At 41.4% G+C, this 55977-nt stretch overlaps 2 protein-coding genes across 3 annotated transcripts; one reads left to right on the top strand and one right to left on the bottom strand.

Moving 5' to 3' along the window:
- Positions 1–4571: 4571 nt before the first annotated feature.
- Positions 4572–45665, top strand: LOC126556082 (uncharacterized). Its single transcript, XM_050211282.1, has 7 exons — positions 4572–4779; positions 12483–12542; positions 17724–17881; positions 30096–30420; positions 32942–33289; positions 39893–40102; positions 45411–45665. The coding sequence occupies exons 1-7, from the start codon at positions 4648–4650 to the stop codon at positions 45663–45665; spliced, it is 1488 nt and encodes a 495-aa protein (XP_050067239.1). The 5' UTR covers positions 4572–4647.
- A 3565-nt stretch (positions 45666–49230) lies between these two features.
- On the bottom strand, positions 49231–53456 carry LOC126568825 (coiled-coil and C2 domain-containing protein 1-like). 2 transcript variants are annotated; one of them, XM_050225474.1, is made up of 5 exons: positions 53333–53456; positions 51106–53256; positions 50874–51025; positions 49469–49604; positions 49231–49369 (listed from the first exon to the last, which is right to left on the bottom strand). In XM_050225474.1, the coding sequence occupies exons 1-5, from the start codon at positions 53390–53392 to the stop codon at positions 49250–49252; spliced, it is 2619 nt and encodes an 872-aa protein (XP_050081431.1). In that variant the 5' UTR covers positions 53393–53456; the 3' UTR covers positions 49231–49249. The 2 variants fall into 2 exon arrangements, with proteins under 2 accessions (XP_050081431.1, XP_050081433.1); XM_050225476.1 differs by having other exon boundaries at positions 49237–49369; positions 49469–49559; positions 53333–53442.
- Positions 53457–55977: the final 2521 nt, after the last annotated feature.

Genomic DNA, 55977 nt, shown 5'->3' on the forward strand with positions numbered 1-55977 from the left:
TGAAAAACCCTTGAGCTGAAAGAAAACTAAAACTATTGTTTCTAACCTATCCTAATTGCTAGCACTTAATTTAAACAAATACTTACAATTTTTTTGGACGACACGCTTATAAACTAATAGCTTAAGAGAGCAAATCTCTTTGCACTTCCACTGTGCTGGAAAGGCACTTGGCATCATATGCCGCTTTTTGTTTTTCCATATTTCCTTTATAGTGGGTAACAGGTTGGCTGATAAGTCCCCGGTCTGACACATAGAATGCACCGCTAGTATTAAATGCATATTATTTTTATATAGCACCAACCTTCAAATGATTCGTGTCAACATTTGACGTCTGTATGTCAATTAGTTTGTGAGACAGAGCGTCTTTTGTTAAGCAACTTTTGGTTGCTTGACGAACGAAAAAAGAACGAAGAAGAAAAAAGTGTTGTTCCACCAAGACAACGCACCGTGCCACAAGTCATTAAACGATGGCAAAAATTCATGAATTGGGCTTCGAATTGCTTCCTCACCCACCGTATTCTCCAGATCTGGCCCCCAACGACTTTTTCTTGTTCTCAGACCTCAAAAGGATGCTCGCAGGGAAAAAAATTGGCTGCAATGAAGAGGTGGTCGCCGAAACTGAGGCCTATTTTGAGGCAAAACCGAAGGAGTACTACCAAAATGGTATCAAAAAATTGGAAGGTCGTTATAATCGTTGCATCGCTCTTGAAGGGAACTATGTTGAATAATAAAAACGAATTTTGACAAAAAAATGTGTTTTTCTTTGTTAGACCGGGGACTTATCAGCCAACCTGTTAAAGTGAAGTGTAGACGTTTTGTACCAAGGGGAAGAATAAGCCATTCAAAATTTGTTTTGCGATCTTTGCAGATTTCATTTGTGTGTTGGAGCACTGTGTTTGACCATAACGGTGATGCATATGTTATAATTGGACGAACTAATGATTTGTATAATAACAAATTGTTATGGAATGTAAGTTTGAATTTTCTGTTGAGGAAGCAGTATAGGGCATTATATATTTTTTCTAATTTTATGGTTATATTTTTTTGTGTGGGTTTTGTATGTCCCTTCTATCCTTCCTTCTATCAAGGAATAGTCCTAAGTATTTAATGGAGCTTGACTATGCAATTTCGTTACCGTCAATTTTTAAGTTCATGCAAGGAAGTTTGCAGAAGCTGTTGTAAAGAATATGGCTTCAGATTTAGCGCCGTTAACTTTAAGTTTCCACTTTTAACAGTAATTAGAGTACTTTAAAAGAGCTTTGTTTAGTGTTTTAATCACCGTCTTCGGGTTTTTTGCTGATGATGATAGTGCGACGTCTGCGAATATCTGACGTGTATATATTACTAACATTTAGCACTGTCACAATACCTTGGCGCAATAAAGTAAAATATATCGGCATACAATTGGACAAACGTTTGACGTTCAAATTTCACATTTCAACGTTCTAGTTAATTCAGCAAAACTTATACAAATATCATACTCATTTTTGAACAGAAAATCTAAACAGAATCCGGAACCGCTCGCGATCCCGCGCCGTCGAGTCCACGCCATCTTCCCACCTCAAACTGGGCCTACCACGCCTCCTATATCCGTGTACACGGCCAAAAAGGACTTTCGGAGGTGGGTTGTCCGGTGCCACTCGTATAACATGGCCAGTAAGGTCTCCATTGTCCTTCCACACATACGGTCCGGCCAACGATCCTTCTGAGCATCTTCCTCTCGAACGCATCTAAGAGGGCTACGTCTGTTTTTGGACAGGGTCCATGTCTCAGAAGCGTATGTGAGTACTGGGACTATAAAAGTACGATACAGTCCCAGCTTCGACCGTCGCGACAGGTTTTTTGAGGTGAGATGTTTCCTCAGGCTGTAGAATCACCGGTTGGCTGGCAGCATCCTAGCGCGCAACTCCGTCTCTATGCTGTTTTCGATGTTGACCTTTATCCGTCACATCACCCTCACGTTGTTCCGGATTTCTTAGTAGGGCCGTTGATGGTGCCACCATTATTTTGGTCTTTGGCTCGTTAATCTCCAACCCGAGGTTTTCTGCCGCCTGCTCGATCCTTTGGTAGGCCTCTGCTACCTGAGAGAGCCGCAGACCAATGATGTCTATATCATCAGCGTATGCCAGGATCTGGGTTGACTCATAGTAGATGGTTCCCGAAGTCTCCACCTCTCCGAGTCACGGATGGCCCTCTCTAGAGCAGTTTTGTTTACTGTCGAGCTACCCCCGCGACTTTCAGACACCCCAGTTATCCGTGATTTGTATACGCTTCTCGATTTAGCCTTGCCTCCAATCGTCCCCCGAGGTCAACCCCTCAAACCAATTTTACCCGAGCTCAGATATTCGTGAGACAAGTTTACCAGCCTGTACGTCGTGGACGTATTAAATAAGAGTCGAGAATGGAGAGCCTTTGATGGCCTTCTAGAGGCTTTGTTTCCATTCTCGTGTAGGCAAGCAGACGACAGACCAAATTATTGATTTACTAGGGCTTTATTAGACCAAAAATAACTTATGCTTGCCTATTATGAAGAAAAAATTGCTAAAACTAATTTAAAAAGCCTTCAAGTACTGCAAAATAAAGCACTTAAAATGATTTTTAATGTACCTATATGGTTGAGAACATCTATAATTCACAACATGATCAATTCCTTACTAATAAAAGATTTAATTTAAAAAAATTGAATTCAATTATAAAAACAAAAGCCACAGCAACACACGCCCTGTAATCGACACATTAGTAAGGAATTTGTTGCTCTTCCCTTTTCTATTTTTTGGTGATAATAATTTATCATTATAGTTTTTATTTTTAGTTCTTTTAGGTTAGATATTTTGGCTTTAGGATTAATAGTCCATAGGATAGGTTTAAGATCTTAAAACCAACCATATCAAGATCTTAAGATATACCTCAATTTCAACCAGCTACGCCCTACGAGACGAAATACAAGGCAATGTGCAGAGTTATTGTGAAGCGGACGCATGAAAATATTGCATAAGTAGACTAATGTAACATAGGAAATCCAAAATAAATTAATTCTTCTACTTCTACCCATATATTTAATCAAATAATGCATTCATAAAAGAAGGATATTTAGCTGTCATATAAATTTTTCATTATTAATTATAAATAAATAAATAAAAATATAAATTTTTCATTTGTTTGTTATTTATTTCGTTTCCACACACACAAAACACCCAGTCAGTACGGTTAGTGTCGCGCATCTCTTATCTCCAAAACTGCGAAACTAAAACACAACTTCTTTTACACCAGCATCACTTAATCCATCTCCCTCTTTGCTTCAGTTGGAACCAACCATTTGTTTACCTTTCACTTTTTATTTACAAACCAAGCAGAACAGTCAAAATAAAAATCCTACAAGTAGAGCGGCAATGCCGATGCTGATAATTTCGCCAATTTACATATACATTCAATATTACAGCATCGCGGCACGATTAAATCGTCAGCTGTGACGTCATTTTGTGGTATGTTTCTGTGTAAGTGATCATTAAATGATCATCTCAATCCCAACCAGCAGTGTGTTATGTGGTATCGGTGCAGGAAGATGCAGTATGCTGGTCCGGTGTGATTTTTGATCAATTTTAGCTGTGATATTTGCCGTAAATCCTTCACGGTAAAGCAATGCTATGAGTGTGTATCGCTAAAGTGTTTTTAAAAATATAGTTTGTCAATAATAGTGTTCTAGTGTTCGAATTTAAAATGTTTGTTGATTTTTGTGTATCGTTTTTATGCCAATAAGGGAACAGTTGATATAGGAAAAATACAGTGATACTTTGTTTCGAGCACATCACTTGTGTATGCGAAATTTACAGTTTTTTCAATGTGAGTTCAATGTGAGCAGACAAACGCAAAGTGTCTATCGCACCTATACCGATGATAAGAAGAGCCATAAAAAGGTAAAAAGTGAACAAGAAATCGGGTGCATTTACGATTGCTCAACACCAAAAAAATGAGGTGTTAATGCACAGAAAAACATTTTGAAAAAACCGATAAGAAGAAAGCATGGTCAATTCCCTCAAGCTCAAACAATAAGGATCTGTTTTTTTAGTGTAATAAGACACGTAAACAACGTAAACATTTCTTGAACTAGATTAGGTTTAAATTTATATCTCCGTCAAAATTATGCATGAGAAACTTCATCTGCCTCTTGGCTTAGTGACCTACTAGGTCAAGTTCGCTATCAAATGGCTTACTAGACTTGCTGACACCACGAAGATGGATAGTCCTCGGTCCTCAATGTGGGGGAACGGTCCGGATGAGATTTGAACCCTGATCTTGCAATGAAAATACTTATATTCTTATTTACAATCTATTCTCATCCACTCTTTTCCACAACTGGCGTTTTTAGATGCTTCATTGGGAGATTTTCTCATCCATAAAGCATTATAAGGTTGAGCGTCAGATCTTTTCTTATAGCTTTTTTATAGAGTTTTTTCTTGAATTTTTTTATTCCTGCAGCATAACTAAATCACCAACATCAAAAATCTGTAGACAACCACCAACCAAAGGGCAACGCTCAACACGCAACCGAAGGAGCACTGCACTGGGTGCATAATCGAATTCCGCTCATCACCATCAGCCGAGAGAAAGCGGTTCGCTGGAGTTTAGAGTTTTCAGAACTCATCAAAAATGGATCAGTCGTCGGCGGTCGGGGCCACAACGATTTCGTCCTCCTCGCTTTCGACCGCCTCCAACGTGCTGACACACGCGCCGGACGCATCGCACAGCAGCGACATGGAGTGCATCAAGGAGAATGTGATCGTAAGTGCACGTTTCTGTTACTCTTTCGCCGCCAGGTGCATCATCGCACGAGTGAGGAAAGCATATGCTGCTCCAGCATAGGGTCCATCAAGAAAAGTGAACGAATACGAACGACTTCCCGTGCGCTCCCGGGAGATCAAAGTGATGAAACGTAAACCATGTGTCATCTTTTCTCGACTAATGCAAGTGAATCGGGCTCTGCTACTGGTGGGGAAAGAAGGCTTAAGAATGCATCATCCCTATCGCGTTTTTGTGCACTGGTTGTGTTTTCTTCGCCAAACTTGAGAACAATGTTGTACCGCTTAGGGAGTAAACTTGGAGGTTACCATTTTTTTCGCATTCCCAGGTTGTTTCAATCCGCTGGTAAACAAGGAAGAGACCATTTTCTGAATCAATTTTAAAACAGGCTCTTTGCAGCTGCTCAACCAGGTAGAAACAGGTGGAACGGATAAATGGCGCTGTGTACGATGGACCCGAGTGTCTCGCATCAGCTGGCGAAGGAATGTGAGAGATTAGAGTAAGCTGGTCGGATTCCATTCTAAGCAAAAAAGGCATGCAAAAGCAATCTGTTTATATGGAAACAAAAAACGAAAGGAAAAATTCTAATCCTCTCAACCTCAACCATCGCTGGTTATCGCATCACACTCACCTGTGTCTAGGCTAAGAGGGATTTCGCAAAACGCACCTAATGAACCCTGAAGAACGTAACTGGAATGTGCTTCTGCACTCCTGATCTTGAACATCAAGATGAAGATGTGGCAAAAACATTTTGCAGAGAGCTGTTGCTCTCCAGTTAATCTGTTTTTCATGAGTATTTTATAAAAATTGTACGTTTGTAGACTTTACCATGAAAGAATATTCTTATTTCTTGTACAACAAGTTATATGTATCAAGTTTGTGGCAACTTTTTATTACAAAACCTATTACCACTCGCACACTCGTTCGCCGTTCTCTGATAGCATTTGTTGACAAGATGCTGTTGTTGCATTCGCTTCATCAAATCAGCATAATGCACTCTCGATCTACGCTCGTGCTCGAAACTTCTTCGGTTGTTGGTATAGAATTTTTGTCACCATCAAACCATGTCAACCCCTTTATCGTTTCACTCTACTCAGTAGAAGAGTTTTCCAAGTTGCGGTATCACCGTTACGGAACCGCACAAACTAATCCCACCAAGTGAACGTATGCCAAACAGAAACATTGATAATACTGAAATGATGTGCGCAGAAGAGTGCGGCAGTTTATGAACGTTGATAAACTTTTGTCTTTGGGCTTAAACAGCTCGTTGGCAATGTTGGCACAGCCAACTTCATACAGGAAAGAGAGAGAATCAAGTTTATGGTTCGGTCAATTTTGGCTTTCAGCAAACACTTTATTGAAAGGGTTTTTTCTTTTTTGGCAATGAAAGAAGGGCCAGTGATCAAGAGATTATTGGAGTTTAAGTTGTAGCTCGCTAACGGATCATACGAAATTTGCATTTATTTATGCTATAGTGGACTTTATTGCAGAAGTGATAGATTGAATGCTTTTAACTTCAGGATAAGGCCACAAGAGGCCGCTCGGTGGTGCAGGCGACAGCGGCGCCGGTCTTTCAAACGACAGGATCGGGGTTCAAATCCCATCCAGAGACCGTCCACCCGTAGTGAGGACTGACTATCCAACTACGTGGGTATTATCGGAGAGTCTAGTCGAAGAAGGCTACAATTGTGTGTGATAGTTTTATTTTGCTTTTAGTATTGTAGCATATCTGCTAAAAATCTCACTTTTTTAACAATTTATTTAGCATACATACAAGAACATTGATATAAATAAAATATTTAAAATATGCTCAAGAATTTCTGGTTAAAAGTATGTTTCGCCATTCAGTGTTCAGTTGAGTTTCCAGCAGTGAATGTTTTTCCTTCCTCATGAATTCCTCAGGTCGATGTTGCGTAGTGTGACTACGACTTTAGGATCTCGAAATCGCTGGATCAGGCTTCGGTTTACATACTTCGTCGAACATGATGCGTCTTGGTCTAGTGGCATGTAGGCCATCTCCTGAATCACCATCCTCAAACACGGATACGTCGTCGGGATGCTAGAAAGGTTCGGTGGGTTTCCAGCACAATTGATGTGTCCAGAACACCAACTTCCAAAACCTTTCTCTTCTTGACGTACCGATTTACCAGGAGCGTCATACATTTAGTTGTGGGGAGGTGTAGATTCAGGCCTTCTTTATTGCACGGCAGCGCGAGTTGTTCCAAAGGCACGCTTATGCCACCGCTTCTGTAATACAACAGGTATCCGATCAAAGCAGTTGCTCTTTTGATTTCCGACAATCTCGGAGTACACACTGAGACCACGCACCACAACTTCAGAAGAAGAAAGGCATTCAGGCGAATATCTCTTTGCTCCAGGTTGAAATCTCTGATTCTGTGTAGTCACGAGCTGCCCGAATACTATCCGACACATTCCATTTTACAGCTGGGGTGAGCAATCCGATCTCCATAGCGATCGTTTTGTCCACGTTTAGGCGAGCGCTGGAGACACTGCCAAACACTGAAAAAAGACAACCACTATGGAACATTTTTCGGTTACAAAAAGCAAGCAAAAACTATTGTAAGAATTGGGTATAAATAAAGTGGTCTTCTGGGCCGCTAAGTGCTGTCTAGAGGAGCTGGCTAGAGAGAAGGTGCAACAAGCTAAATCTGGCGTTCAATTCTGTCTAGAGATTTGAGTGTCACTCTAGCCAAGGTAAGCCCTCAAACGTCCAACATGACTGTAAGGGATCTTCTTCTTCTTTCACGCCGGCCATCAATTGGTTTACTAGACTGCCGATACCAAGTAGTTGGATAGTCAGTCCTCACTACTGAAGGATGTTCCGGATGGGATTTGAGCCTCGGTCCGGCCGTATGAAGACAGGCGCCGTTGTCGCCTGTGATTTACACGCCCCTTCACTCCCGCCCACCCGGCCTGTAAGGGATATTCCTTCTGAATATCCAAAGTCATCTGGCCGACTTGCTCCGCCGATGATCATCGAGAGTCACCCTACCAAAGGTAAGGCCTCGATGTCTCCAATGTTCCAGTAAGTAAGATTCTCGTCTAGAATCTTCAAACTGCCTGGACATTCAAAGATAAGGAAGATATTGGTTCGCACAGCTAGCAGTCACATTACACTTAACGTAGTTCTTAGCCAATCTATTGACGATGTTGTTTATACCACTTTCCCTAGCACTAATCAGGATATAGATAAAATATTCAGCCAGGTTTGAAATCCTTTAGATTGCTTTAATTGATGCACCCAACTTAGGTTTTCAGAAGCATTCTATTTTGACAACAAATTTAAATCAATTAATCAACAAATCAATTCAATAACTTGCCCAATTGTTATCTCAAGACAGGAAACTGAACAGGCCAAACTAGATGGAAATCAGAAAAAAACTATAACCAAAATACTACTCCTTCGTTCATCTTCATCCTGATGACCATTCCTTCATTCGTAACCGTAAAAAATCCCGGATCCGGATCCATAATTTCCACGCTATTTTACCTTTCAAGCATTACTCCCTTATGGATAGGCATCCAATTTCATTATGCATCCATTTACGAATCCCAACAACACCATAGATCATCAACGCTGCCGAGACTTGCCTAGTGCAACAACTGCAACAAAAAAAAAGTTAACCTGTACGGGATATCTCACCACCATTTCCAATCACTCCAGTTGACATTCGATGCTTTTTAAAAATGTAGTGAGTAACGTGAGTAACACAAACAAAATACATCAAACAGTAGCACGTAGCAACGAAATGCCATCCAATTCACCGTCCATCGATCATTCCATTTAACTTTTTTTGCATTTGCACAACGGACTCACGCTCACACTCGGTAGCTGGCAAGAGGCCTCTAGCTGGCTGGCATTGATTTATGAGATTTGCAGTGAAATGTGTCTTTCTGATGCATTTATTCCTCTCGTTTTTCGGTGCATTCATTTCACACCTTTTTGGTAGAAGGAATACTACCCTTGTGGGTTTACACCACCAATGCTGAAAATGGTTTCATTTCTCTGCTAGCGAAACTGTTAACATGATGGATATCGAAAGCTGACCACCGGTGACATTTGTCGGTGGACTGACATTTGATCATACATCGATAAGAAATGCAAACGCACGAATGGTTGAAGCTACTGTACGAAGTTTACCAGCGTTTTTTCAATCAGTATTGGTATTTGCAGCTTCATCGCATGCTTGAAGAGAACTGAGACGAGTTTTTCTTTTCAGGACATTTTAATAATCAAGGAAGAATCCTTTTAATCTGTGAGAGAAGTTGCACTGGATTTTTCTATACTATAATAAAAGTTGCTTAACAACTGAAACCCATTGTTTCACTCTTCCCTTATTTTCATAAAATCCAAAGTTAAATGAAAACAAAATTCTGCAAGACACCATGGAGAATATTTCAACGGTTAAAACCTATTTCCACTTTCAATGCGTGGTTTCCTCCGGCGTATGTGCAGGATGGCTCCAATTTAAATATAAATTGATTTTTGCTGTTCACCGACCGTGCATCCAAAATGCGCGCGCGCGCTCGCTCCAACAAAACAGTTCTGGACGTTGGTCGCTCGCCAAGTTTTTGTTCCTTTGAGAGCTAAAAGTCACTTACGGACACCGTTTCCCGAAAGGATGTAAAATTCGGTGTAATGCTTTTTTTTTTTTTTTTAACGTGCAGTCAAGGGACAAAGCGACGGTAAAGCATTCAGCCACAGTATCGTGGGGTGATTGGGCAAAGCTTCATAAAGACGACGGTGCTGGTGTTTGACGGAAGCGAATGCGTAATGTGGATGTTATTCAAATCTGTTGGCACAAGTGTTTCAACACGGAAAATGGTGTAAAGAGTATGGATGGATTTTCGAATAATCGAAGCGAGATTTAAGCCGGCGCTTTATTAAATTGGATGTATATGAGCGAACTTGCATTAAGATGCAAGATTAACTGTGTATCGGAAAATACGATAAAACAATATTAAACTCCAATGCTTAAAATATTGCACGAAGGATTCTAATCAAGTGCTTTTTCCTCTTCTTATTTGCTGCACAGGTCGTATCCTCCTATGATTTTGCTTTATAATCAGAGGCATACTGTACTGTGTTTGAAAATAGAGGACTGAAAGTCCTTTTTTCTTGTCTTGTCTTTTTTTGTATTCTGTTATTTATTTATTTATTATATTCAAATTGTCTGCCTTTCCGGGCTACACAATGCACAATATATATGCTTAAACTAAGGTAATTATGGGGGGAAATTATGACAAGGAGTCATCAGAAGTAAATGATTGTAAATGAAATGACTCTAGAAGGCGAGTTCGGAAGTGAGAAATAGGAAAGTTGAAGTCGAACAGCTCGTGATCTCTGTTGAAAGAAATGCAACCTCTTAACCAAGGATCATTCTGGCCAAAAATCGAACGACGGGAAGGGATAAATATGGGTGGCCTATCACGAAATCGACAAGAAGGGACATACAGGGGTAAAGGAGATAGAAGTGAAGGAACGTTGAGTTCAGAGGAAAGGATACAGGCGATGAAAAAGGACTGCGCGTGCGAATGGCGGGATTTAATATCTATTAGACCCAACATACGGCAGCGGAGATAATATGAAGGCACAGGAACGGTTTAGCCATGTAGAAATCTATGGACAGCCAGGCGCGTAAACTTCCTCTTAACCCTTAACCCTCTCTATTCTCCTACATAGCGCTTTCACCGGCTGGGGTCCACCCTACGCTTGCATAATCCAGAACGGAACGAACCCAGCATCAATACAGTGCCTTTAAACATGATGTGATGTCTATGTAGTATGGTTTATGTCTTAGTCTTTGTTTCCTGTGTTTTAATGTCTTGTCTTTTTGAGGTTTTTATTATTTGAGGCTTATTGAGGTTCGCTCGGCTCTGTTGCTGATAGCTTACTCCACTATACGCCAGTGGTCATTGAGAGACATTGCGGGTGGTGTCCTCCGGCAGCACTTCCCCAAGCGCGTTTGCGATGTCCCTTGCCATATCAGCTTGCCTCAGCCGATCTATGCTGAGCCTTAGGGTAGGCTGAAAGCGCAGCTTATTGGCCTTCCATCGATAAGAACGTGGTCAATCTGGAAATATGTCTGTTGTGGTGATCTCCAGGTGTAACTGAAACGAGGTGCGTGCTGGAAGAAGGTGTTGCGAATGGTCCTGTGCTTGGAAAAGGCGAAGTTCACGAGCCGAAACCCGTTGTCATTCGTCAGCTGGTGGGCACTGAAACATCCTATCGTGGGTTTAAATACCTCCTCCCGTCCGACCTGAGCGTTAAAATCTCCGATGACAAACTTGACGTCGTGTTATGAGCAGCGGTCATTCCTCTCCCTCTCCAACTGCGTATAAAAACGGTATTTATCGTCATCGGTGCTTCCAAGGTACGGACTATGCACATTAATAATGCTCAGATTGAAGAACCTTCCGCGGATCCTCAACCTGCACATCCGTTCATTGATCGGCCGTCACCCGATCACTCGCTTTCGCATCTCACCTATGACCAGGAACACCGTACCGAGTTCATGCTTTTCTCCACCGCTTTGGTAGGTCTTGGTAGATAGAATCACTGCGGTAGGGACACTCCGTTACTCCTTTTCAGCGCACCTCCTGAAGTGCTACTACTCCGAAGCCGCGGGCCCTTACTTCGTCCGAAAGATTGCGGAAACTTCCGGGCAATGTGAGGGATCTGTAGTTCCATGACCCGAATTTCCAATCCTAGTCCTTATTCCGTAGCGTGGGTTCCGATTCGAAATTTCTTGGATATCTTTCGTTGCAATGGTATTGGGGGTGGTTTGCAAGGCCTCTCCACCAACCCCCTGTCTCATTGAAGGGCATGGAAGGGCATTAGAGAAAGACAGAAAGACATCCAGTCGCCCCTTACATGAAGAAAAGACCTTCCCCCGCTCAGTTTAGCCATTTAAGCCATCTTCCCAAGGGGTTGGTTTTCCCCGTGTACTCAAGAACAGATATTTGGAGAGATATGTTACCGTTCTGTACGCCGCAGACTTATTGAGTCGGAGTAGGGTGTGGAGATCCTATATTAACCTTCAAGAGGTGTCGGACCATACCCGAATCAGTGCGGTATTTGATACATACACTGACAACAGAACCTTTGTTGTTTGAGTTATTGCCTCCTTTTTGATTGTTTTTCGACCAAAAATCGTTATGTAGCTGTTTTCGTTTTGGTATTTGTTTTCCTTTTTCATTCTGAGGTTTATTTATTTTTGCTGTTTTTTTATATTTTACTTATTTTCTGTTTGATACGCTGACATTTTTATATCCCTCTTATTTTATCTTTCATTTATTTTCTTGTTCTTTTCCTGTGCGTCGGTAAGGCATGTGTTTTTCCATTGTTTATAATGTTTTGAGTCTATTTTATTATTATGTTGCCTTCAACTTTTTTGCTATTCTTAGTGTGTTATTTGTTTTAAAAATATTTCCAAAGAATAGTTTTTTTTATTGCCTCCTTTTTGAATGTTTTTTCTACAAAAAATCGTTCTTTTACTATTTTCGTTTTGGTTTTTGTTTTCCTGTTTTATTTTATTGTTTTAAATTCCTATTCTCTTCAGCGTGTTTTGAAGAGTTTTAATTTCTGTGTATCTATTATTTCTAAAACTAGTGTTCTAAGCGCAAAAATGACAATTAACTTATAAAGTATTTTCATTTCACAGATCGATGAAATAACTGAAGCCGAACCAACTTCCGTAACATTGCGTTTCTGCAAACGTAAGGTAAGTAAAAATTTTTCTTTATTCAAAGATCATAGCTATGATAACGTAATATTTGCTGACATGTTCCCTCTGTAGCATTGCAAATAGCTTAATATTGCTATTAAAATAATTATCAATACGAGCATTCCTTTTGTATATAAAAACTTAATATAATAAAAATTTATTATACATTTTAATTTTATCCGTTAAACTGTGTGAAATCCTTTTCCTTTATGTAAAAAGGTGCAAAATTGACGCAAAAGAATTAGCACTGGGAGCACAGGAAGACGGCACTGAACCGTAAAATCTTCATACTTTCCACTATTTAATCAGCAACATCCATCACAGCCCGTCGTTCACCGTTTCAACATAACCCAACAAACCACGCTTCACGTAAAAGTTTTAGGCGAAAAACCATGCATCTCCAACCCCCCCGAAATGATGACGCACCAACTAAAGTACACCAAATACTAAAGAAGACGTGTTTCACCTTTGCAAGACGTTTGCTTTGGAGAAGGCTTACAGTGTTCTTAAAGACCGAGAAAGTCCCTTGACTGTTGTGTAACTTGTCACCTTCGAAAGCGCACGACTTATTACAATTCGCTGTTAAACCTTCCCGACAGTACACTTTACCGAACCGTGTTCAACACACCAAAATACCATCGCTAATGCAAACCACAAGGCGCAAGACTCGGGCTGGCAGACAGCAAACTTTTCATCTACAAAGTTTTGGGCGTTATGTTAGGGGTAGAGAATGGACTATTTAGAGCAAAAGGGTAAATGAATGAAAAATTGATATTTGGAGTTACTAGGTTAAATTACTCAGCTGCTTTGCTACATCGCTGCCAAACCTAAGATTGCTTGCCTGATTAAGCTAGTTGGGCTATGAGTTTTAAAAAATAATTACTTTGATTGAGTTTTAAAGTCATTTTTCACTGTAAATAGTCCCATTTTCACTCTGTAAAATAACCTCTCAACCAAGCTCATTGAAAAGGCAATTTATCATACAACGGGCTCGACAAGCCAAGGATTTAAATGATTGTGTAATTTACTAGTTTTTCTCCACTGTTTTAGCATCATTTGCTGCTTCAATAAAGGGTAAAAATTCGGCAAAAAAACTGCGTTTTTTGCACCTGAACAATGTTAAGTGACCGCTTCACTGCAGCGATCTGATTGCCCGTAAAAGAATCTATTGCAAGTTTTATTCAATTGCTACACAATTCAATTGTACTGCGGTGTACTATTACCGTTTGAAGCGCAACGGTACCGTGGAATATTTCCCAAATGAAGTTTCTTTTCCTCAGCGCTTCGATAGAGTTCTCCGGTCGAAACAGAAGAAGTAATAACAACCATGATCCTTATCGTGGAAGAGTTTACGTCAGGCGTGCACCGTTGCATTTATTGGGAGAAAGCATAATCTTACGCTTGCACACAGATGCATTTGCGCTGGAACAAAGTCAGCAAGTACGTCGTTTGCTGTAAGGCACAACTTCTTTGATAAATCTTACTGCACGTCAAAACAACATCGTTAGTGCTTATGTATCTTGCTACGCAAAGAGCTTTAAGTGAGGAAAACTTTGTATTACAGCTTACCCTCCAACTCAGCCATGTTTCATCCATCAAGAGTGATACTCCGTTTTTCTATGCATTCATGGATTTAAGCACGTACCGGTACTGAGAGCTTGAGAAAAGAAGAAAATAAATCAGATGAAGCTTATGAGTAGCTGGCACGATTGAAAGTGGTGACATTAATGAGCCATTAATTTACTTACATCCTGCCCAACGTCACATTTGTGTCGTAGCTACATTCTCAGAAGGTTCCTGTACAAAACATAGTCAAAATAATTCCCTTTTTGTTGTTTGTTTTGTAACTAAATTCTCAGAAGGTTTTTGTTGGGGCACCCGAAATTGAAACAAACTTATAAATCTTCCTTACTGTCATACTGCGTATGTAGCAACTTAAAATGCGCTGCCGCATATGTCGAAATTAGGGCGGTCCGATGACCAAGTGCCAGGTATCAACTCTCATAGTTACTACGTAGTAAATGCGTAGTCTATCCTGCTCTTACTCATGTTGGCCTGTTCTTTTAAAGAGCACGTCGTCGTGACATGGCCTGGTCAACAATAGATCTCCAGGAAACTCGATCCCTGGATGCAGCTTCCCATCCATGTAGGCACCCGATCTCTAACAGGTCTCCCTTCACCTGATCCAGCCATCATATCCTCCCGGTCTTTGCTATCGTCACGATGTCCGGTTCTCCGTATAGCTCAGCAAGCTCGTGGTTCATCCTTCTTCTCCACACTCCATGCTCGAACACACCGCCAAAGATGGTCCGGAGGATGCGACGCTCAAACACGCCAAGAGCGTTTACATCCTCCGATCGGAGTCTTCAAGGCTCTTGGCCATATAGGACCACCGGGAAAATCAGTGTTCGATATATTTCACATTTCGTGCGGTCTCCAAGTCCTGATCTTAGCAGACGGTGAAGGCCGTAGTAGGCACGATTCCCCTGAAAAATGCGTCTCCTGATTTCGCTGCTGACATCGTTATCCGAAGTTACGACAGTCCCAAGAAAGTAAAACTCCTCTACTACCTCGAGGTTGTCGCCGTCGACTAACACGCTGCTTCCCACTCGGGCTCTACCGCGATCACGGCCTCCGGCAAGCAGATATTTCGTCTTCGTCGCATTGATCATCAATCCAATTCTTGCTGCTTCACGTTTCAGTCGGTTGTACGTATCACACATCTTTGCTGTTGTCTTGCCAACGATGTCAATGTCATCCGCGAAGCCAAGAAATTGAAGAGACCGGTAGAGAATCGTGCCACGGATATCGTTGTCTAGCCCCGCGCTTTGTTTCTTTCCTTCTTTGTGGTTCTTAAAAGTCTTGGAAGACTGTAGTCCTAATTATCATGCTCTAACGTTTGAAAAAAGCTCCATAAATTGAGGGATTTGTTCTACGGGTTTCAATGTCAGTTGAAGAGAGAATCGATGGCATTAAAGAGCAGTGGCGGATCAAGGTGTTTGGAGGCTCATTGCGGAATGAATGTTAGGGCCCTACACCATACAGTAGCAGGGCTTTATGAAAATCTAAAGTGTTCACCGGGGGCAGGGGTTCATGGTTCATGCTCATAATCTGAGATCACTTCATCCTAATAACCTAAAATGCTGGGGGAGGAAATAGGCCGCTTTCGAGGGCCCAAGAGTGAGTGGGGTATGATTCTAATCCACAGGAGGATATGAGGATTCCAGTCCACAGGAGGATAGGAGGATTCCAGTCCACAGAGGCCCCCTGAGGGGGTGAATCTTGGTCCTCTCTGGAAAAGCTCCCCTCTCCGGCGAGACCCCTGGCGGCCGCCACATTTGCTTTTTGATTAATCTGCCAGTGTCGTAGATAATTTAACTGATGAATAATGTGAATAAAGAATTTTCGAAAATCTTTCTTTCATCAGCAAAATATTAGTGTAAAGATAAAAAAAATAAAGTGTAAAAATAAAGGATAAGATCATTTGTAACACTATAATTAAAACTAGAATTTGGGAAAAATTGTATGGATTTGTTTATCATTTACAGTTAAATCCACATTTGACTTGACATTCTATGCTTCATGAATAGGAAAAAGAATAAAAAGGAACGGCTCAACGGATCCGACGGAGCTAAGATATTTCTGGTTTTTTTGTAGATTTGTAGCAGTTCTTTCGTTTATTTCCATCGTTCTCGATGGTTTCCTCTCCTCTACGATTAAGAAATGTAAACACGCGTTTGCACCGATTCTGAATCGTATGTTTAAACGTTCTTTTCACTGTTTGGAAACCTGCATGACTGGTTTCAGTACATAAGAAAGGAGATAGATACGATGCTCGCAATTGTTGTAGTATCTCTCTTCTTGCTGCCTCAGCCAAGATTTTTGAATATATCGTCCTTTTTTCAATCCTTCCTTGTGTTTCTAGTTATATCTCTCTACACCAATATAGCTTTAGAATATAACTCCACACCAATATAGCTTATAGGTATATAGCCGAAGAGTTCCTCCACTTCAAACCTCATGTCTTACAGTAGTGTCTCTACCATGTCTCTTCCGTGTTCATAAGTATGTCCGTTGACTGTCAGGTGGATGCTGTCTATACCGACTTTAAAGCAGCATTTGGCAGTATTCAAATTGACTTCCTGCTTGACAAACTGGAGAGACTCGGCATGGGAAGTCCTGTGCTTGCTTGTTTAAGTCCTTATCTTCGTGATATACCTTATCAAGTTGGAATAGTTGGTTCGTCAGGTGTCCCACAGGGCAGTGTTTTGAGTCCTCTGTTATTCCTATTATTTAACAATGACTGGGTTAATGTGCTTCCCTCTGATGAAATCCTTATGTATGATGACGACCTGAAAATCTTCCTTCCCGTTTTCTCGTCCTCGGATTGTTATCGTCTCCAAAATTTCCTCAATGCCTTCTCTGTTTAGTGCGGTTCTAATGGACTATCAAGGCTCTTGGCGTTTGGTTAGATTCGAAACTCACATTCACCGATCATTTGGATTTTATCCTAGGCAAAGTAAAACGTAGGTTGGGCCTCATCACTCATTTCTCGTCTAATGTTCGTGATCCTTTATGTTTGAAGGCATTGTACTGTTGCTGAGTACGATCGATCGTCGAAATGTCGAAATCGTCGATCGATGGTAGCAAGGTCAGAGCGGGTCCAGCGCAAGTTTATAAGCCTTGGTTACCACAGTTTGCCCATTCCCTGTTACTCCTATCGCTGTCGTCTATTAGGTCTTGAATCTATGCAAACCCGCCATCCTCACCTCCAATCCTCAGATATTGCTGAACTTCTGTCTAATTCCATTGATGCTCCTTTTCTTCTTTTCTCGATATCTCTTTACGTTCCTTCCCTTCACGTACGTGAAAGACTTCACATCCCTACTAGGAGCGACGCCAAGAAGGTTTTTTTTCGAGTGTTTGTCTGTTAGAGAACCAAAACCTCTTTTATGTCTACCAATAATTATATTGATAGTGAAAATAAAGTGGCCCAGGGGGTGACAGAACCGGAGATTTCCAAAACCCTAAATAGCTATATGTATCGGTTTCCAAAGGGTAAAAAGTGAATTAGAGTCGATTTCTTGATTGATGAAATTCCAACGACATTTTCCTTAGTTCAGGACACCAAAAAATTAATTATAAATTATTTATTCCAATCTCCTTTCCAATCATTAGTTCCTTCGGCCATATGTCATCATACTAGCCATGGCTGGACTTCGACCGAATTCCAGTGACGTAGAATTTCTTGGACGTTGCGTTGGACATCTACAAACTATCCTGGTGCTGCTGTTTCTGTTCATTGGCTACATATTACAATTTATGTGTGGTTTCAGGTAAATACAAAATTGTCTCACATGCTTCTAACCCAACTGAGTAATTTTTACAACAATGTTTAACATGCAAAAGTGGTATAGAATTATTTACTTAATACACTCATATACTGAATACAGTACACACATGAAGAAAACCTGTTCTATTATTAGACTACATTTAGCAGCCTGAAGCAAGATGCATTAATCGGTCAATGTCATCAATTTGTCGTATTGTTTCGCTAATGGCTATCTTGTGTAATAGAATTATCGGAAACTCGTCAAGCACATCATTAACCATTCATTGACATACAGCACGGGTGGAGATGAAATTACAATGTCGCTAGAGTGTCGCTTATCCGGCGAAAAAAAATCCATCACGCACTTCATCGTGCTAGTGAGAGAGTAGTAGAAGTTGTGTACAATGCACACACACACACACACTACTTGTCGATGAAGCTGCTACGATTCCGAAGGATATCACCATGAAAGATTGAAACCCTACTCCCTTTTTGAGAGGCAACCTTTAGCGATGTAACGAAAGCTGAACTACGTTGACCATCTGTGGTAAAAACAAGCCGTGATACAAGCTCGACCACGAAGGTATATTCACCACCCGTTCACGACACGTGCCTGAACAATACAAACGATAGGGTTTTGTCAGTAAAAGAGATTTTTTTCCTTCTAGGAAGGACATCGTGGTAAAAATATTGAAAGTCCTTTGCAGAAACGAACACAAGCACGAAAGACGAAGCAAAGCTAATGCAACGCATAGGTATGGGCGGAAAAGTTTATAGCGTATTAGCGACAATCGTGCCATAAAATCCCATGATTTCCTTTGGCCACAATGGAAACCATGGTTGTGGGCAATGTGATGGCAACCCATTCATTGCATTTTCTGATTCCTTTACGCTATGTCGAGCTCTATTGGGGAGTGATGAATTCCTTACCTATTTTAACGAACTGCAGGTGTGGTTTTGTGTTCTTCTTCTTGAACTAACACACTAGGTCATGCCAGTCAACGTATTGCTTACTATACTTGTTGGTACCACCGTAGTTGGATAGTCAGCCCTCACTACGGTGGAACGCATGAGCGTTGAGCCCCGACCTCGACGTGTGAAAACCGACACCGCTCTCGCTTACCATCAAACTGCGGTTTTGTATTTTTGTTTTATTTCATGAGGGACTGCCTGGTAGTATCGCTGCTTTCGTATTATAATCTATATCCGTATATCCGTATTATAATTATAATAACTATCCCAATTAGGCATAAGCCACTTCTTTGTCTCGTGGTTGCGTTCTTTTCTGTGTGATCGTTCGTATTATAATAACGAATTCTCCTACCCTTTTTCCTCCTCTACGGGCGTCGCACAAGGTAGTGTCCTTAGCCCTTTGTTGTTTGTTATTTTCATTCATGATGTCAGTACCGTGTTTCCCAATGATTGCTTCTTATGCTATGGAGATGACTGAAAAATCTTTCTCCCTATTTACTCTGATGAAGATTGCAAGTCTCTTCAAGGCCCGACAAGTCATTTCCTCTTAGTCGATCCTTTAGCCGATCCCGAACTCCCATCAGCTTCCCCTAAGCTCTAGACAATCAGTTTGTTAGCCGAGTCACGGCTATCAAAGACTTGGGAATCTGGTTGGACAAAGATCTCTCCTTCAACCTCCAAATTGATTCCGTGGTTGGGAGAGCTTGGAAGATGCTTGGCTTGTTCAAGCGTATTGCTCGCGACTTTTCGGACCCCTTATGTCTGAAAGCTGTGTACTGCTCGCTGGTCAGATCGGTTCTGGAGTACTGCTCAGTAGTTTGGTCGCCCCTAGCGAAGACGCATATTGAGTGTATTGAGCGGGTGCAGCGTTCGTTCACCAGGTTTGCAATACGCAAATCACTTGGTGAGCTTTCCCTCCCCCTGCCTCAGTACGAGTCTCGCCGTTCCCAGGCCTAATCAACCTTTATTGCCGCTCTCCTTTTCGGTCATACCGATGCTCCTGCTTTGTTATCATGTGTTTCATTTTACACCCCTTCCCGTGTCCTTCGTAATCGTCCCCCTCTTGCGATCCCAAGTCGTCGTACCTCAGCAGGGCGCAAAGACCCCCTCGTGTGTGCTATTCGTCAATTCAATTCCGTGGCCCATATGTTCAACTTTCACCTAAGTTTATCCACCTTCCGGTCCCGTCTTAAACTTTCTTCCCAGCTTTCTTCCTCCCTTATATCCTAATTCCCTGGCGCTTAGCAAAGTTAGGTTTAGGTTTAGGTTTTAGCGAATAAGTCATTTCTGTTAACCCGCGAGGCAACAGAACTAACAATAAAAAAATAAAAAAATTAAAATAAAATAATAATAGAAAGTTGAACAATAATTTTTAAAAATTAAATAACCTCTTCGCTTTGACAAGACTTATGTTTTTTTTTAAACCTAATAAGTTATTTTGTTTTCATATAGGTAGGAAGGCTTAGCCGTATTGCTTGTTAAAAATGTGTAAATAAACAAAATTTAATCTTTTGAAAACATGTGATAAGATAAGTGAACGAATGCACGCGAATAAGTTAACACATTAAAAATTTTAATACTATCCTAATTTGAGGCGCGCCGGAGAAAGAGTGATCCTTTGGCGATCAACTCATAAGCCCGAACCTAATGACATCTCACGAGATCCGTGAACAGGTTGACTCACAAAGGCAAAATATTCACAATAACAATAATTATCGATAAAATCTGACGCAAATGAAATAAACATTCAGCAAGATGCATCATGTCTAAAATTCTCCAAGTACATACTTATTCAGTTCTTTATTTATTTATTTATTTAATTTAGTATGACGGCTTCAGTTATTCAGTTATGTTGTTTATGTTATTTTCTCGATTAATTAAAGTAAGAATACACCCAGTATTGCACGTGCATAGAAATCATCGCTTTTATAAAGAAGATACAGTGTTCACTGAACTCCAATGACCAAGCCAGCAAAGCCTGGGTATTTAGTTAATTTTATCGAAATCTATAAGTCTATTTTGTTATGTTCTTTCTATGTTCTGTTATTACAGTTTTATTATATGTTATTTTATTCAATTTTTGTTACTGAAGAACGGTCCGGCCGTAATACTTAAAAACTCAACTCATATTCAACATTTCATGCCGATTGGAAAATATTTCTTCTCTCACCATTTGAATACGCCTTATGCTGCGTAGGCTCAATTTATATTGTGGCTTTCTTGTGGCCCGTGACTTCTCCGATGCTTGTTGTTTGAAGACTTTGTTCTTTTCACTGGTCAGTTCAATGCTGTCGTAGGGCTCGGTTACCTGGTCCCCGTCGGCAAGAATCCTCATTGATTGAATAGAGCGGGTGCAGAGGTCCTTCACCAGGTTTGCTCTGCGAAAAATTCTTGACGATCGATCCTGTTCTCTGCCCTGTTACGAGGACAGATACCGGTTGCTTGGTCTTGCGTCGCTTGAAGATCCCCGTTCTATTTTCGAATCCTCATTTGTTGCCGCACTTCTCTTTGATTGCATCAATGCCCCAGCTTTGCTCATGAAAATCCCTCTATATGTTCCTTTCCTCGCCCAAAATTTTTCATCCCCATTTTCATTCCCTGAAATCATCCCCCAATTTTTGTTGCCTCACATTGCACTGCAGTGAGCCGTAAGGATCTTCTCCTTATTGTCATCAAAATGTATAATTCCTCGTCCCATCAGTTTGATTTCAACATATCCCTACCTTTTTTCCGTTCCCGGTTGTTATCCACTTCCTAATCTTTCCTTAACTTCCCTATTTTCTGTTTTGTTTTGTTTTTTTTCTAATGCTGCAACTTATTCTGCGTACCGTTAAGGTTTAGATTATTTCTTTACTTGTTTATTTGATACATACATTCAATGGATAACATTGATCCTAAGAGCGATCTTAAGTGTAATCTAAATATATTTATAAATGTGGTCTAGTTTTAAGGCGGGTTTTGAACGATTCGATCGGTGTATTAAAGTCCAAGAGTTGATAGCTTTCATTAAATGTAACAGACATAGCTATAAGAGGGTCCCTAGACCCATAGTAAGTACGGCTGCGGGAAATCCCTAACAACGGAAGCGGTCGCAAGGTATATTTTGGAGCGTATAAATCGAGTCGTTGTAGCAATATTGAGCAGTCGATACTTCCAGTGAGAAACCAAGCCACGAACAAAGTCAAGATTCGTACGATGGGCGTTGACTGTTAGGTGCCCACGGTAGCAGACGTATAGAAAAGCGGGAGAGTTAGCGCTGGATAGATTCTAGTCTATTGAAAAGACGCTGTTTACCTGGCAATCAAACAATTGAAGCGTATTCAAGCACCGAACGGACGACACTACAATACACGGTCTTAAGGGAAACAGGATCTTTAAAGTCTTTAGTCATACGGAGTAAAAATCCTAGTAATTGATTACCGCACGTAATTACTTTCTCAGCCTGTCGATCAAATGCTAGCTTTTGAGTTTAGATTAGTTTAAGATTAGATATTAGACTACTTGTATAGCCAAATACTACTACTACTACTTGTCTACTTGTTTGCCATATGAAATGAAATGAAATCTTTGGTTGGTGGGGTATGGATGTTGATGTTGAAGCGCTCTTTTCCTCCTGGTGACATTTTTTTAAGGATAACATTTACGATGTTTATTTTTGTGGACTAAAAGCACCGACTTTATAGATGCCATTGGTAACCCTGACGCTATCAATTTTGTATGGATCGGGAAGCCACCGAAGTTTAGGAGATCATCCAAGACAAGACTAGACCCATTGACACCGTCAGCAACAAGACCACTGCTAAAGGCTTCAGACCGTTTACTCGTTTTTTGGTCAACCACCGTTGCTGAGAAGCGAACGGTGTACTTCATTGTTGTTGGTCGGCATACAAATTGATATGACAAATGCTAATAAACTATGATACATGTAACTTTAATCATAAAACATAAAGAACAAAAACTAGAACAGAAAATATCTAAAGTAACATCGATACCTCAGGGATTCGTTCTCGTATCAGGGAAAGGCAGTAGGGTAGGGACCACACGGTAGCTACCCTTGATCTCTTTGACGAAGTCAAATAGAACTCACGCATATTGTTAGTTCTTCTGATAGCCTGTTAAGAGCCAAGATCTTCCCACATCGATTTGCACACATGACCAGTGGATGTGATCAAAGTCGTGGTGTCCGTTGTTACAGCTACAAGCATTTTGTTAGCCCTGTCTATAGCTTAAAGATGTGATTTTATCGCATAATGGTTCGTTATGCAATGCATGATTTATCGGAAGCCCGTGAAATCAGGGACAAAGGGAAACCTTTGGAGAGATAGAATGCTGGAATCTCCCGAGCTTTTCCTCATCTCTCAGCTGTCGTGGTGAGAACTCGTGAGAACGAATCGACTCCCAAAAAATGCTGCCTTTAGAGGCATTTCGTTTGGTCAAGATGCCTGCTTTTCCGTGACAGAGGATCCTCCAATGAGCTGGCAGCCATATATGCGATATTATGAATGCTTCATCGAACGAAGGGCTTAACATATTCAGTATTTTTTAGATATCACTGCTTTTTGAGGAGCTCTTTAACGCCTAGACGAATTTCAGTGCTTCGACAGTGATAAGGATATCAGTAAATATAAAATTCGGATCCTTAGGATGCGAGCTTATAACGTAAAGGGCGTAAAATATATAAGACAAGCCAGCTACACATATTATGAAGCATGACTGTCAAAGCTTATGGAAGATATCGGTGCCCGTGCCCGCCTCCGAAGAGTTGTTGAGGATTTTGATGTCCATATTTATCTATAAAGAAGGTGGGTACTGACCTCCAGCGAAGATCATTTGGAATGTTCTTACATTGGGATAGTTTTATCCTGTTGCCATTTAAAAATATGCCAAACTTCGGTAGGATTAAATTGATAAACCTGTTTTTCGGTGTGTCGCAGTGAAAGAAAAAAAACAACCATTTCAGTTTTCTCTTCCGAATTTTTAATACTTAGGCTTTTTGACCACACCTACAAATTGTCTTCTATGGTTTGCTAAGAACTTTGGAGAGCTAGCTGTGGATGCCAGCGACTGAAGCAAAATCGTCTGCCTCCTCGAAGGCTCCTTTTTTCCTTGAAAACTGAATTTTGAGAAGGAGTGAAGTCTTTGAAGCATGCCAAAAAGTAAAATTAATTATCACACAAAGCGACAGCGAAATTGAACCAAACAATGAATTATTAATTTTCTCCATCACACGTACAATTAACAATTATTTTTATTTATATTTATTATTGAAATTATTTATTTAAATTTTAATTTGTATTTAAGAAAACATTGCATCACTCAAAAGTGTACAAATTGAATCAATGACATAAGCATCATTTAAATGAACATGTTAATGTGCACTTTGAAGAATCGGTAAAACCACAATTCTTATCTTACATACTGCAAACAAACATGCTCAATTAAAACCGCACGCATTGAGAACGGATTGTTTATTAATTTGGATCACACCAGAACCTTCATTCTCATCGACCTCGGCAAACTCAAAGAGGATATCATTTGTCGGAGTTAATTAAGCAAACCTCAGCAGTAAATAAGATATGCCGCTCATTTCTTTTCCACCCAAACCACAAACCCAACCGAATGTAGCTTGATGTTTATCTCACATTTCCTGTGTAAGCTGAAACCCCCGTCTAAAACGCCTTCGCCCTTTTCGTACTTTAAGATGACGGTGCACTGTAACAATGCACACCATAATCGCCGCACTGTACTCGTCCCCGAACCGCACAGTTTTGCATTTTTCGGGCTCATTTAGTGTCCGCTATGCAACGAACGAAAAAGCCACACCATACGCCAACACACCCGCACATCGATGGTCACCAGTCGCATTATTGCATGTCTGCTGGGATTGTGAATTACAAAAGCATAAACTCGCCCGTAAGCACCCATCAGGGCAGAGCACGCTCGGCCCTCCAGAAGCGCATAAAACATCCAAAGCAGTTGCCCTGTTTGGAAGCGACCGAGGGCACACGGAATGGGGGGGAGGGTTTTTTTGTGTGTGATTAATGTTTGCACTTCTCGCATGCCACACGACACGGGAAAGTGCAATTTTTCAATGCAACATTGCCACTATCCAATGAGCACCAAGCGTGGAGCAAAAAAAACACACACACACATAAACCAAAACCTTTCCCTCAATCCCACTGGTTCACCCCATTCATTCCTTCCATTCTGGGCCACTTGTCTCCAACGGGTGGATTACAATTTTCTGTCTCCACCTATCTCTCAACTCCTATTTCCACACGCTAGGTTTAGATGATCCAATTGGGTGATAGACTGGAAGTGAATAGCAAAACGGCAAAGGAAAACGCGAACAACAGCACAAAAACACACATAGAAAAACCAGAACACCATCCCCAACACTCGCGGTCCGGATAGATAATGAACCATTTCAACTCAATTTCCTCTAATGACCATGATTACGGTGCGGTGGCTTCGCATAAAATGCCATCATCGTGCAAATCTTGCGAACAAAAAATAACCTTCTGCTTGGTGCATTACATTGCGCAGCCAACAGCAAACAAAAAAGCAGATGCAAGCTGCAGAACCTGCTGGGAAAAGAATGCATGAATGTCTCTCCCGATACCAATTTCCCGCATCATTGTACCGATTTGGGTGGGTTGTTCTATTTTTTTTTGTTTGTTTCTATTGCAGGGAAACACGACAAACCAGGCGTGCTTGTAGAAACATCGTGTCCTTTTGCCATGGAAGCCTCGTGCGAATCCCTTCCGTCTCATGTGCAAAATAGAAGTTTTCGGTGCTGCTTTTTCTGTTTTATTTTAGGTTATCGCATCACAAAATCTCTGTTTCTAGCAACAATTTCTCGAATTGCAGTAAAAAGAAGCATCTGTACAAGTTTTCGAATGCTTTCTACCGTTGTCGCACCGGGCGTATGCTCTTTCCGCCCGCTGGCCCTGTGTGTTGGATGAATTGGCCGGAAATATCCTGTCCAAACCTTTAATCATCTCGTCTATTTTCTACGATTATCAGCAGCCCCTGACGATCGGTCGGTCGGTTTGTTTGAGTAAGCAATTCAAAAGGAATGAATTGTGTTCGTACCGAAGAATGCTTACAACTGGCTTTGGGAGGATATGCGACCAGACACTTCAAATCCATCGTTGGGATTATCACTCGTACGCCCCTAAAGCTAAAAACGAAAGTGCAAGAGAACTTTGGAAAACAGATTTTTCCCCCGCCTTTCGGTGAATCGAGGCAGGGCGATGCTTTGGCTGCCCAATGCGACAAAATGACAAAAAACAACCACAAATGAAACGAACATCTTACGATCATTATACTTTAGACCAATAATAGCGGGTCCCAAAGTGGAAGAAATGTTGCAGACGCACCAGGGAATAGAGCAAAATATTCGTTGCTCATAGCTCAGCATGAAAATTTGGGTAATTCCCTGGCTAAAGCAACGAAATGCGATAGAGTTGGGAGGAATGGGTTTTTTTTTCTTTCGAAATAACTCTTTCTTCTACTAATTTCGCATATTACTGTGCTTTACAACTTCATCACCATCGTTGGCCTTAATTTACTTTTAGCTTCTTTTTTTTTTCGGTATGTACTTTGCCCTTCGATTCTTTGGCTACATCATTAACCTCGTCACAATCTGTTTGTACATGAAGGAACGCATTACAAAGAACCGAATTATCGTCAGTGTTTCTTAACCGTGCGAAGAAATGTTCCAAAATAATTAGCACATTAAGTCGAAATACTTTGTGTTCCGTTAATTATAACACCGCAGGAATCTTTGAAATAGTATTAAGAATATTTGAAATATTTTTTTGTTCAATTCAAACAACCTGTCCGTGTTGTTATCATCATTAATATACCGGGACGGAGAGGTTATTTAAAGCTAGCTGAGCTGATTGATAGCATGAAAACATAAAATCCTGTCCGAAAGTAAACGATAGGCTGTTAATCTGTACCAAAAAATTTCAAAGAACGATACTCTACCAACTTGAAGATGCCATAGTTGTATAATTTTTTGCTATTTATGTTTTATTATAACCACTTTAGCTGCAGTGTCACCTCTTTATGAGGTGGTTTATCAATGTTAGTAAGTCTATGTTGTGATGGTTTTCATTTTAGTTGATGCGTTTTAAGTAGATATGTCGTCAGATGAAAATCAGCTTAAAAATCCTAGAGCGTTTTGTTTATCCGCCATTTGTATAATTGGTTCGCTAGTACAAAGTTCGATTTTTGTTCGATTTCTAATGTTTTTAGTCGTTTTTTCGCTCGTTTTTGGGTTATAAAGACACACTCTAAATAAATATTTTAACATCACAACAATAAACTAAAAAAATATAAATGGCACGGATATCTGTAAAGAGCGATAACAGAAGTGAGGGAAGGTCTGGTGACTTCGAGTTTCCCGCAGGACATTAGAAGATGGTACACATCATGAAATTCTAAACTCCAGCAAAAAAAAAACTTTTAACGTTGTGAGATTAAAATACGCTGTAAATGTGAATGCAGTGCAAAGAGTTCGACATTCGTCGAGACATCACGTGGTTGAATCCACGATCAATAGAGAGTACACCGCATCAATGCCGCAAGGATACTTGCGAAGAGATCGAGAAGACCCCTATTACATCTGCTTCCCACATGATCTACCAGCGAGATAGGAAATGATGTATTCTAGTGTGGTAAGGAGAGTTAGAGATAGAGGAGAAGTCGAATCTACAACAATCGGACTTGGGTAGAACAGTGAAATTAAACACCACACAGGTTTCGGTTAAGTGTTAAGTGACGACCAGTTACGCCGTTCTGGCATCTGTCTACCGACTGATACTGAAAAAAATTTGATTCTTTATTTATACCAATTTTGTGGTAGGTGTTGCATAAATTGTGTTTGCCTTCATTATTATTTCATTTTATTCACGCAGTGCTCGGCTTAAACTCATCAATTGTTTCCGGTGGCGTTCACCAGTGATTGTTTCTCCCGGTTTCAGAAGTTCGTAGTAAATGACGCCGAGCTGGTCCCACCAAATACTCAGCATAATTTTTGACCTATGGATGTTCGACCGAGCTGATGATGTTGGGGTATGACCCGGGGATCCTCATGATTTTTAGCGCTTAGGATTGCTGAACAAAATCCACTTTTCCTCTTCCTTCACGATTTTGTGCAGGATCCCCTTTCTGTTGTGCCGTTGGACCAGCAATTCACACATGAAGAGTCTGCGTTCAATGTCCCGCGGCTTCAACTCGCGTGGTATCCATTTGCATTTGTATCATGCCTCACGCGTTTAGCCGTGATGATATGACCTGACGAGTTATTCCAAGCACGGCTGCAAGCTCTTCTTGCGTTTGACAGTGATTTCCCTCCAGTAAACGTTTTGGGCCTTCCTTCACGTTGAGCATCCTGCTCGGTGAAATCAACGTTTCGAAAGCGTCGAAACCAATCCGTTTTCTTCGCTCGAAATAAAAACAACAACTGCAACACCTTCCGCATATGGCTCTTATACGGCTCAAAATTAGACATTTTCAAGAACTACTCGCACAAAATAGTCAGTAATCTGTTTACACAGTTTGATTATGTCATTCCTGAACTTGATTTATGACGTTTGTAAGCGTCAAAATCGCGCCACAGTCCACAGTGACCCCATCGATTTCAAAACGGTCGTTAATTATTTGCAGACCTAATACTGAAAATGTGTCAAACTTCTTCAAGTAAACTTCGGACTCTTATTCATATCCACTTTTTAAATATTGCGTCCACCGCGACAGGTGGTATGAGCTTAAAAGTTGCTTCGGGTTTTAGTACTCTTGCGCGTAACTCAATTTAAGTGCTGTGATAAGTGAGTGACTCTTGACCCGAGGTAGACAATGTTTTGAACGACTTCAAAAGTGCGTTCACCTACTATATGTATAATACCTCTGCATAAATCAGTGTTTATTAACGCTAATGCAACACTAATAATCAAGCGAATAAAACCAAATTTTCTGACATACCAACGATCACCATGAATTTCAGACATAGTTCAGAAACACTGATGCACAATCCAATCGTAGTGAAGCACAAACGTAGCCATCGTTTCGCATCGACTTCCAAACCGTTGCACCTTCACCGTCCGTGTCGATAGTCACCCAACCCTTCGGAAATGGTGCAAATTGGCGCCTCGGTTGCTTAATTTGCTGCAAACATGAAACATCAAAAAGTCGTCGTCGTCGTAAAAGTCACGGATCGACTCCACCACTCTACCCTGCTTCGGTTAAGTATTCATCCATTTTGGAACGGTTATCCTTTTTTTTTTTTGGCCGCCGTGCACCATATTCGATGGCAGGTTTCCATCCAAACAACCCGACTCCAAAAGTTCAATACCACACAAACCATAATGTTGCACAGCAGGGGGTGATGTGATTCGATGTCATCTGTTGGAAGTTGTTTTTCGGGGATTCGGTTTTCACTCATTTCCCCCACCGTTACACTTTTTCTCACTCTTTCCTCCTTTTTTTGTCGTCCCTTAACTTTTGTTTTTCTTTTCTGTTAACACTGCGCTACATTTTCATACGCCCAGTGGTGTGGGTTTATGTATTTTGTTCCTCTTTTTTCTCTGTTTCTGTACACTGGTCATTTTACTCATTTTGCTCATTTCCATTGACCGGAGGTTCGCATGCTGTGTGGTTTCATTTTCACTCGCCCGTAAAGGTCGTCCTTCGTGGAAAGCCCCCACGAGGGAAGGTTGTGCTGCTTACGTTTCAATAAATGACCATATTTTTCTTCTCCTGCTGGTTGAAGGAGCACATCACTACAAATTTGTCCTCATAGACATTAATGGTCAAGTGGTCCAATTCTATCCACTGAAAGGCTTTGATCGTTAGTGAGGATCACTTTTCCTTCCCCATTGGCTCGTAAGCTTAAAGTAAATTGCCTTATCTCTGCACAAATTGCCAACAATTGCGTTGCAAATTCAGGAATGATTGTGGGACGTTTTGGAAGCTAAACAGTTCAAAAAAATGTGATTCGAAATTTCGTATGAGACAGAAAGCAAACGAAATAGTCGTTTGACCTTACGATCCGAAATTCATTGAGCTAAAGAATAGCTTCAATTGTGATAGGATAGCTTTAAATAAGCATAATGCTTTAAAGGTTTGGTTTGGTGGCTTAATTTAATTCAAGTTCAAAATATATTTAAGCTTTCACTTTTTCTTAAAATAATCCTGCTCTTCGTTTGGTACCATGTCGTTGTTTTCCAATTTTCCAGACGAGACCGTGGGTTTATAGGACCAAATCAATCTACACCGCTCTCGACCACACCATCCGCATTATCGACAGCCACATCGATGTTCCCAGACACGGTGAAACTGTATCCCAAATGGACATCCCCAGATCAGACGATAGACGATTATGATGGAAACAACAACATAACACTAAACACGCATGAACCAGGACATCTAGGACTGCTTGCTTCGGGTGAGGCCATCTTCACCTATCTCGTTCCTGCTTTGCTGCATCTGAACGGATACCTACTGGCGGTATTCATTTATCGATTCGCCGATAACGAGCAGCTGCAGAGTCTCGTCGAAAGGGTACGTATGTGAAATCTCGTTTGTTACAACATTTGCCGCAATCAAACAATCATTGTCCTGTAGAACAAAGGAAATGTAGACGTAGATGCGAAATCACACATCGGCTCTTTAACTGGAATATGTGTGCAAATAAAATCGTTTGTACCGGAAGTCGTGTATGGAGATTACAAAATTAATATTGTGCAACACAAAAGCAAAAACTATTCATCTCATCTCGAGTAAACGCTTTTAATCCAATCTTCCTAAAACGCTAGCTTTTAGTAAGACTGCTACGAAACTACTCTATACGCGTTTGTGAATTTCACGAGTGCATTTCTGACCAGTGATGGACAAGATGGATTTTGGTCGGAATCGATTCCGGAGCGCTCCAAAATTTTCGGAATCCATTCCAGGAATAAATTTCAGCTATGTACCTGCTAAGGTTTTTGAGTCACCCATCTACCCTGCGAATTTATCGTCTGACGACTCTTCCATCTTCCCCAATGACAGTCATCTGTTCTTTGCTGATGACTTGCAGGTTTTCCTCCCTATTCGCAGTGCCACCGACAGTTATTTTCTCTAATCTTTTGTTAACTCTTTCTCTACTTGTATCGACAAACGTAGCGTTATGTCCTTTTCTCGTTCCTCTCTGCCTTGGAGGTTCAACTATTCAATTAATGAGTGCCCGCTGAGTCGTATCTCCCAAGTACGCGACCTGGGAGTGACACTTGACACTAAGCTTCTTTTCGACGACCGACGACTCTCGTTGAATTACTACCATACTCAACTTCTTGTCATATTCTGGTGCATCCCTCATTGGAATCAAGACGATCCCAGGCTAAAACCACATTTATCGCTGGACTGATTCTTGGAGTTTCCTGATTCTTGGAGTCGCGGTATCCCTCCTTTCTGTTATCCATTTTTATGTCCCATCACGATCCCTTCGTCCTCGTCCACCTTTAATGATTGCTGCGCGCAGCACTCAAACGATCCACTGCTAGTTTTTTTACGTCATTTCTTCTGATCATTTTGACTTTGGCATCTCTCTGACTTCTTTCCGCTCCGTTTCCGTTGATTTTCTTTTTTCTAGATTTTTATTCTTTTTTCTCTTTTATGCAATCCTGGGTCAATGTTTAACTTTGGCTCCTTCAGTTTGTTATAGTTTTTAGTTTTAAAAATTGTTTAAGTTTATTGTTGCATAGTTCGTGAGGCACAAAGTAAAAAAAAGTATGTTCTGGAATCGGACCCGGACTCAGTTCCGGAACCATAAACGATTCGGTAAACGGAATCGAAATCAGAAGCGATTCACAACATGTTAACGGAACCGAGTAGATCCGAATCCGGTTCCGATTAATTTGATGCTCTGAGAGCAGAGACAACTGAATGATCCATCCATCTCCACTAGGATATATTGCGTTGTACTTTGGCAAGGCATATTTGCCATAAACAGCAACTGGTTCCGGAGTCGGATAAGGAATTGGTTCTGGGATTGGTTCCGGAAATAGATACGGAATCGGTTCCAGAATCAGAAACGATTCTGCAAATGAAATCGGAATCAGAAACGATTCCCGAGGTACCGAGTGCCCATCTTTATTCCTGACGCAGCTTTGTCTACTGTGTGTTGATTTGATCGTTGCTTATCGATATCTTTTCGATCATTTCACCCTTCTGTAAGGGTATTTTGCTGCATAAAGTTTAGCATAGCTTTTAATTCACATTTTAATTTTAATTTAAACTTTGTAAACTAAATTTTTTTCCAGATTTTGTAACTGACACTTTCACTTTAAGTTAAAGTGGCAAGTACGTATTTGCCAAAAAATTCACACGAACCCATTCAAGAAACCATTTTTTTTTTAGTTTCGGCATAAATCATTTAAATTATCTTTAACTATTACGTGACAAAAAGAAACCTTTTCGAGTGCAACTATGCTTCATGCACCTTCTCACAAATATTCATTTAAAATTCATCAACGAGGAGCTGATAAAATTGTGCCACATTATCGGTAAAAAATAAATAAATCCCCCTTCGCGCTATTATAGTTTTGGCATTTTCAGCATTACGAAAACACAACAATAAAAAAACAGCAACAAGTTTGTGGACCACTTTACATGCTGCATGATTTAACCGATTTTCAATCTCCACTTTATCCCGAAAGGATACAATGTGCAAACGTCGGAACATCACATCGCAATGTTCAACAATTTCCCACAAACCCATTACCTGCACTTCCTGGTAACAACACCTCAACCATACACATTTCCTTCCGGGAGTTCTTTCCCACCATTATTTCTCCATTCCCGCCAGCGGTCTTGCGTCACCGTGTATCGAAATAAATGAAAAACATAAATTCCATTAACGATGACAGCGATGTACTGCATCCGGTTGCTCGGGTATAACCGACGGGAAATTAGCGTTCGACAGCCGAAATTGATTGAGTTGGGCTTCCAGATTTCGAACTTACATTATAAATTCATCGTCTCTGATCAATTGTCCGCGCGCGTGTATGTGTATGCCTGAGTATGTGTGCTTTGTTTCCCGCAGGTCTTTATCCTCAGCAGCAATCCGCGTCGGTTGGTGTTGACACTTTGGCTGTACTTCGGACTGGGGATGGTTTGGCTGGGCGTCTCCATCGCCTACGTAACGCTGCTGGGTGTTGATGGGATCACCGTTTTCGAGCGATTTTTATCGTTCGGATGGACCGGAGCGTTGACAGGGTGGACAGCCGAGGTGGTGCGATCGTTGCTTATAGTGATGCTGTTTTTCCACGACCTCGTACAGATGGTAGTGATTGTGAGTTATGGTTTAATGTGTTACATGTTGCGATGTTATCTGAAGGCGCTAAAGGAAAAGCTGCTGCTGCACACGATCGAACCACTGAACTGGATGCGGGTGAGTTGAGTGTATTGCCATTGTTTACTATAAATTTAACACTTTCTGTTCATTAATATAAGAGTCGCTTCTGAATATTTCTATGCATATACAAATTTATATATTTGTTCAGCAAGTTTTCATACCTTTAGAGTATTTTTATATTATTTTTCTTTTTGGCTTAATGACCACGAATCAGATGGCTTGCTTGACTTGCCGATACCATGTAGTTCGATAGTCAAGTAGTCCTCACGGGGAGATGGTCCCGGATGGGATTTGAACCCCGGTCCTGCCGTTTGAAAGCCAACGCCGCTGTTGCCTACACCACCGGGCCGCCCGTATTTTTATCATACTTTGTCATCATATAAGCTACCTAAATCTAAACGACTTCTTTAGGATTGTATAGGCTCCTCCTCTCCTCTTCTTCAGAAGAATTCATCGAACCAAAGAACTATGGGCACACAATCCTAATTTCCACCATGAAAGCTTGTACTTTGGCTTTGTTTAGCTTTCTTTATTTCGAGTTTCACTGCAAAGATTTATCGCTACATGTTTTACATCATTTTGCTCCAAATACCAGGGTAGTCGAGAGTTTCCAGCAAACAAAACAAAAAACTGTTCCACACAAACCCTTTGTAACGAGCATCGATGAATTCCAATTACCGCTCGACAACTCGAAACAGAATGAATGCGCTGAACAGTTACACCGCACAATTTTATTTTCTACCACTAAACTCCCTTCTACTTCCTTTGCTTGGGCTTACCTTTGCTATTCCCCTGAACCAAATAAACATTCAAAAATATGTAAAAAACTTTGTAGTCGTTTTTGAGTAACAAAACAGTCAAAATGGACGAAAAGGGTCGAGTTTTGTGAAGGACAAAAAAGGAATGTTTGTTTGTTTTCATTTTTGAATGTCTATCAATAACGTTACATGTCATTATATTAACGATAGGTTAGTAATGAAAACGCTTTCAAGGTTCCACATTGCTAATTTCCTATTGTGCAATTTGTCAAGCTAATCAAGAGCTAAAAAAAATGATTAACAATATTCTGAATCCACACAAGGACAAAAGCAACATTAAGACGGGCACCGGTTTGCTCAGCTTAGACTGACCCCCGGATGGTCACATAAGAGATGAATAATTTATTAGTTTCTACTCAATATTCGCTCGATTGGAGTCAGTTTTAGCTTAGCGTAAACCACTCACCGTTCCCGAGAATATCTGGGTCAGTAGCCGAACAAACGAAGCGGTGCAAGATTTTATATTTCCACGGAAATACCTGCTCTTCAAACCATTTTCCCACCAAGTGTTCCATATTCTCCGGTCGAACGTTCCGCCGGCCTGGATAAATATGGCCACAGAATAATGGCCACCGACCGTTTCCAGGCAAAACGATCGAAATGCTAATGGAGCTAAGGTAAAGCCACCACCATACATAAATTACGGGTCAATGGGTTTGCATTCCTCTCGTTTGTCATTTTACGGTTCTCATTTGAGGGAAATATTCTTCGGAATGACAACGCCTTACCGGAGAAGCTTGCTCGTGCGCCAGCCATGGCAATGGCAAACTTTCTGATAGAGAACGTTTAGAGTACGGCAAACAAATTAAAATCGTCGCCTTAGTTTATAAGCGAAGTTTGAGTGTGAAAAGTAGCGAGACCGAATTTTGAAATAGCTTTCTTGAAATTGTTCACATTGCCGTTGTTATGAGATCTTGAAGCAAAAAAAAAAAACACATCATTATCGTTTCTATTTCGATTTCTTTCCGTTACGAGTCAAGTTGTTGAACAATCGTTTCATAAATTTGCTTTCTCCAAACAAATTTTGCTCATTCGATCGACCTTCCTGGTATAAGAGTAACGAGAAAACACACATGATTTGTGTAATTGTAGCCGGAAACAATCAGCACCGGCAGAAATTGACGATGCGCACCCGATAATCGGCATAAATATTCTCGTCGGTCGCGTAGGAATTCAATTAAATGGTTACGTTGCGAAAAGTATGCCTCCTACCAACCGTAGCTGCATTGCCAAAAACGTCCGGATGACCACCACCACCTCGCACAGGGGACAAATTTGCCCATCGGGAAAATTTATCGAAATTTTCCTCCTATACATTTTCTCATTACAACGATTCACTAGCCGCTAGCCGAACCGGCGGCCACGAAACGCATGTAATTAACGTGAGAATTTCCTTCCCTCGACGATGCATCGCCCGCTGGTGATAGAATTTCCCGGAACGGGAAGTAATTTCATTTCAGTGCAGACAAGCACATGGGCGACCTTGTTCTAGTAAGGTTGGAGTGGTGGCAATAATAGGAAACCGCCCATGAGCGAAAACGAAAGCGATACTGTTGAGTTTTGCCCGCGAAAGTCGAACCAATGGAACCACGGCACCAGGAGGCGCTAATTCGACCATTCAATTATAGATATTTTCCGCATAATCACTATCATAATCTATCGAATAAATAAATCAACAGATCTAGACCGTTCCTTCGAGCCGGTAGGACGCTGGAAGTTTCCAAACTGAACGTGAGTATGATCCTGGTCTGTGGTTTGGTGCGTCATGGATTGTTAGAACATTCTTGCATTGAGATGACCTCTAGTCTTGAGGAGATGCAAATTTCAACAAATGTTAGGCTATTGAATGAAATTTCAACAAACATCAGAATCCACAGGATTCTATTGCTTAGCTTTACGATCTTCTGGATCGCACGCTAGCCTTTGGATTTGGGTAATAAATTTGGAAACCGTATGGGATTTGCATCTCGGTCCTGTCGTGTGAAAACAGGATCACCATCCTCAGGATACGAGGATACGTGCTATTGATTCGCGAGCAGTCGGGATATAGGCAGGGGCACTTTTGTGAAACTGCATTGAATCTTGTACTGGCGAGATGGAAACTGTTGATGGAACGAAAGGAGACTATAATTGCTGTCTTTTTGGATCTAAAACGAGCATTTGTGACAATATCAAACCCGTTATTATTGTCAACACTAAAACGTTTTGGTATTGTGGGGAGGGAGCTCAATTGGTTCGAAAGTTATTTAAAAGATAGAACTCAAAGAACTTTTTTTGGAAACTCTAAATCAGAAGCAATAGAAAACACCCTTGGAGTTCCGCAAGGAAGTGTTCTTGGGCCAATTTTGTTTATCATGTACATTAACGACATGAAACAGGTTTCGAAATCTTGTGAGATCAATCTTTTTGCTGACGATACTGTTATGTTTATCTCGCACAAAGACATCAAACAAGCAGAGTCTCTCATTAATCTCGATTTGAACGCTCTAGATGTTTGGTTAAGGTACAAAAAGCTGGCATTAAACATAAAAAAATACAAGTTACATGATAATGACTACCAGTGGTTTGACCAATCCTCCATCTATCGTTATAAATATGGAAACAATCGAAGGAACCCGTCAGGTGAAATACTTGGGCGTTATATTAGACGACAAGTTGAAATTCCACGCGCACATAGACTGGGTCATCACCAAAGTGGCAAAGACGTGTGGAGTGATTAGTAGGCTGGCGAACGATCTCGATTTTTTCGGGAAAGTCCACCTCTAAAAATCACTAATATCCCCACACTTTGATTTCGGATCGTCCATTTTGTTTCTCGGTAATAAGGGGCATATTATTCGGCTGCAACGGATGCAAAATCGTATTATGAGGCTGATTTTGGGTTGTGGTCGACGTACATCGTCCGCTGTTATGCTGAATATCCTGCAATGGATGTCTGTAGAGCAAAGGATTTTGTATCAGACCATAACATTTGTACATCGACTATCTGACGTTCACAGGTACTGCACCCGCAGAGCTGGTGAGGCCAGAGTCCCTAACTTACTATCTCATAGTGCTTGGAACTCTTTGCATTTCAAAGGGATTCAACGGTACAACAGAATGCCCAGGGAATTAAAAAACGCGATCAGCTTACAGGAGTTCAAGCGTAGGTGTGCTGTGTACGTCGAACAAACTGTGTAATGTTAAATATGTGTAGATGTCCATGTCACTCTGTGTTGTGTAACTGCACTTGTCATCATGATCTAGATGATGATGATAAGATTTGTTTGTGTATTTTTAATTAAAAAAAAATACATAAAAGAAAGAGACAACGCAAGTTTGAGACACGCGCGCGCATAAGTGGACAGATTGATGTCATTTGTGAGGGTTTCATTGAGTGTACACGGTCTGGAAGTTCACAACGGAATTCATACACTGACCGACACTTCATGTGGCCGAGTTCGCCGATATGGATTTCCCTGCTTCGGAAGGTAGTGCCCTAATCCACCCGTTGGTGTTAGAGGAACTGGCCATATGCATGTCGCAGCGGCGTTCTTAAACGTGGTGGACCAGTCCCATTCCTCGGTCACTGGAACGCTACGTAAAAGATACCATGAAATACCATTGTCGTGAAGTAAGGCTCATTTCTTCCTCGGTGGAATTGTGTTGGTCTTATCAGATATGTTGATGGCTTGTTGGATTCCTCGAAATGCTCTTCGACGGTCCCAATTACGATTTATTTATTTTTTATTATTATACAATTAGAGTAAAAATATCGTAAAGATAATTCCGTCCTTCTCAAACCTGGGTTGGGGTTGGGTGCATTTCAAATTAAAAGATGAGCATTTGATTGGAGCATTGCGGTGTTACAGTTTTGCAGTGTACAAATATAATAGTTCCAAGAAGTGTTGCCGCTTATTCCAATTTTACTGCAATAGCGCACATTTCGTTGAATCAATATGCAAACATTGATGAAAACTCGGAGAAAAGTATTGTTTTTCAAATGAGCTTTAGGAATTTTAATGGCCACACGCTGCAGCTTTTAATAAAACCGTTCTTTATGGACTCCTAAATGGTTGCATCGCTGATTGATGATACCGAATGCATTTCTGAAAACAAAGCTAGAAAATGTCATTAATTCGTGGACCAAACATGAAACGAAATAGACAATCAGTTTAAAAGTGTTTTTTTTTCCTAAAAATCGTCCATTTTATTATGCTGTAATCAATGGATGTAAATTCCTTGTTTATCTAACAGCACAACCAGGTTAAATAGAGGGTAACATGTCATGTAAAAGTAAAATACTAATGCCAACTTGCAATGTTTCGGAGTCGCCAATCAGTAGCGAATCTAACGGTGGGTAGAGTCGGCGGTCGCCTAGGGCCCTGGCAGCTGCTGGGTACAAAGGGCCTAATAAGAGGGTAAGCAGCTTCGTAGTAAGGGACTCATATCGAGGAAAAGGAACCTTCTCAAAAGAAAAAGAGATATTTCACCCCACCATCCTCCCCCTTCCTTCGCATCGGTAAGCGTTTTTGATTTGAATATCATATGGGGCCAACATCTATGCCGCCTAGGACCTCCAAAGATCTTGATCCTCTACTATGATCTCCTCTATGATCCTAGTGACTTATACAGTGAACTTTGTGCTTCGATCAACAGCAATCACGAATCACTCATTTATTTGACAAATATAAGCGAAATGAACCCAACAGATGCTATCACTTTGTTTCATAAAACTAGGAATCGATAATACGAAATTCGGGCGTTTTTGTGGTAAGGCGACAGTGGTACCGGTCTTCACACGGCAGGACTGGAGCTCAAATCCCATATGGATTGTTCCCTCGTTTGATACCGTTCCTGAATTGGAAGGACTGATAATCCAAGGACGTAACTTCTATAAGTCTAGTAAGCCATTTGATGGCTGACCTAGTAGGTCTTTGAATCAAGAAGAAGAATACAATTTATTTATAACAATAGTATATCTGTCTGTAAGGGCGGCCCGGTGGTCTTCAAACGGCAGGACCGGGGTTCAATTCCCATCCGGACCGTCCCCACGTAGTAAGGACTGACTATCCAACTACAAGGTATCGGCAGTCTAGAAATCCATTTCGATGGCCGGCATCACTTTAGAGGACGTTAAGCCAAGAAGAAGAAGAAGAGTATATCTGTAAACAGAACATCAGTCTTCACTCATCTATTTATTCGTTGACTCAACAGGGTTAGGGTTCTAATGAAATCTTGATGTACGACTTTAAAATTTCAGGCTCTCCATCTGGTGGACTTCAGCATCTAGTTCACCTATGATGCGAATCCCTTGCTTTTGAGTAGAGTCCTACTCCTATTTGTTATACTCTGTACAACCAGCATACTCCTACTGTAGCATGTCTCCCAAAAGTTAGAGCCTTACAAATATACTACGCATTGAAAAATATGTTCATAATTTGATGATAATTTTAAAATCTTTCTTCTTAACGACTATCTACCACTACGGGGGAACGGTCTGGTTGGGATTGAAAACCTCCGGTCCTACTGTGTGAAAACCGGCGCTGCTATTGTCTCTACCACGGGTCCGCCCAATCGTTATACACTAGAAATTGCGTTTGAGGGTTGGTTTGGTGTAACAACCATGTCGAAGATTATTACAAAATCATATTACGCTGAAAGGGGATATCACATTATTTTATAAATAAATGTCTTCTTTTCAGTCATCATTTTTTAAATAAATTAATAATATTTTTTTAACTTTGTGTCATCTTTTTTCTATCACTTAAATACCATGCTTGGATTAACATTCCTCTACAAATCAACCTCGGTGGCTGCGAAATGTACATAAAAAAAACAGGAGATCTGCGAATTCCGGAAGCTGCTACACCATCTGAACACGAAAATATCGCTTCCGGTCGCAAGCCTAACCGTGCTGAACCTCAGCTACGCCGTCTCGAGCGTGGCGCATCTGTTCCACGATATGACGGCCTGTCCGATTAACATCTTCACCGCCAGCCTCGCCAACATTCTGCTGTGGCTGGTCATCGCGCTGATGCCGTTCTTCCAGGTAAGCTTGTACGAGTGGCTGCGGCAAAAAAAAACCCCTCGGTAAGCCGCCCTGTAATCCGGTCGGATCATCTAATCACAAGCGAACCGGTCGTTTGAACGCGTTGCAAAAGGGGCTTTTCGTGGGTTATGCGAGCGTTCCCTAACCGGGTTAGGTCGGTAACGGGGTTTTAACTTACCTCAAGGATTTACATCCAGCCTCGCACCGCCATCGGGTGCGGCAATGGCGTAACGGCTTCGCAATTTCCGACCGCGCCCCGTCGGTGTTAGAGTTTGCGTGCAATTAGCACGTGAAGTCCCGCGTTGAAATTGGCCCGGTTCGATGAAAATCCTGCGGCTTGCCGTGGGCAAGCACGGTCTGTATAGCACCGTGTGTTTCTGGCGTTGTCGCGACGCACCCTGCACAATGCAGATTGATTACAGGAATTGGTGTTTGATGCACTGACCGCGCGAGCATGGCCGGGATGAAGTGTGTAAGTAGTAGCTCGTTAGTACTTGCACACCGGATGCTGAATACGGCTGATTGGATAAGTATTTTGCACGCGCTATTGGTTTGTTTATGGTAACGAGTTTGTCGTGCAATCATCCGCACGGTCAATCGGCTTTAATTATCTACGTAAAGGAAAAATTGAGGATGATCTTGCCTCATCTGTTGTAGAAAATTTGAAATTAGTTTAATGCGACATGCGACAATATTCATAACTTACGGATTAAGAATCACAGTTTTGTTTCATTTATGTCATCTACAGGGCGTTCGGGATAATTTTGACAGTCACCTACGGAGAAAGAAAAAAAAATTTATGGTAAAATTAATCATCGGGGAATTTTTTTGTTTTAGAAATAGTAGCTTACCATGTATTTTATTCATTTTATTCAAAAAATTCGCCTTCGGCTTCTATTACTGCCTCCACCTGTCTCCGGAACCGGGAACAAGCCCGACAGTTTAGCGGGGTAGGGCCGCGAAAACGGACCTGAACTCCGCCTTGGTGTTGATGGAGGTTCTGTTTGTGTCCCGTTTCACCGCACCCCACACGAAATAATCCATTGGATTAAGATCCGAGGAGCTGGGAGGCCACACATTCGGCGCTGTGAAGTCGTTGAAATTGGCCGCCAACCACTTTATCGTTTTGGAGGCTGTATGGCACGGAGCGGAATCCTGCTGGAACGCGTAAGGTCTGCCGTTGGCCACTCTCGTGATCCAAGGCTTTACGACGGTGTCCAGCATGGAAAGTGGGGCGGCATCACGTCCCCTTCCGATGACACGCAGGAAAACACCATCACCGTCTCGGGGAACTTGGTTTGCGGCACCCGTGGCACGTCCGCCGGGCAGTAAGCCAGCCACCGGTTGTTCTGGGTGTTAACCGTGTCGGCGGTTGTCGCGTCCGGCGCGGATCATCATGATGCATGTGATCCGCTTCCACAATGTACTCTTTTTTGGCATTTTTTTATCAAGGGATGTTTTTGCTGCTTGTTCCGTACACTTTTAGCTGTCGAATGACGTATTGCTTGTTTTCCTATGCCAACTCCATCACGAGTTATAGACAATAATGTAACTGTCAAAATTATCCCGAACGCCTGAACGAACTATTCTACAGCATTAGGGACTATTTTATTTTTTAATTTTGTTGGTTTTTTGAAAATTTAATTGCATTCAATACGTTTGATAAAAATACGTTGTTCGACATATCCCACAAGCTAATACCGGAATCCGAATCCCTTCCACCATTTGCTTTTAATTATCATCGAAAACCATTCATATCATCTGTTCCACAAGGTTTCTTCCTGTTTTGCCTCACTCAAACGCAATGTATGTCGATACGTAAATTATCTCTAATTGTGTGAATACATCCAATGGCAAGGCTCGTCCACTTTCAATTTGCATTAGCCGAAAATCATTTTCCCTAATCCCGATTTCATTCAAACAGTCGGTTCAAAGCAATTCGTGGTCAATGCCGGTACGGGTCAATATTCAATGGTCGGTCGGTTTTCTCGCTTTTTCTCCCCAGAACCGCAGAATGTTATTTCTCCCGTGCCAACAACGATGACGTAAAGCGAACAAAACTGCTGATCTGTTGGGTTGGGAAACTGCAGGCGGAATTGAATTAGCATAACTTTGCATCGCTCACACTGCTTGACGCGCTTTTGACTGGTTCGCAGTGTACCCTGTGTCATACACTGCATGAGGCTTGTTTTTATCATTCCGGCGCGTTAGCTTCCTGTGTGAATTGAGTTTTACTGCACCCGGGCTCGTACACCACATCCTCCAGTTCTTATCAGCCACATTTAATAGGCAACACGCGCACATTATCAGCCCATAATAGCGTCCGGTCGAATGTGCAAAATGGCCGGTTCGCGGACCATGTTGCGTACGTAGTTGACATAAACGGGGCTAGGGTGTAAGCATCCGCGCGCGCGCGCTATCTGGAAGACGTCCCATAACCTATCATGAGGGTGCTGACTAATTAATAGCTAATTAAACGGAACCATTTTCCACCGGACTGTTAACCTACGCCAGGACCTCCGGGCTTTTATGACGGCACCGTTTCGGCACACAGCGCACACTGACATTGCTGCATTGGCCACGCCATAAAGAGGGTACAGCTAGGCCTTCCCAAAACGGCAGCGTACACCAAACCCGCACACAAACGCGAATCTCATCCTATTGTCAATTAAATATTGCGCTGGGTTCAGGTCGTCTCAACAAACGGGCCGATGTAGTTGAAAATTAATCAACCGGTACTACACGTTTGCAACTATCTTTGTTTTCGGTCCTGTCGACGCCCCTACACTTGAAGCATGGCGCTACCACGATGGCAGGCATTAGTGCCATGATGTTTGCGTACCGCGAATGAGTAATTCGGCCTGCTATTAGTGATAAGTTATTGAATTAGATGAATTTGGTGGTGGTAAATTCATTTCTAATGTGCTCCGCATTGCCAAAAAAGGGCTAATTTGATCCATTTTACCATTTTGCCCGGTATGCAATTTATTGCGAATAAAGTTTACATAATCAATGTAAATTAAATCGCATAATGTCATTATTGTCTACCATAGAAAATAAAAATATTAAACATGACATGTTTATACGATGTAATTGTAATTGGATTCACTGGAACACCAACTTCGTCTATTCGGAGATTATTAAATCATCAATCTAACATTGCTCGGAATTACGCAAGTACTGTTGGTTGGAACGATGTACAATTTCAAAGGAATAGGTGATAATCGTTGAGTGGCACATCCTAAGCGTTTTTTTTTTTTTAAATTTCATAATGCCGGCCAGGCCGTATTCCTTAAAATGTAATATTTTTTATAGCTTAACAATTCAACAAACTTATATCCTATTTTGAGGGTAGACATTTCCTTCTCCCTTAATTCAAGTGCACCTTAGACCCGGATGAGCTCGGTTGTGGACGATTTTGCTGCCAGGTATCGTTCTGATGTTAGCGCCTCTTTAGCTGGCGGCCCTAGTATCTCCAACATTTCGCAAACAGTAAGGACGCCAGGCACAACACTACCGCCGACAGCCACAACCGAATAGCCTTGTAAGGTTACTGCAGCATCGAATTCAGACATTCCGCCATCGGCAAGGTCGCCAGTTACGACTTTAGATCTCCTAAACCAATGTTTATCGCTTCGAACGTTGCGAACGTGCAGCAAACATAAAGGGGAAGGACGGTTCCCAGCTCTTTGGGGGAGTCAAACAGAATCCGCGCATGTTCGTAGTACTTCTGTCCCAGGACATCGCGCATTGGCACCACCGGGGATCTTCCTGATACCCGACCGGCTGCTAAGAGTCCGGTCGCATCGAATTCCACTAAAAGTCGTGGTATCCGTTGCTACAGCTACAAACCTTGGAGTCGGTAGATAGAAAGAAGTCTCGACATCATGCGAGTAAACGCACGATCTACCAAGAGCATGTGAAACCAAGGACACAGAGACACCTGTGACGAAACATCCAAAGATTCTCAAGAGTTGAAAAGAAACTTCTGCTGCTGGTGAGAATTAGGGAATGTTTAAAATGGCAACAGATGTAGTCTATATTTAATGTTTTAATTTTGAGCAATGTAGGCAACACACGAGAGTAAATTCTTGAATATCCGTAGCTTGAAATTCCTTCTTCGGATGTTCGTTTATGGTAAAGAAAGTGGAAAGCGCTCTTCCTGCGATGGCATTTACGAAAATGCTTTAAGTGGATTTAACCTTCTAAGAATTCCTTTTATATCCGTCTATAATTTTAGCAATTTATCAAAAAGATTGTGCCGAATATGCGGTGTCATCGTGTCTCAAATTTCGTGGCTCAAGATATTTACAGCGATCAAAATCTAAAAATGTATCCTCGAGAGGTTTCGACCTGTTATTTATAGCTGCCTTGACTGGACTTTTACTTGGGGACGGGATTCGATATCCGGTCTTGCCGAGTGAAGTCCGACGATACTGCTGTGCACCGGATCGCACCAAGTTTCGTACTAAATAATCAAATTTTGCAATCGAAACATAATGTAATGTAAGAATCCTAATTCATCCTCACTCAATTTCACATTTTACTGATGCCACGCCGTTGCAAACGTTTCGTTAGAATCAATCGTTGTTGTGAAATTGTTGACAAATCGAACGATCGGTTGGTACCAGTCACCATACGAATATCGACAGAACCTAAGTGAATAACTTCTCGTCATAGTTCCACTAGCTTTTTGGTATCCATGCGGCCACAAAGGAGCCAGATGCATCGTTCGACTGCTGTTATATTCCATGCTTTTGCTGCAAAGAGTAACAGAATGCCGACTGCTACCACAAAAACGATACACATCGATGCTAAATTCCCAAAAATCGTACCGTTGTGGCATCGTTAGCCTTCATGCGAGTAGAAATTCCCAAAAATTGGCCAAAATCGTTATACTGGTTGTAGAATGGTTCGTTTAAATTTGAGTACGTCCTGCTTGTGATCGTTCAAATGAAATGTTGCCATTCTTTGGAATAGTTGGCAAAACCCGAGAGTAATGCCAATATTAAGCCAAGCTCTGCTTGTACCTTTAAACAAGCTGTTGTTGATACGATCCTTACTACGCTTACTGTCATGTTAAGCACGGCGAAGAATTTTAATTCTCCAACTAACGAAACAGCTTCAAAGGTACGCAATGTCTGTCCGCTTCAAAAATTGCTATCATTCTTGAATAACACCAGCGAATAAAAACCTCTGCAAAGGGAACGTAAATTGGGCGTTCATTGTGCGTAGCTATGGTATCTCCACTCGCGTCCTGCGTCATTCCCACCCAAATACCGTTCCTTTTGCCCGTTCTCTTCGACAGGCCGCCAGCCTAACCGTCACCTGCCGTCAAACGCAATCCTGCGGCCATCTGATAAGCATTCGCCCATTCGTTCACCGTAACACGTCGTCCGAAGATCTGAACACCGTACTGCTGTATGCGTCCTCGCTAAAGATGTCAGCCAAATTGTTCCGGATGCCCGTCAGCGCCCACTATCTATGCTTTCTTGTGCTCGTCTGCTTCATCGGTGTGCTGACGTTCGGAATGTGCCTCAACATATCGCTCGGCCGATGGTAGGGGTAGCAGGGTAGATGGGAAATGACGATATTCCACGCCACGTGACGGGTGGTGTGCGAAACGGCGTGACCGGAAATCTCGTCCGGGTGCAATGGATTTCACCGGAAGGATGTGGAACTTTCGTGGAATTGGATGAACTGACACGGACAGGCGAATCGTCGGTGTCGGCTGTTCAGCAGTAAGTGACGGACCGTTTCATACACGTGGACTTTCGGACGAGCGATCATTTTTGCGTCGGTTGGGAGAAAGAGTTTAGCAAGTTTAGCACCGCACCGTTCGAACCAAGCGGGAACCGGCCAAAGGCTGGTTCCTTATTTATCGATCACGAACCGTAACGTACAGTTTGCACAGATTTTTGTATATCCTTCCCGCACACTGGCTAACTAGGTGAGCCTGATTGCCTTTCGCGTCCGGAACCATTTTGTCGAGCAAATGCTTCGATTGAAAGTGACAGATGTTTGATGTCGAATTGCTAGGCTAAAGGCGAAAGTCCGCAATGGAAATAACACACATTTACGAGATCTTTTTAAACCGCACATAAATTTCTAATCGACAAAATGTAGCTCTTTCTCATTTATCCACGTTAGGATAGAGCATTCAAATGGTAGTTAGTTTCATTCGATTATCGAGAACATATTATTTGTTTGTTCGTGATTTAGTGCATGTGCTTACAATGTTACGTTATAAAATATTTTTTTAGTCAGCATTGTTTAAATATGATGTGATAGCTATATTCTTTCACTTGTTTAGTTAAATGTGAAATTATTAAGATAATTGTGAATACTGTTAAAAGGGCGCATGATTGAACAATAAAAGCTATTAAAGTCAATGCATCTCACTGAATTTGTTATCAAAATCTTTCTTCATGGCTTAATGTCCTGCTAGGTTATGTCGACAGCAAGGTTTTTAATGGCTAACCTTCCATGAGCCTTCACCAAATATATCCTGATTACCAGCTAGGGTATTTTAACTCCCGAAGGTAACGTCTCGGCGCCACGCTATGACTATTTGGTTAGGGTAGTCTGGCGTCTTAGGTTCACAATCACCGTTGGTAACTGAAAGAGCTAATGAGACACGTCCAGTACTCAACGGTAATCTACTGCCTGCCATCGAATGGCTAGACTAGACTTCCTGATACCTCGTAGTTGAGAAGTCAGTGCGCACTACGGAGGAACGGTCCGGATGCGATATGGACCACGGAGCTGTCGTGTGAGACCGGCGCCGCTTTTTTCATTACCACCGAACCAAACCTCCTTTTCAAAATGGCTTTCTAGAGTAATGTTGAATGTAGTCGGATATTCAATCCTACGGACGACAGTCGCCAATACTGCCCAAAGTAGAATACCATACCAAAAATATATATATTCAATCCATGAATATGAAGTATCAATCTTCAATCCTTGAATGTAAAACTCATAAAAGTACCATTTCTGTCGAAGGTGATGATGACTCCCAGCTTAGATATTTAAACTCTAATCATGTCTGAAGAAAAGAAATTGGGAGGCATTGAAAATTGGTGTCATTACAAGGTGAAGTTTAGGATAAAACAAATCTTGCTATATCATCTTGTAACATTAGTCACCGCTTACTAATTATTGGAAGCAGTTTACCAGTTGTCGGGACACAACTGCCCCATGGATATGTGCAATACCGCTTATACTAGCATGGTTATCTGAGAAAGATATGGTCTAGCCGGGACAAAAAAACACTTATATGCCTGAGTGAGGCCACGTACAAACACTAAAGAATTACTGTAACAATGGCTTACCAGACTTAGAAACAAAATTTGATCCCTAGGCCACAGTTACAAAATAACATATAAAACCACACGTTGACAATAGGACAACGCATGTACAAACTAGCTCACATTAACCAATTTTGGCATAACCGAAACAAATACTGTTTGAAATGGTGCAGGTTACATGCATGCATGCCTAATTTCTGCTGGCATCCCATTAAACATTTGGATCCTTTAAAAGTATAGAGAGCCGATGGAGTGGGAGCATGGATTTGGCCGTCCGACCATTTTAAGCCCCTGGAACATTAAACAGAAGCTGCGGTTCACAAGCAACGAAAAGGACGTCACATCCCGTATTATTTTCTCCAGGATCGGCATTAATCAATGTGATTTGTAGTACAAGGAGGCTCCAAATAGTTGACACATGCATTTAAAAGTACCACAAAGATGGTGAATTGGTGTTGTTATCAACTCAAAGCGAGCGCCGGAAAAAGGAGCATTTGGGGATTCTGGGAGATCTCAAGTAACCTACCCCTAGTGTACCCCAGCTCGAGGAAAATATAGCTAAATGATTGCATGCTCAATGACAGGGATGTATTGATGAAAAAGGCAACTTTTTGACACAAAAAAGAACAACAAATTACTTCTAGACACGTACGGCTTTAATGCCGATGATAAACATCCTCAAGATAACAAGGCAGATTGGATTTTTTAAAAGATTTAAAAAAATAACGAAGAAATTAAAGATTTATTAAAGAAAACAATGCAATTTGTTTGGTTTTATTGTTAAGGTTAGGTCATTCAGACCGATGCTGTAGTCGCAATACCAAAGGACCGCGCCATCCGTACCTATGGATGTCATAATCCCGAAATATTATTTCCCTCCAATATACTGACTGCATGCCTTTTAACAATTTATATATAAAGATCACACATAATACGATATAAAACATTGTTTTTAAGATAGTAAATGACATTTTTTTATTCAACTTTTAATTTTATCAACTATTTTATTGTGGAAAATTCTTTACCCCTTTTGCACATTCGCACATAAGAAGTAAACGGATAAATACATAATGGCGAACAGTTTTGCACAACGCTCTGTAAACTGAAAGCCTCTTTAAATAAATGAAAAAGCTAACCGTTCTGTAAAACATCAATAAGATCTAATTTATTAGTTTCACTCCAACCAAAACCAAAAAGCGTAAATGATTTTTTTTATGTTGGTTTACCAAACAGCGAAAGCATTGCGAGACTCCTTTTTCAGTTACTCTTCTTTGAAGTTTATTTCATACCTAACAATAAGATAACCGTAAGCGTGTTCGTTTCATTGTCTTCTGTGTACTGTACGACACCGTCGTACAATATCGAATTAAGGAAATAGATCGACTTTATGCTTTGCCGATGTACTTGCCGATTGCGCTCCTAAATTTCCCCACAGAACAGAAGTCGCTAGTCGCGCGTTGGGAGCCTTGTTCGTCCAATTGCTATCGACGATGCTTTCAAGCGCAACTCAAGGATGGTTTCGCTCGTTTGACCCTGCACTGCAAGCGGTATCCCTTAATATCACATTCTAACGTCGACCGTAACTGTTTGCCCGTACCGTCCACCCATATTGAAAGCCCATAGAACGCGGTTTAATTTATTCAACTACATTTCGCGCCATCCGTCGCACAAAACGGTTTCGTTGTTGCATTTTGATATCTGTTCACATACACATACATACACACAGACACACACGTACGCACACACAGTTTGGTGATTCAGTTCGGCAATCCATGTTCAGCGTGTGCCTCCAGCCTCCAGAAGCCCCGAGCGGAAGTCATTCGTCGTCCCGGAAGTGTGTCTATGAATCGAGCACCACCCAACGTTCGTTAACCTGCTCGATTTGCTTCGTCAGTATGGGATTACGGACACGTATTTTGACCTCGAGCTTACCACCGACCGTACGCCTTCCATCCATTAGCTGCAAGCACGGAAAACGATGAGAATGCAGCACGAAAATCGAAAACCGATTGGAAAGGAAGGGACCAACCACGCTGGATGGTGTACTATCGCTACTCACCGGAAATGAATCGTGAATTTCGATCTGCGTCTCCAGCGGCTGCAACTTGACCGTCACCGTACCAATCAGCACGTCCGAGCGAAGGAAACCACTGAAACAGGAGAAAAGTCCAGTTGATGGACCGTGACAGCAGCAGCTAGTAGCCAGCAGGGCGAATCACCGTCATTACAAGCAAAATGAACACGCACACAGAATGCACATCGATACATACAGACGCACGGTACATGTGCCCGCGTGGCATGCAGGACATGCACAAAACACGTGCGTGTTTTATTGTTTTTTGTTTTGTCAAGCATTGTAGCACACCCAAACAAAAAGCGTGCCGTAGCACAATGCGTACCCGTGCGTACAATAAAATGAAAAGGAAAGAAAAAATATGCCATAAAATGAAAGCCACTAGACAATGGCGCACTGCATGTTCTAATGGGATGAGCTACACAGGACAAGCAACGTTTCTACGGGTGCATTCAATGCGAGCAGGAAGCTGGATTGGGAGTGGCTGGACAATTATGTTTACAGTATTGCGCTACTACCGCATTGTACAACGATGATTCGAAAGAAAAAAAGACTCTTTAACTTTCTAGATTTATAAATGGAAAAGGATGATCCAGGCAGAGGATTTGCTTGCTTCTTACAGAGTACAGAGTTTTCATATTTTAAGTTTCTAGTACTGATTTTTGATTTCGTTTTTGGTTTGCTAGAACTAAAGCTGTGAATATGAATTGTTTGAATATACAAATTAATTAGGGTATAAATATGAACAAATATTAACATAATTTAACTTAAAGAACATGGCAAAATAAATAAAATAAATTAAAGTTGATGTATTTTAAACATAATGTTTGGCATGATTTGCATTGGATAATTGACAATACGGCGACGTGCCGACGTACTTAATAATAAAAAAAAATCAATTGGACAGCGATGTATCGTATTGTTTAAAGGAGCATGGTCCATACAGTTCTAAAAATAAAATCTTTGAACAATTTTTTTTATCTTATCGAAAAAATACTATTTCATTTTTATATTAAATTTTACCTTAAGTAAAATTATTTATACACCCTGGTAAATTTGTTTGTTCAAACAAATAATATTTACAGCTTTACAGAGTTCCTCATAAACTTTCTTCATAAACTTTCTTCACTCAATGAAATTCACTCAATGTTCTAGCATGCCAAAACGAAATTTATATTCAAGTGGTGGGAAGGTGGGAAAGCGTCGAAACACATCGGGACAAGAACAAAAATATTGAGAACGCGCCAAAAACCATACGAAAGTGCCAAGAATTGCTGGATTACCCTGTAATTCGTTTCATTTTAAGTGACTTACAATATTCCTCATTCATTGTTCAGGATAAAGCATCAAAAGCCTACCACAAATATAATACAATAAGAGTGCAACTTACCCCTTCGAGAACACTTCACATTTCAGAGCGTGCCTCTTAAAGATCCGTTGGAAGTTCCGCTGGCTACGTTGAATTTCGAACGTTTGCTGGTAATTGTACTCCGGACTGTGAGTGTCTTTTACGAGATTCGTCCTGCCCTTCAGTGGATCCTCCTGTGAAGCATTTTGCAAATCGAAAGCATTAATAAAATGACTTAACCGCCAAAAAAACATTAACTTAAAAAAATGATCACCTGCGGATAGGGAAACTCGAACTTCACATAAGTATCCACATCCTTCGGATTGGGAACATTGTAATTGATTCCTCGCACCACACATATTTCAATCTCATTATCCGACAGATCCGTGTTGCATTTGACCACATTAAACTGCAACTTTTCGTAGTGGAACTTGGGCAGCGGTAAGCCTTGCCGATGCCCCAATCGCACCAAATCGAGATCCTTCTGTACGTTGAGGGCGAGGTTTTCGAACTTGTTCATTCCCGCAATGTCTCCCATCGCCCGATGATGGTCGCGTGTGTTTCGGCAGATAATTAACTGCTTCGACAGTTGCTCCTCCAACCGTACGCGTGTCTCACCATCAACGCCCTCATCTGCCGCGGGCTGAGCGACTTCCCCTCCCGCCTGATCACAGTCCTCCGAGTTAACGATGGTAAAGGAAGCTTCGAGAGCATTCCGTTTCGAGGGAGCAATAGGCACCGTTGTTAAATCAACCCTCCCGCCAGCACGGGCTACCTCTATCAACTTTTCCAATCCCTTAAACACTCGCAAACATTCCTTCGCTTCTTCGAGATCACCGGCCTTTTTCGCTTCTATAGCCGCCTGTTTATACTCACGGTGACGTTCCAGCAGAAGGTTTAACTGTTTGTCGAACTGAGTGATTGGTTTCGGTGAGCTCTTGCTTGTCCCCGGGACTGGATCTACGGTCGGAACAAGCGGCGATGTAGTTTGAGGTTTCGGCGGTATTGAAGGTGCAGGCTTTTTAGCCACAGCCGGTACCGATGGCTTTGGAGGACCATCGACTGGGATAGGCCCATAACCGGGGGGTGTCGGTAACTCATCAATGGGAATCGGTTTCCCAGCTTTATGCATCTTTATTGCATCTTGGTACTGCTTCACAATTCGTCCTATGCGTCGAGCCTTCGAACTGTTGCCCTCGTCTTTGGCCGCCTGTTCGACGGATTTATATTTTTCCAATCGCTGTTCGAGTGCTTCCAGCACAGTGGAAGCTTGAATTAAATTTTCCTCTTCCTCCTCTTCCTCTTCAGCTGCGGGTTGTTCCGCAGAAGTGGAAGAAACTGGTGCTGAAGGCACTTCCGCTTCTTTCTGTACCTTTTCCTCCTGTTTCGCTTTGCTCGCGGAAGGCACTGCTGGTTGGCTGGATTGCGCGATGTTAAGCTCACTCGGTGGTGGTGGCATTCGACTAAGATCTACCTCCTCCCCGTTCTCTATGGCACGAATTACCACATCGAACTGTTTGAGAACCTTTACGTACGCTATCGCTTGCTCATTATTGCCGGCTTTTTTCGCGCTTAGTGCAGCCTGTTTGTAGAGCTGCTTTCGCTCATTGAGAAGAGCTAGCTTAGGGTTTTCCATTGCAGTTGTATCTTGCAATACAGGTGCAGGCGTCGGGGGTGGTGGTTTTGCCTCCCGTCTTGGTGGGACCGGTGGTGCGGATCGAGACGGTCCTGGTTCATCGGGAGAGGATGGAATTATCACTGCAGGCGGCGGAGGCGGCGGCGCTGGACGAACAGGTGCAGTGCTAGACTTCGCTACATCATCCGTAGGATCCTTCGGTGGAGCTGCCAGTTTGACGCTCACTTCCGGAGGAATTTCGCTCTGATCGACTGGTTTGCCCGCTTCGGCCATTTTTAATTGATCTTTAAGCGTCTTAAGCCCTCGATTAAATCTTCTCGCCTTGCCGGAATCACCCGCTTTCTTTGCACCCTCTTCCGCCTGCATATACATTGCCACACGTGATTTAAGCAATGCAACCAATTCTTCATTTGAAGAACTTTTTCTCGCAGGAGCTGCCGGAGCTTTGGATTGAGTACCATCCTCTTTGAACCCGTCGTCCTCGTCTGCGACAGCACCACCACCCGTGATTGCAGACAGTTCATCCAGCAAGTCTGAGTCATCGTCATCATCATCGGTCCCATCGTCGTCACTTCCGACGTCACGCAAACTAGCTGCTACCATTGCATCCAGCTCCTGTGGTGCCACAATGCCTTTCGGATTTGGTTTTGCTTTAGGCTTTCGAGCACCACCCAAACCCGCCGTAATAGCTGCCAGTTCTGCTTCCAATGCATCATCATCCGCATCACTCGCATCGTCTGCTTCATCTCCGAGTCCAGAGATGTCGTTCGATAGTCCGAATATTCCAAACTGGGGGGCACGCAAAGGCACAAAGAAACGCATTAGATGATGACTAATGCAGCAGCTGTCGGTTGTAACAACTTACCTCCGCCGGATCTCGCTTTCGCTCACGCTTCGGTGGCGCTGGTTTGCCGAAACCAAACATTGCAGTACACAATCAGGGACAAAGCATTCGCCACACACAGTTACTGTACTTTTAGTAACGAAGATTACCTTTTTCACAGCACAGGAATTCGTGTGCCTCTTGTTTTTGTGCTTATTATTGCATGCGAGATCGCGCATTTGTTTTGATTTCGCATGACAGATGCGAACCAGTGTCATCCGTTAAAAAAATGAACCGGTAATTCAAATATTTTTATGAAGACTTTTATAATAAAGTGTTTAATTGCTTACAGACATATAAATAAAACAAAAAATAAATCTTTCATGATACATGCCTTTTTATTGTTTGGATAAGTTTTTCAGCTGCCAATTTTTTTATTAGATTTTCTAATACACTTTTGAACCGGTTAACCGGTATAAATTTGACACATCAGCTGTCATTCGCTTGGTGCATGCTGTATTTGTTTACATTCCACACAACAGCCATTTTCCAAATTGAAAGGACGCTAAAAATCTTCTTCAATAAAAACCCGAAAATACTAGTGAAACATAAACCAAATACGACCGGACAAAGACTAAACCGACAGGACTAGGACGGACTAATCACGAACGAATAAAAAGTTTCAAGGTAAGGACTATAGTTTAAAAAAAAAAAGGAGCCAAAAAAACCCGCTAGAGAAGGACGCCTTAAGGATGGGGGTCGACGACGACCCTGGTGGAGGTAGGATCTTCGGATCCTACTTCAGCATTTTAAACGAAGAAAGAGGGACAAACAACAAAAAGCGGAAAAAAACAAGGCTAAACCTAGGAGAAACACACGACCCAGAAGAAGTATACTTGATAGTCGAATGCACAACCCCAGGAAAAACCTTAGCCACATACAACCCATTCCTCTTCGCCAAAGCGACCGAACTAGCAATCGGAAACAGGCCACTCCAAACCAACCTTTTACGAGACGGCAGAATACTCATAAAAGTAAAAAATAGCAATGAAGCGAAAAGACTAGAGAAATTAAACCTTAGACACGGTGACAACACAACAAATATAAAAATATATGAGCACGAAGCGCTAAACTCTACCAAAGGTATAGTAAGATGTGATGCCTTCAGGTACCTATCGGAACAAGAAATTTTGGAGGGGTTAAAGCAACAAAGAGTAACAGAGGTTGTCGTGATGAAAAGAAAAAACATGCAGGGCGAGTACACAAACACCAGAACGGCAATAATCACATTTAAAAGTACAAGGCTGCCAAGATCGATAGAAGTAGGGTTCTACAACGAAAGAGTGGAACAATATATTCCAATGCCAATGCGTTGCATGAACTGCATGCGTTATGGGCATACAAAAAAAAGATGCAACCGGGAAAAAGTGTGTGCTAAGTGTGGAGACGCATATCATGGAGAGTGCAACAAAAACCTTAAGTGTAATGAATGTGGGGAACCACATTCAACACTAGATAAAGAGTGCCCAGTATTCAAGGACGAATACGAAATTAAAAAAATCCAAACAGTGAACAGAATAACCATGAAAGAGGCAAGACGAATAAGAAGGGAAACTGCACCAACAGTACCAAGAATGTACACAAACAGACAATATTCCAGTATCGTGAAAGGAACCCCAAACAATAACAATGTCAAATCAACAGAAAAAAGAACAAACCCAAGTAACAAATCCAAACAGACAGAAAATAATGAAAGCCCAACAGAAATGTACCCAACCCAAGAAAAAAAAATGATCACAGAAAATAGAAAAACAAATACAGAAAAACCACAAAAACAAGAATACTACAACACAGGAAAAATGCCAACTCCGGAAAAGAATACCTTCAGTGACACAGACGTCACTCTCAGTGAAACAGAAATCTTCATGAGCCCAGTAGACAAAAACGTAAATCTGGAAATATCTCCATAAAAAAAAGTAAAGCAAATCAAAGAAAAAAAAAAAAAAACCAACAAACACATACACACAAAAAAAGAAAAAAAAATTAACACAGGAACCCCATACAAAAAGAAAAACACTAAACACATATAAGCCAACACATAAATACACACAAAACAAATAAAACCATCATAGAAAAATGCATAAAATAAAAATCCTACAAGCAAATATACAAAGTATCAAAAGTAACAAAGAGGAAATAAAACAATTAATAGTAAAAGAGGAAGTTCATATAGCGTGCTTCCAAGAAACATGGCTAAAACCAGAACAAAACTTTAGCATACCAGGGTATAACATAATAAGAAAAGATAGAATAGACGGATACGGGGGAAGCTGCATCCTAATTAAAAAACAATTAAAATACAAAGTCAATGAACTTCAAGATGTAACTGGAAACATACAAACAGTTCACATAAATCTCATAGATGGAAACACTCACATAATAACAACATATATTGCACCACAAATAAGCACAATAGAAATGAAAAACCACATAAATAAAATCATCCACAACACATCAACACACAATAATATAATAATAACAGGAGATTTCAACGCACATCACACTTTCTGGGGAGACGATAAAACAGATAGAAAAGGAGAAATAATAATGGAGGAAATAGAAAACTCCAACCTAATCATAATCCCAAACAACACATACACACACATACCAACAGACACAAACAAAAG

This window comes from Anopheles maculipalpis, chromosome 2RL (assembly GCF_943734695.1).
Source record: "Anopheles maculipalpis chromosome 2RL, idAnoMacuDA_375_x, whole genome shotgun sequence".
Classification (NCBI taxonomy): Eukaryota; Metazoa; Arthropoda; class Insecta; order Diptera; family Culicidae; genus Anopheles; species Anopheles maculipalpis.

Coding starts and splice junctions, on each gene's coding strand:
- LOC126556082 (XM_050211282.1), top strand. CDS start 4,648: ATGGATCAGTCGTCGGCGGTCGGGGCCACAACGATTTCGTCCTCCTCG. Junction 12,543..17,723: donor TGCGTTTCTGCAAACGTAAG/GTAAGTAAAAAT, acceptor TCCAATCATTAG/TTCCTTCGGCCATATGTCAT. Junction 30,421..32,941: donor TGCAGAGTCTCGTCGAAAGG/GTACGTATGTGA, acceptor TGTTTCCCGCAG/GTCTTTATCCTCAGCAGCAA.
- LOC126568825 (XM_050225474.1), bottom strand. CDS start 53,392: ATGTTTGGTTTCGGCAAACCAGCGCCACCGAAGCGTGAGCGAAAGCGA. Junction 53,257..53,332: donor GAAAGCGAGATCCGGCGGAG/GTAAGTTGTTAC, acceptor CGTGCCCCCCAG/TTTGGAATATTCGGACTATC. Junction 49,605..50,873: donor TGTGAAGTGTTCTCGAAGGG/GTAAGTTGCACT, acceptor GCTGGCTACTAG/CTGCTGCTGTCACGGTCCAT.